Below are 72,089 nucleotides of genomic sequence, written 5' to 3' on the forward strand. Positions count from 1 at the left end.
CACAGGAATTATTAGTTCTAATTAATGGTATTCTTGGTCCAAATCACTGGAAGAAAATGACAAAATCACTGGAATTATTTGTTCTAATCATAATCAATGGTATTATTGGTCCAAAACACTGGAAAAAAATGACAAAATCACTGGAATCATTTGACAAGATCACTGTAATTAATAATTAATTATAAATCACTGATATTAATTGTTAAAATCTCGCTATCGCCTGCCTAGTGAAGTGGACTCTAAATGGGATTTTGTACCGGGGACACAATAACTTCATCAATTGTCTAAATCTCAATACACTAATGGCGGAAAACGGGCGAACGTCTAACAGCGCACTGATTATACTGAGAACTGATTATACTGATCAATCACTGATTATACTGAGCACTGATTTTACTGAGCACTGATGATACTACGGAGAACTGACACTGAGCATCGAGAACAGCACTGGACTATTGTACTGTAGTATACTGGTCACCACAATGCTGCACTGTACTACTATATACTGCTCACAACAATGCAGCACAGATATGGATACTTGAAGTGACATGGAGCTGCAAGATACAGCAATGGCCTACTGTACTGTACAAATATATACTGTTGGTCACCAAAATGCTGCACTGTACTACTATATATACTGCTCACAAAAATGCAGCACAGATATGGAATGGATACTTGCAGTTACACAGAGCTGCAAGATACAGCAATGCCCTACTGTACTGTACAAATATATACTGTTGGTCACCAAAATGCAGCACACTGAGCACAGATATTTGCAGCACACTGAGCACAGATATGGAGCTTTTCAGGCAGAGAACGTAGATATTTGCAGCACACTGAGCACAGATATTTGCAGCACACTGGGCACAGATATGGAGCTTTTCAGGCAGAGAACGTAGCCACGTCCTCTCTGTTCAATCTCCAATGCACGAGTGAAAATGGTGGCAACACGCGGCTCTTTATGTAGAATACGAATCTCGTGAGAATCTGACAGCGGGATGATGACGTTCGGCCACGTTCGGGTTAACCGAGCAAGGAGGGAAGATCCGAGGTTGCCTTGGACACGTGTAAAATAGGTAAAGTTCGTGGGGGGGTTCGGATCTCGACGAACCGAACCCGCTCATCTCTAGTAAAAATATTTGGAAATTAATCTTTCTGAAAACATTTCCTGCAAAAAATGTCATAAAACAATCTGTTTTATTTCAGTTCTTGACAAACGTCACAGCTCAGATCTGTAGAGATGAATATTGAAGTGTTCAAAGGTGAAGAATTTTCTCATCTTTATCAGGATCGGATGTTTCCCTATTCCCAAAAAGTTCTACACCTTGTTTTAAGCTACTTGGAAGAGAAGGTAAGTTAATACACTGTGAATGATAGGGTTCGGTACAAAATTCCAGCAGTCGGGGTCCTACAGTCAGAAGACCAACTATGGAATCCCAATGGCCAGAATCCTGACACATCCCAGTAAGTATTTTTACCCTACACCTAATCATAACCCTAACTCACCCCTCCCGCAGCCTAACCCTAATCCCCGCTTCACAGCTTTACCTTAACTGCCCCACCACTGCATCCTAATGCTAACCCACAACCTAACCCTAACCTCCCCTTCACGCAGCCTAACCCTAACCTGCCCCTCCCACACTTTAACCCTAACCACCCTCCCTGAAGCCTAACCAGTGGCAGATTTTACTCTGCAGTCCTTAAGTAAAATCCACCACCTTCAGTGAATGCTCCCTGGCAGTGGCTTTCTAGTAGAAGCACTCATGTGCCTTGCCGTAAGCCCTACCCGGTTTCTATGGGCTGCAGCCAAGGCAGTCCATAGAAGCTGGTGCTTCTGAGCATGCACCAGTCCTCACAGACACATTACACATTGCGCAATATACCTGGCAGGAGTCGATGTAAACAGGATAGAGATGGATGGGCCACCGACAAGACTGCTGCATGGGCAGCCCCCCTGAGAGAACAAGGTAGCATCCGCTTCTTACCCTAACCCTAGCCTCCCCCAAAGTCTAACCCTAACCCCAACCCCAGTACTTACCTCCAGGGTGTGTCGGGATCCTGACTGCCGGGATTTTGACCACATCCTGAATGATTAATGTGCAAATGACTGGCATATGTAATAGTGGATTAAGATTGTGGGGCTCTCGGCACATTTAATTTTTGTGTAACAGGTAAGGCTCCCTTTTACTTTCATCCCTACAGATGTCTGTATTACTGAAGTGCAGAAATGTCTTCTTTTTTTAAATGGTGGGACACATTATTTTAGTTACAAAGTCAAAGATATGAAGTATATTCATCCCTATGTTCATTCCCCCATACTAGTATAGTCTGGTCTAGTATAGAAAAGGAACTTGTGATAAGTCTACTATAAGTGTTCCGTGACTGCACTTTACTGTAGGCTTAGATTTTCTCCAGTCACTCTTCTGCCCTGTGCTCCATTCTGTGCTTCAGAAGGTGAATGGATGAGAGATGCCCCTTAGATGTTGCTTCAGTGGTGTATCTACTGTATCATGGTTGCAGGGTGTGAGGGGTAGGGAGGCACGTGAGTCAGGGAGGATCAGCACCACCGCTAGTCTTTTGATTCCACCCAGCACCAACAGTTTTGTTAGTATGGGGAACAGATACCAGTGCCCTGATGTGTGTCCCCAGACTGATTCAGGACAGTTCTGGCATTGGTGTCCATCCTAGTGGCTGTCTCTTCACCAGCCACCATAGTGGTCTGCAGTGACGGACTGGGGCCTCAGTTCGGCCCGGCATCTGTGAACTCATGCGCCACGGGGGGGGGAGGGTTGGGGGGGGTGCGCTGCATGACATATGGGGGAGTGCCGCGAGTCATGAGGGCGTGGACTTGTGGCACGCCCCCGTTAATATGGCAACGGTTGCTGGGGTGCAGGGCTAGACCATGGAACCTGCGCGCAGCCTATTCGGTTTTCTGAGTGACCAATTTGGCCCATCGGCCAGAAGTGCCAGATGGCCAGTCCGGCCATGGTGGTCTGACTGACTGATTCTCTTTGGGGGGAAATGAATCAAGCCACCTAAAATGAGTGAGAAGAGTTCTACTTCTTCTGGTTTTATAGAATGTACTTGATAAATGCTAGATAGAAGCTGATATTGCCATTAAAGCAGGTTAAAATATGTCTCAATACACTGTAGATACGATAACTATTTGAAATGCTTTGATTGAATAGTAAGTGTATATAATCAGCATTGCTGTTTCTATAATGGGTGCACACGGGCCCCTGGGTCCAGAGGGGGCCCACACCGCATACACTGCACCCATATTCTAATACTCCCCTTTCCGGAGTCCAGCGCCGGGTGCTGCGCTTGCGGCAAAAATTGCAGCCAAAATGGCCACCGTGCATGCGTAGTAGCCAAAACGGTCCCCGGAACATGGCAGGAGCCATATTTCTGGAGACCTGCGCATGCACAGTAGACTCCAGCACATTGCCGGAGACTACTGCGCCGTACAGAGGAGGGGTCCACACGGAGCTGCACACTGTTATAGCGCCCATGAAGAGTAGTGTGTTAATAGACAAGTCATCTCACATTTAGCTAGCAGTCTACTGTTTTACTTATTGTGTATGTGTTATATAAGTGAAGAGGACAGCAATGGATGGATGGATGGATGGATGGATGGATGGATGGATGGATGGATGGATGGATGGATGGATAAGCAGATAGGCAAATAGATTGATACGGGGAAGGACATCTATTTTTTATTTTATTTTCAGAAGGGACGACCCTTTGAAGTGGTTGTAGACGCTGGCTGTGGTACAGGAAGATCCACAAGACCTCTGGCAGAACATTTCTGTGAAGTGATTGGAATAGACATAAGTGAGAGTCAGATAAAGGTGGCAAGAAAATGTACACCACAAAGGAACATCACTTATCAGTGAGTAATCCGGCATGTCTTAAATTTAAATAATATTTGGCAGCACAACTATGAGAATCTATGCATCTTACATAATAAAAGGATTACCCTGCTCCTCACCTCTATGGGGGAAATTCAAGTGTTTTGCGCACTAGCAGCTACTAGATGGCCCCAATGGAGCAATTCAAGTGTTGCTCCGTTCAGTCGCACACAGCCACCTGTGCTGACATTTCTGTAGTGTTGTCCTGTCATTTTGATAGGCTGGTAACTAGTGTAATTTTAAAATTTCATATGACCTCTGTGCCATCAGACCATAGCCAGAAAATATCATTATGAGTGCCCATTTATGACTGTTGTAAGGTTGACCATTATGTCTTTTCTTTACAGGGTCGCCTCAGTTGCTAAGATGCCATTGGAAGATGCCTCTGTGGATCTGATTAATGCAGATGTTGCTGCTCACTGGTTCCCCATAGACGAATTCATTACAGAAGCAACTCGAGTACTTAAAAATAGAGGCTGTCTGGCATTGCACTGTCTGTATCCAACGTTTACTGTTAAATATAAGAATTGTTCCGAAACACTAACAAACATTTTCAATGAGGTGAGAATAGATCTTGTATGTGTCAAGAATATTTGCCAATGTCTATGACCTTGGCTATAATGACCTTCACTGTCTGATAACCTTTGCCTCTCCTTCCCTCTTATCACTACCTCACCCTCATACCTTCAATGACTTTGCCTGTGCTGTTACCCTTCTTGTCTAGGTTTTCTGCTGAACCTTCAATCTTTCAAATGCTCCCTTAAAAATACCTTTTTATGCTTAACTACCAAGCCCAGTACTAGATCACACTCCTCTCCCGCTCTGCCTCCCATTTTCTCTCCTTTGAATTAACCGTAATGTAGTTGCCTATCCTACCGTCCCCTCCTCTATTGATTTTTACAGATGCAATTGTATTTATTACACCTTACATATTTATATTTCATTCATTGTGCATCACTATGGTATGTGTGGTTCTGTTTACAAAAAATATGATGATGATGATGATGATGATGATGATGATGATGATGATGAGTCTGTGATGCCACAATATTCATGCAGGGTAGGAAATGTTTCATACCTTGGACTTCAACTTCCAATCCTGAACCACTTAAATACTGAAAAGCAATAAGGGGCTCATTTATAGTCAAACACATATGTACACCAAACACACTTAGGGAAAGATTCACTCCAAAAAGATTACTTACATATGAATATGTAAGATGTGACTATCTCCAAAATAGTAGTTGTAAGGTCTGGAAGACCTTGTGCTTGTAAGGAGTCTTGACCAATGAGTTCCAATTTGCTGGAGAATGTAAACAGTATTAATAACTTTAGGTTTAGAAGTGATTATCATGGTGGAGACTAGAACTCAGCAGATAAAAAGTCCAGAGGGGTAGGAGGAGTAGGGGTCGAGAGTTTATTGTTGACTCCTTGAAACCATTCGATAAATAATGCTACTCTTTGAAAGAACATTTGATAGCTCTAATCTGATCATTTAATTTTCTTCAGGCGGTAACAGTTTCTGGTAGTAAGGATTGCTCCCTCTCTTATACCCCTTTTCCACCTACGAGCACGGGTCGCAGCCAGGAGCCTGACACGGGAGCTGCCCCCTGCTGCGACCCGTGCTCGGTCCCTTTCCCATCAGCAGTCACAACCCGGCAAATGGCGGGTTGGTGACGCTTCTAGTGACACGGCAGGGGCGGCGCAGGGAGATCACATGATCTCCCAGCGCCGCCCATCCATACAGTGTAAACGGGAGCCGTGTCGCATCGACACGGCTCCCGTTTACACTACAACCCTACCCGGATCATTCCCGTGTCCTACCCAGGTAGATAGCCGGGTAGGATTCACGGGTCACTTGATCCGGGTTTACCCTTTTCCACTTGCAAAAAACACGGGTAAATGCGCGCCCCCATGCATTTACCCGTGTTTTTTGAGCTAGTGGAAAAGGCGTATTAAAAATAAAATGCTACCAGTGTTTGGGCCCATCAGTCACTATATTAAATTTACTAGCTGTAAATTAGAACACAATTGAGTGCGCTTTCAATAGCAGCTGGTATAGGGATCAGTTAGCTCCCCTAATATTATAAATATATAGAAAATAGGACAGTGTATACCAACGCTGGCTGTATTAGAAAAAATTACATTAAACCAAAATATTAATTATTCACAGGATGGTAGGTATTACAAATAAAAAATAAATTTAATACACACAATCAATAAAAAAGAACAATTAAAATATTAGCACAGTGCTAATTAGCAAGAAAAAAATCATTAAAAAGATGACACATTCATTAGACTCCTGTTAGTAGCTATATCATACCCTGGTTAGGACTTTCTCTGGAATTATGTCCACATGGAATCGACAGAGGTGGCTAATGTGCAGCCAATGGAGTACTATTAAGTCCCCAATTTCATCCAGCAATTGGCAGTAGCGTGGCATAGGGGGTGGAGTCTCCAATCTACAGCTATCTCCTCTGATCGCCTATTGCCAGTCACGTGACTTGGCTGCGGTGAGGACAGAAGCTGTATCCTGGCGACACAGTCGCTGTGGGCTAAATGATCTCACTGTATAAAATGTCCTCTTCCGTGTTTCGCTATTTCCGTGTCACATGTTATTATGTATCCGCTACCATGGTAACGGTAATATATAATATTATGTAGAAACAAAGATCACATAACCATATGTATTTAGAAGACAGATCCTATTGTCATATTACAGACAGTATTAAGTGTTTTCAATAGTAATCAGTAAAATACATGTTTTTATAGAGATCGATCAATAAAAATCTTGACTAAGAGGAATATCCAATATTTAACTATACAGTATGTCTCCACTTTCAAAAATACAATTAATCAGTTTTAAATATTAGGCACACATATACATACATACAAATGCATATGTATACATATATATATATAACTGGATACACACAGATAAAATCCTCAGTAAGAAAGTTACTGTAATACTAATGTTCAATCCATAAATAGAAACTGAGGAAAGTACATATTTTGTTTACACATCATTCGTAGATATAATTGATACACCTATTTTATATATATATATATATATATATATATATATATATATATATAAAACCTACTAGGTTAGGTTAGCAGAACTGCGCAGTATATAAAGTTTGATCCCACCTCACGTTGTTAAGATAAATGTTTTCCTTGTTCTTTTGTGCAATGTAGGTAATGGAGAAGTGCTGCATCAGTAATAGAGACCTATAATCTAATGTTAGAACTAAAGATGTGCACATGTGTTTTATGTTTTGGTTTTGGTTCTAATTCCCCACTCGTATTTTGGTTTTGGCTTGGTTTTGCCAAAAACACCTTTTCGAGTTTTGGTTTTGGATCTGGATGATTTTGGGGGGAAAAACATAAAAACAGCTAAATCGCAGAATTTGGTGGTAAATTTGCTCCTACGGTATTATTAACCTCAATGGCATTCATTTCCACTCTATTCTGAACACCTCACACCTCACAACATTGTTTTTAAGCCAAAGGGCTGCACCGAGGTGGCTGGATGACTAAGCTAAGCGACACAAGTGTGCGGCACAAACACCTGGCCCATCTGGGAGTGGCAATACAGTTGCAGACAGGATGGCACTTAAAAAAACTAGGCCCCAAACAGCACATCATGCAAAGAAAAAAAAGAGGTGCAGTGAGGTAACAATATGACTAAGCTAAGCAACACAAGTGTGCGGCACAAACAACATGGGACGTGCTGGAACTTGCCCAGATGTAATACACGCACTATATTGGTGGCACAGGATAGCGTACCCCTAAACCAAACACACACACACACCTTTTTATTTAAAGCTATTATAATAATATGCAGCACAGGCAAGCGTACCCCTACACCTCACAGGGCAAACCCTGCAAAAATTATTTGCATAATAATATAAGTAATGTATATACTGTAACCCTTTTATTTGGAGTAAATAATATACAGCACAGGACACCGCCACTGGACGTATGGCAGCACAAGACACCACCAATGGACTAATGCAGCACAAGACAGCACCACTGGACTGGACTTATACGGCAGTATTCCTGGACTTATATGGCAGTATCCCTGGACTTGTACGGCAGTGTCAGACAGGATGGCACTTTAAAAAACTAGTCCCCAAACAGCACATGATGCAAAGAAGAAAAAGAGGTGCAAGATGAAATTGTCCTTGGGCCCTCCCACCCACCCTTATGTTGAATAAACAGGACATGCACACTTTAACAAACCCATCATTTCAGCGTCAGGGTCTGCCAAACGACTGTGGCTGAAATGACTGGTTTGTTTGGGCCCCCACCAAAAATGAAGAAATCAATCTCTCCTGGCACAAACTGGCTCTAAAGAGGCAAGATGTCGACCTCATCCTCATCCTCTGATTCCTCACCCCTTTCACTGTGTACATCCTCCTCACAGAATATTAATTTGTCCCCACTGGAATCCACCATCACAGGTCACTGTGTACTTTCTGTAGGCAATTGCTGGTAAAGGTCTTCCCGGAGGAATTTATAATTAATTTTGATGAATATCATCTTCTCCACATTTTGTGGAAGTAATCTCCTATGCCGTTTGCTGACAAGGTTACCGGCTGCACTAAACACTCTTTCGGAGTACACACTGGAGGGAGGACAACTTAGGTAAAATACAGCCAGTTTGTGCAAGGGCATCCAAATTGCCTTTTTTTCCTGCCAGTATACGTACAGACTGTTTGACATGCCTACTTGGATGCTGTCACTCATATAATCGTCCACCATTCTTTCAATGGTGACAGAATCATATGCAGTGACAGTAGACATGTCAGTAATCATTGGTAGGTCCTTCAGTCCGGACCAGATATTAGCACTCGCTCCTGACTGCCCTGCATCACCGCCAGCGGGTGGGCTCGGAAATCTTATCCTATTCCTCGCAGCCCCAGTTGCGGGAGAAAGTGAAGGAGGAGCTGTTGATGGGTCACGTTCCACTTGAGCTGACATTTTTCTCACTAGCAGGTCTTTGAACATCTGCAGACTTGTGTCTGCCAGAAAGAGCGATACAACGTAGGCTTTAAACCTAGGATTGAGCACGGTGGCCAAAATTTATTTCTCTGATTTCAACAGATTGACCACCCTTGAATTCTGGCAAAACAAATGAAGGGATCCGTCCACAAGTCCCACATACTTTGCGGAATCGCTCCGTCTTAGCTTCTCCTTCAATTTCTCCAGCTGCTTCTGCAAAAGCCCGATGAGGGGAAAGACCTGACTCAAGCTGGCAGTGTCTGAACTGACTTCACGTATGGCAAGTTCGAAGGATTGGAGAACCTTTCACAAGACAGAAATCATTCTCCACTGCGCTTGAATCAGGTGCATTACCCCTCCTTTGCCTATATCATAGGTGGATGTATAGGCTACAATGGCCTTTTGCTGCTCCTCCATCCTCTGAAGCATATAGAGTGTTGAATTCCACCTCGTTACCACCTCTTGCTTCAGGTGATGGCAGGGCAGGTTCAGGAGTGTTTGCTGTCACACCAGTCTTCGGCACACGGTGGCTGAATGCCGAAAGTGGCCCGCAATTTTTCGGGCCACCGACAGCATCTTCTGCACGCTCGTCATTTTTAAAAATTCTGCACCACCAAATTAATTGTATGTGGGATGTGCTGGAATTTGCCCAGATGTAATGCACGCACAATATTAGTGGCGTTGTCCGATATCACAAATCCCCAGGAGAGCCTAATTGGGGTAAGCCATTGTGCAATGATGTCCCTCAGTTTCCGTAAGAGGTTGTTAGCTGTGTGCCTCTTATGGAAAGCAGTGATACATCGAGTAGCCTGCCTAGGAATGAGTTGAAGTTTGCAAGATGCTGCTACTGCTGCCGCTGCTATTATTTCTGCGGGAGGCCATAGATCTACCCAGTGGGCTGTCACAGTCATGTAGTCCTTAGTCTGCCCTGTTTCACTTGTCCAGATGTCCGTGGTTAAATAAACAGTGGGTACAACTGCATTTTGTAGGACACTGAGGAAACTGTTTCTGACGTCTCTGTACATTCTCGGTATCGCCTGCCTAGAGAAGTGGAATCTAGATGGGATTTGATACCGAGGACACACTACCTCCATCAATTCTCTAAGTCCCACTTAACAAATGGCGGATACTGAATGCACCTCTAACACCAACATAGTTGTCAAGGCCTCAGTTATCCGCTTTGCAAAAGGATGACTGCTGTCATATTTCATCTTCCTCACAAAGGACTGTTGGACAGTCAGTTGCTTAGTTAAAGTAGTACAAGTGGTCTTCCGACTTCCCCTCTGGGATGACGATTGACTCCCAGCAGCAACAACAGCAGCGGAGGCAGCAACAGCAGGCGTACCACTCAAGGATCCTCCAGAGGAATCCCAGTTATGAGAGGACTCCTCAGTCTTGACAGTGACATGGCCTGCATGACTACTGACGTTCCTGACTGAGTTGGAAGCTGACATTGAGGGAGTTGGTGGCTTGGCTTGCAGGAGCTTGGGTACAAGAGGAAGAAGGGATTTATGTGTCAGTGGACTGCTTATGCTCTTACCCAAAGTTTCACAACTTGCCGCTGACTTCTGATGAATGCACTGCAGGTGACGTATAAGGGAGGATGTTCCTAGGTGGTTAACATCCTTACCCCTACTTCAGGGCCGGCTCCAGGCATGTTCGACTAGAGCGGCCGCGCGGGGCGCCACTCTTACAGGGCGCCGCACGCTGCGGCCGCCATATTCCTGCCTGGAGCCAGCCTCTGTGTGTCCCACTCCCGGCCGCTTGTGCGCGCGCTATGCAGCGCACTGTGCGGTGCCGGCGTCTGACGTTGGACGCCGGCGGCGCGCAGCGTGCATAGCGCGAAGACAGTTTCGTTCCTCCGTCCGCGGCCCGCCCACCCACCCGCGCAGTATTCCCGGCTCCCAGCAGCACCGCAGTGTCAGTGACAGGTAAGTTAAAATCTGTCTGGCACTGTGTGGGGCCGTTTATGTTTCTGGCACTGTGGAGGTATATCTGCACTGTGGGGGCATTATTTTCCTGGCACTGTGGGGGCATTATTTTTCTGGCACTGTGGGGGCATATCTGCACTGTGGGGGCATTATTTTTCTGGCACTGTGGGGGCATTATTTTTCTGGCACTGTGGGGGCATTATTTTTCTGGCACTGTGGGGGCATTATTTTTCTGGCACTGTGGGGGCATATCTGCACTGTGGGGGCATTATTTTTCTGGCACTGTGGGGGCATATCTGCACTGTGGGGGCATTATTTTTCTGGCACTGTGGGGGCATATCTGCACTGTGGGGGCATTATTTTTCTGGCACTGTGGGGGCATTATTTTTCTGGCACTGTGGTGGCATATCTGCACTGTGGGGGCATTATTTTTCTGGGACTGTGGGGGCATATCTGCACTGTGGGGGCATTATTTTTCTGGCACTGTGGGGGCATATCTGCACTGTGGGGGCATTATGTTTCTGGCACTGTGGGGGCATTATGTTTCTGGCACTGTGGGGGCATATCTGCACTGTGGGGGCATTTATGTTTGGCACTGTGGGGGCATTTATGTTTCTGGCACTGGGGGCATTTATGTATCTGGCACTGTGGGGGCATATCTGCACTGTGGGGGCTTTTATGTTTTGTGGCACGGCGGGCATTTATTTATCTGGCACTGTGGGGGCATTTATGTTTTGTGGCACTGGGGGCATTTATGTATCTGGCACTTATGTATCTGGCACTGTGGGGTCATTGATGCATCTGGCACTGTGGGGGCACTTATGTATCTGGCATTGTGTGGTCATTTATGTATCTGGCATTGTGGGGGCATTTGTGTATCTGGCACTGGGGGCATATCTGCACTGTGTGGCCATTTATGTATCTGGCACTGCTGGGGGGCATGTCACGTGTAGCTGGCACTGCTGGGGGGTATGTCACGTGTAGCTGGCACTGCTGGGGGGCATGTCACGTGTAGCTGGCACTGCTGGGGGGCATATCATGTAGTGTATCTACTAGGCATCTGTGGCTAGGCAATGTGTCTATCGTGCGCTGCCTGGCGCAAAGTGTCTATCGTGCTCTGCCTGGCGCAAAGTGTCTAACGTGCTCTGCCTGGCGCAAAGTGTATAGGAGGTTCTACCTGGTGCAATGTGTATTAGCTGCACTACTATGTGGTGTAATGCGAATTGCCACTATTCTGGGGTCATGCACCTTCCCCACGAAGCAACGCCCCTAAATTTTTGCTGCGCGCCTTCGGCGCGCACTGTCCCTGCTTCAGCATGTGGGTGGAGGAGCACCAAGCATTACAGTATGTACATCATTTTGCCCTCCTTACTTAAAAATGTGCCCTCCTTGTGATCAGCACCCTGCCCTAAAACGTGAACACTATCATGTGTAGCTGGCACTGCTGGGGGTCTATTGTGTGTAGCTGGCACTGTTGAGGGGCATGTCATGTGTAGCTGGCACTGCTGCGGGGCATGTCATGTGTTGCTGTCACTGCTGCGGGGCATGTCATGTGTAGCTGGCACTACACTGGAGACATTGTGTGTAAGGAACACTACTGTGGCTGTTCTGCATAAGGCTGCTAATTGTGTGCATAGAGGGGGTGTGAAAAAATATATTTATTTATAGTTTAATAATATGAAGTTACGAGGCCACACCCACTTTCCCAGGAGGCCACGCCCACTTTTCCAAAAGCGCGCGCCTTAGGCGCGCGCATAGGGGTTGGGGGGCGCTTTTACATTTTCTCGCTCAGGGTGCTAGTAGGCCTGGAGCCGGCCCTGCCCTACTTATTACAGAGTGACAGAGGCAACACACGGCTTGACACTAGTTGTCCGGATTTGTGGAGAAATAATTCCACACCGAAGAGGTGGCTTTTTTTGGTAGTTTGCCCAGGCATCACAATGGACTCATTCATCCCACGGACAACAGGTGTCTCCCCCGGTGCCTCATTTAAACAAACCACTTCAACATCAGAATCCTCATCGTCAACTTCCTCCTCAGCACCAGCAACATCCATATCCTCATCCTGGTGTACTTCATCAGTGACATCTTCAATTTGAATATCAGGAACTGGACTGTGGGTGCTTCTTCCAGCACTTGCAGGGAGCGTGCAAATGGTGGAAGGAGCCACCTCTTCCCATCCAGTGTTGGGAATGTCAGGCATCACAACTGCCGACACACTTGGACTCTCTTTGGGGATTTGTGATACCATCTTAGAACGCAGTTCTTTTCTGTGCTTTTTCCAGCTAACTCTTTTCATTTTTCTAGTGGGAGGATGAGGGCTTCCATCGTCATGTGAAGCTAAACCACTAGTCATGAACATAGGCCAGGACCTTAGCCGTTCCTTGCCACTCCATGTCGTAAATGGTATATTAGCAAGTTTACGTTTCTCCTCAGACGATTTAAATTTCTTTTTTGGGGTCTTTTTACTGAACTTTTGTTTTTTAGATTTTACATGTCCTCTACTATCACATTGGGCATCAGCCTTGGCAGACGACGTTGATGGCATTTCCTCATCTATGTTATGACTAGTGGCAGCAGCTTCAGCACTAGGAGGAAGTGGTTCTTGATCTTTCCCTATTTTATCCTCCACATTTTTGTTTTCCATTATTTTTCTGGAGTTATATAACACAATATGCGCCACTGGAGAATATAACCCTACACCTCACAGGGCAAACCCTGTAAAAATGATTTGGATTAAATATTATTAACCCTTTATTTGTAGTAAATAATATGCAGCACAGGACAGCACCACTGAATTTATATGGCAGCACCACTGGACTGAATTTATACGGAATTATATGGATTTATATGGAATTATAAATCAGGATCACTGGAATTATATGGCAGGATTACTGGAATTATACGGCAGGATCACTGTAATTATACAGCAGGATCACTGGAATTATACGGCAGGATCACTGGAATTATATGGCAGGATTACTGGAATTATACACCAGTACCACTGTAATTATATGGCAGGATTACTGGAATTATACAGCAGGATTACTAGAATTATACGACAGTACCATTGTAATTATACGGCAGGATCACTGGAATTATACGGCAGGATTACTGGAATTATACGGCAGGATCACTGGAATTATACGGGAGGATTACTGGAATTATATGGCAGGAATACTGGAATTATTCACCAGTACCACTGTAATTATACGGCAGGATTACTGGAATTATACGCCAGTACCACTGGAATTATACGGCAGAATTACTGGAATCATACGGCAGGATCACTGTAATTAGACGGCAGGATTACTGGAATTATATGGCATGATTACTGGAATTATATAGCAGGATTACTGGAATTATACGTTAGTACCACTGTAATTATACGGCAGGATTACTAGAATTATACGGCAAAATCACTGTAATTGTACGGCAGGATTAATGGAATTATATATCAGGATTACTGGAATTATACGGCAGTACCACTGGACATATACGGCAGTACCACCAGGTCCATCTTATTCTTAACAGCTGTGTGGGCCCCTGGGCACAGCAATGCACTGGGCCCCCTACCCATCCTCCAGCGGTAGGGGTGAGGGGTGCTATCAGCAGCAGCTTTGATGTCCCGCAGGCGGTAGGGGGTGTTCTATCTTCCGCTCAGCATGTAGGACCTGGAGCAGTAATTTATGCTAATTACTCCTTTACTGATGATGCATGTTTTTAGAAATAAGGGCGAGAGTCCATATGAGAAATACTGGTTAGAATTTAATTTGTTGTATAGAACCCATCCTAGAAGTGGAAGGACTATTGTAAAATAATAAATAAAAAATGAATAGATATGCTCAAAGAATAATAATAAAAATTATATATGACCTAAGTGTATGTGGTTGATTATGGTCAGATGTGGGACTAGAACCCAGGTCAATTTGTTGGTAGTCCGTGTATTTCTTCATGAGGCTATGCCTGTAGTGGCTGGCCTGGATGGTAATTTATATATACTTAAAGATCTATAAAGAGGATGTTAATCTTCTCACGTGTTGCCATTTGCTATGTATTAATTAAATAGAAAAATTATAATAATCAATGAAAATATAAGGAATAATTCAATGTTTATGTGATATCCTTCTTGCTAAAGATGTTATTATTATGTATAATGTTTTAATAAGAACTTTTGCGGGATTTGGTCCCGGTAATATTATGTGATCTAGTTAATTAGCTGACCACAAAATGCATATACCTGTATACACTTGAAACACACCTGCCACTGATAATGAATGAAAAACAACGATTGGAGGAGACTCCTTTTAAATAGAGGTGTGCTCAGCATACATGGTTACCTTCTGATGAAACCGTTACAACTTCATAACGGAGAAACGCGTTAAGGGCACTCTGCTAGGTGCCTTTGAAACAATCTTCAATTGAACTACGTGACAGACATCCCGGCCGTGCACCTGGAGGATCAGCTCTAAACTACAAAGCCCCAACTGCTTGGGTGAAGAGAGGTCAGACGGCTCCAGCAAAAAGGATAAAACCAGCGGCGTGCTGCCGTGAGCGGAGTGCCGTATGACTTAAGTACAACCCGCAGTAAGATCCACAGGTTCCGGCAAGGGAAAGCCGGGCGGCTTCTACAGGGAGCACCTCCGCGATATACCGCCACAGCTGGGTACTATACGGAGGGGTACACCAAACTGCATGCGGTTAACAGCAACGGGGGAATTTCCTCGGTGACCGGTCACGGCCATCTGCAGAGCGGTAACCCCAACACCTGGGTACGGTGAGGTGAGACATACCCTCTAATTCTGGTAATCGTCCCTGTTTTGTTAGACACAATATCATCTAAGTGTCAAGGGATAAGAGACACAACCCCACATACAAATCCAAGTATGTCTATCTACAAATATAAAAGTATTTCAGTTTGAATTGAGTATTGGAACCTTCTGCTACAACCTAGAATCAGCTGGTGCGGGACATTGGACTGTATTCTAGCCACTAAGTGGTTAAAAGGAATGGTGAGGATAATTCTGAAAATCAGTGGCAGCTGGTGTTAAATAACATATTATGGACTGATATGCGATCTTGATCCATGGTAGCTTTATTGTGTAGATTCAATAATTATATGTTTCAAAGGCATTTAGCAATTTATGCATATGATGATGCTATGATAGTTTTAAAAGTTTTTTAAAATAAAATAAAAATGTTTAAAATCTTTTTGCGCTCTCTCACATAAGTGATTTCTTGTTTTACTCCTTTACTGCACAGATGGGGCTAAACTGTAGAATGGGGCATTGGGCTGAATGAAGAAGCCCTGGTTCATGACATCCAGGGTGATAGGGGGTATTAAAGGGGAGGGGTGGATAGTGGAGTGAGCTTAATATTTATAATTTTACGGTGGGAAGGCAGCTTGCTTAACTGCAGATATCTCAAGTTCCTGAAAATATATTTCTTAACCTTGAATGGGATAAAAAAAACTAGAGCAGTTCCACCTTTCAGAAGGTTCTGGGGACTTGGGGATCATAGTTCAGAAGCCAGAGCAATTCACCAATGAATATCTAAAACTGCACATATTAGGTGTGTGGAGCTGGAGCAGGGACCAGCTGCTTGAAGGCTGATATCTCTGGTTCTGGGCATTGTAGAGACAAGCTATCAGTGTCCACCAAATGGGAAGAGTCACAGCTTTTTATACCCTCAAAAAAACTCTAAATCAGACAGAATCTGAGATATCTGGCTGGGAAGAGCAATTAACAGGCTTGGATGGTGACCATTGCTTTCAAGTCGAATATCTCCGGTTCCCCTGGGCCGATTTTCAAAAATCTGGTACCCCTGGAAAGAGGGGACCCTCATCTATTTGCCTATGGCCCTTATACTCCTGGGGCCCTTGGGCAAGAGCCCATTGAGCCCATACGAAAAGACGGCCCTGAGTACCACTGGACATATACGGCAGCACAGGGACTCCACCACTGGACTGATGCAGGACAACACATCACCACTGCAATGGACTGGATTTATAGAGCAGCACTGGACATATGGCTGCAGAGGACACCACTGTGACTGGTCACTGGACTGACTGATGCACAGGACACTATCACTGGTCTGATGCAGGACAACATAGCAACACTTAAGGGATTTATCATACAGCAGCACTGGACATATGGCAGCAGAGGACACCGCCACTGTGACTGGACTGATGCAGCACAATATCCACCACTGAACTGATGCAGCACAACACAGCAGCACTGGACATATGGCAGCAGAGGACACCACCACTGTGACTGGACTGATGCAGCACAACACACCACCACTGAACTGATGCAGCACAACACAGCACCACTGGACAGCACTGGACATTTGGTAGAAGAGGACACAACCACTGCGACTGGACAGATGCAGCACTAGACACGGACACTGAGGACACTGAGAGAACTTATTCACGTCTTCTCTCTACACTCTCCAATGCCGGAGTGAAAATGGCGGCGATGCGCGAGTCCTTATATGGAATCCAAACCCCGTGAGAATCCAACAGCGGGATGATGACATTTTGCCTCGTTCTGGTTTCCGAGTCAGGTGGGAAACCTGAGCCTGACTCGGATCTGGGCTCGGATGGTAAAGTCCAGTAGGGTTCGGTTCCCTGAGAACCGAACCCACTCATCTCTAGTTAGAACCTGATTTCATGACCGATGACTTTATATAGATCATGCTCTCCATAATAAACAGATTAGAACACCTATATAACTGAATTGAGTTCTATTGTTTCGTTCAAATTAACCAGATGTAAAAAGTTAAATTTTAGAATCCAGTAGACTTCTCTGCGACATAGTCTGTTAAATCTGTCATGCCTCTTGCTGTTGGTCCGACAGACTCCAAACATGCAACAGAGAGACTACTGGGATCATTGGAATGTCTTAATCACTTGCCTGGCATGTTGCATCAGATGCGACCTGGCCTGCAAGTGCTCTATCTGACCTGGTCGCACAGGATGCGACCAGTCAGACAGAGTGTTAGCAGCAGCAGGGAAGAGAAACTTCCCTCCGCTGCTGCTGTCAGAGGGACCGGAAGGTCCCTCTGCCTCCCCGCACTCTCCCCCTGTTTCTGCCATGCTGCCGATCACTGCTGATCGGTCAGCACGGCAGGATCCCCCCCTCCAGCAGCTGTAGACAATGGCAGCCGCTGGGGAGTGTACCTGAACCCTCCCTAGCTGCCCCCAGACCCCCCTGCATACCTGCAGGCTATCCCGGCTTTCAAAATGAAAGCCGCGAAAATCGCGATGTTCCCGATGGTCGTGATATTCCCGAACAATGTTTTGATGTTTGGGGAAAAAAATTAAAAAAATGTTTTGTTTTGTTTTTTTTATCATTTGGGATAGGGTTAAAGTCCCGTTCTTCACTTAATTCACTCATAAGAAGAAAAAAAACAGACAATTTTGGAGCAGTTTTCTGCGAAATAAATCATCAGTTAAGTGGTTAAATGGAAATGTCTCGAGATACATAGTGTGGGATTCAAATGTTTCATTGCGCCCAACCCTCATTATCGTGCTGATCGCGCCCATAAGAGAGGGGTTTAGCCACATAAAGCAGCTAAACCCCACTAATGCAATGGGCGTGATCATGAAAAATCCAATTTGGGCATCCAAATGGGTCACTTTTCGTGCATTTCAGCTCACCACCCCTGGGGGTGGCGAGCTGAAATGCTGATATCACGCCCATCGGCAGCAAAATTTGAATAGTGCCGGCAGGCATGATGGGGGCGGGAGGGGAGCTGCAAGATTAGAGTCCCGCCCTATGTGTTGTACAATTCTTTAATATGTTGCGGTGGTGTTCCATGAAACGTACATTGAGGGGTCTCGTTGTTCTCCCCACATAACACAGCCCACAACCACATTTTAGGAGGTAAATCATATACTGTGAATCACAGTTCAAAAAGGAATGCAACACATATTCCTCATTATTGGAAGACAAGGTAATAGATAACGTCTTTCTAGGCATGTATGTGCACAATGTGCACCTTGCTTTTCCACATTATTATTATTATTATTATTATTATTATTATCCTTTATTTATATGGCGCCACAATGGTTCTGCAGCGCCCAATTACAGAGTACATATGCACATAATCAAAACAGGATAACAGTGACTTACAGTTGAAGACAATATAGTACAAGTACAGGTTAACTAAGCATAACTACACCAGTAAACAACATAGAGATAAGTTCCAGGGTGACCAAAAAACTCCAGGATTTGGGCAGTTGAGGATTATTAAAATAAGAAAAAGATAAGCACATGAGGGAAGAGGGCCCTACCCATGAGAGCTTACATTCTAAGGGGAGGGGTGAAACAGATGGGGTACATAGAGAGCATGGAACAGAGGGTTAGGGTAAGATTTGGCTGGGTTTGGTAAAGAAGTGGGTCTTAATAGCCCGTTTGATGTTTTGTAGAGAGGTAGAGAGTCTGAGGGGGAGATGTAAAGGATTCCAGAGAAAGGGAGCAGCATGTGAAAAATCTTGGAGATAGGAGTGGGAGGAAGTAATCAGAAGACAGGAGAGTCGGCGTACATTAGCAGAGCGAAGAGGATGGGTGGGAGAGTCAAGGGAGATTAGGTCAGAGATGTAAATGGGAGAGGAGTGGGTGAGGGCTTTGTAAGTGAGTGTGAGAAGTTTGAATTGGATTCTGAAAGTAAAGGGAAGCCAGTGAAGGGCTTGTAGGAAAGGGGAGGTGAACGTAGTGCGTTTGGTGAGGAAGATGAGCTGGGCAGCAGCATTGAGGATAGATTGTAGTGGAGAGAGGTAATTGTCAGGGAGGCCAGTTAGGAGGAGAATACAGTAGTCCAGTCAGTGAGTGAATAATGATCTTAGTGGCATCCTGGGTGAAAAAAGGTCTGATCCTGGAAATGTTTTTGAGATAAAAATGACAGGTTTGTGAGAGGTGCAGCGTACTTGGGGGCTAGAGGAGATAGTCATGCCATCAATGGATAATGAGATTGTGGGAGGTGAGGTTGTGCGGGAGGGTGGGAAGATGATCAGCTCAGTCTTAGACATGTGAGTTTAAGAAAGCGCTGGGACATCCGGTAAGAGATAGCAGAAAGACAGTTGGAGGTACGTGTGAGGAGAGCGGGGGAGAGATCAGGGGAGGAGAGGTAGATTTGAGTATCATCATTATAGAGGTGGTATTGGAAGTTAAAAGAACTAATGAGTTCACCTAAAGAGGACAAATAGACAGAGAAAAGGAGAGTACCAAGAACCAAGCCTTGGGGGACACCAACAGTTAGTGGAAGTGAGGGGAGGTATCATCATGAGAGGAGACAGAGAAGGAACGATCAGAGAGGTAGGAGGACAGCCAGGAGAGGGCAGTATCAAGCAGACCAATAGAGTGAAGGATTTAAAGAAGGAGAGGGTGGTCCACAGTGTCAAAAGCAGCAGAGAGGTCAAGAAGAATAAGCAGAGAGTAGTGGCCCTTAGATTTGGCTACAAGGAGGTCATTGCAGACTTTTGTGAGGGCAGTTTCAGTGGAGTGTAGAGAACGGAAATCAGACTGGAATGAGTCAAGGAGTCAAGCAGTGAGTGAGAGGAAAGAAAGGCAGTGAGACGAGTATAGACAATACGCTCAAGAAGTTTGGAGGCAAAAGGGAGGAGAGAGATGGGTCGATAGTTGGAGAGAGTGTTTGGATCAAGGGTAGGTTTTTATAAGAATAGGGAGACAAGAGCATGCTTGAAGGCAGAGGGGACAGTGCCTGATGAGAGGGAGAGATTGAGAAGGTGGGCAAGATGGGAACAGGCAGAAGGCGAGAGGTAGCGGAGGAGGTCGGAGGGGATAGGCTCAAGTGGGGAGGTTGTGGTGGAGGGGAACAGATGACGGCCATGACTTCCTCACCAGATACATGGGAGAAAAATGTCAGAGTTGGTAAGAGGGAAGGGGACGGGTGGCAAGGAATGGGTGGTGGCTGGTTGCTGGTCTGATGGGATGTGATGTCCTGATGTATGGAGTCAATCTTGGATGTAAAATAAGTAGCAAAGTCAAGCGGAGACAATGAGGAAGGGAGAGGAGGTGGTGGTGGGCAGAGAAGGAAGTTAACAGTGGCAAAGAGGCGCCGGGGGTTGGAAGACTGGGTAGAGATGATAATTTTGAAGTATGATTGTTTAGCAAGGGAAAGAGCAGTACTGAAGGATGAGAGCATAAATTTGAAATGGAGGAAGTCTGCTTTAGAGCGTCGCTTGGCAGTACGTGAGCATTTTTTAAGATATCTGGTGCATTTGGTGTGCCAGGGTTGAGGTGTTGATCTGCGAGGATGAATAGTGGTTGGCTGAGCAACAGAGTCAAGGGCAGAAGTAAAATATGCATTATATAGGCTTGTTCAGGGCATGTGAGAGAGAGAAGTGAGTCAAACAGGGAGGATAGGGATGAGGTGTCAACAGCCTCAATGTTATGCTTAGTGATGGTAGCCTTAGGAGGGCCAGATGGGGAAGCAGAGATAGATAAGTTTAAAGAAAGCAGGTTTTGGTCAGAGAGGGGAAAAGGGGAACTGGAGAAATCAGAAATATCACAGCTGTGAGTGAAAACCAGTTCCAGTGAGCTCCCATTCACATGGGAGAGTGAGGTGGTCCACTGGGAGAGACCAAGTGAAGAGGTGAGGTTAAGGAGTTTAGAGGCAGGTGATTTTGTGGGGTTATCGATAGGGATGTTGAAATTGTCTAGAATAATGGAGGGTAGTAGAATCCACAAGGTCTCTTTAATAACAAATCGTATCCTTCTCCCCTAGTGTTGTCTCTTGTCGTCTTAAGGTGGCTCGGCGCTAATATTGTTTTTAATGATCTATTTTTCCTATAAATAACTTGTGGATTAGTTGGTAGAATTTTTTCCCAATATAGTATCTTGTTTGAGCACTTTATAATTACGAAGAATGAAAGATTTCATTTCTCTTGAGTATTTATTAAATTAACCAATAAAGGCAAATTGTCTCTCTTCTGTCTTCTTTTTGGGGTCTTCAATGATTTGAGTTTTTTGGACTTAATTAAAATATTCTGTCTCTCCATATTTGATACTTTCTGTAGAGCTTGTTGTAAAATAGCCTCAGGGTAGTCTCTCTCTGTCTAAAAGTATATAGCATATCATTGGCTTGTGAGTAGAAGGTTTCAAATTCAGTGCAATTACGCCTAAGGTGCATCAATTGGCCTTTAGGTATATTGCACTTCCAGGGGCCATAATGTGCACTCTTATAGTGCAAATACGCATTTTTATTTACTGGTTTTACATAGTTAGAGATGATAATTTTCTCATCCTGAATTTCAAGGGTTACATCCAAGAAGTCAATGTATTCCCTACTATATGTGGATGTGAAGGTTAAATTAAAACGATTAGAATTTAGTGAAGTGAAAAAGGAAGTGGGCGATTAAAAATCCCCATCCCAAATAATAAAAAGATCATCTACAGTATGTAATGGCCATAGAAGACCAGGCTCGCGTCCCAAGTGCCTTCCCACACATGGTGATCCTCAAAGTCTCCCATGTATAGGTTGGCATAATTGGGCGCGAACCTGGTCCTCAGGGCCGTCCCCATTATCTGCAAATAATAAGTTTCAGAGAACAGAATATAATTGTGAAAGAGAATAAATGAAATACAATCCAGAATAAATGCTCTGTGGTCCACACTGAGGTCCTCCATCTGAGGACAAACGCTTGGAAACAGAGTTAATACCAATGTTATGAGGAATATGAGTATACAGTGCCTGAACAACTAGTGTTAGGAATGCATATGTAGACTTCCAATGAATAGTTTGAATCTTATTAAGAAAATCCGTTGTGTCTCTCAAGTGGGAGCTCAGTGTGGATACCCGGGGCTGCAAAAATGAATCAATATAGAAAGAAAGATTAGAGAAAGGGAGTTAATTCCAGAAATGATAGGTAGACCTGGGGGTGCAGTGAGGGATTTGTGAATTTTAGGAAGAAATTAAAAAGTGGGTGTAACTGGAAAAGTGGGCAGCAGGAACCTGTAATCCTCCTTGGGTATGACCCCTGAGAGGATGGCGGAACCCTGGAGTAATCTAAGTTCTTATATGTACTTATTGGTGGGGTTCGATTTTACTGTTTGGTAGAACTGGATGTCTTTCTGTTGTCTCGTAACTTCATTGATATAATTCTCCCTATTTATGAGTACTAGGCCGCCCCCTTTTTCCTTAAATTATTATTGATGTGTCCTGAGTAAGAGTTTTTAGTGTCCTTTTTTCCTGTCTGGAAAAATTTGATTGATTATATGGTCATTTATGTTGCCTTCCAGCTAGATCTTTGAAGTCTTCTAAAGTGATTTTATAAAAGGATTCTAAACAACAGCTACTCTTGGCGGAGTTCGGATAAAACTCTGATTTTAATTTAAATTGACTGGATGATTTTTGGAAGTCATATATTTTGTGAAATGGGGGAGCAGCGTCTTGTACAATATGATTCTGTTCCCTGTAAACAGTATTAATATCTGTAGATTTAGGAGCGTTTATCATGGTGCAGAGTAGAACTCAGCTGATAAAAAAAGACCAGAGGGGTAGGAGGGATAGGGGTCGAGAGGTTTTTGTTGACTTCTTGAAACCATTCGATAAATTATGCTACTCTTTGAAAGCATCTTTCATAGTTCTAATCTGATCATTTAATTTTCTTTAGGCGTTAACAGTTTCTGGGAGTAATGGTTGCTCCCACTCTTAAAAATAAAATGCTACCAGTGTTTGGCCCCATCTTTAACTATATTACTAGCTATTATACAGAGATTTTGTTTCCTTTTGCTTTCCTCACCTTCTCATCTCTCCCTGTTCCTCCTGTTTCCCCCTTTTACCTGTCTCCCCCGGTCCTTCCCCTCTCCTGGCTAACCCATTTCCTACTGTCAACACCTTTTCTAATCAGCTGCATTTATTCTGTGTCAGTGGTATCAAACGCAATGAGACAAAGACATGGATAGGACATACATCTATCAGGATAGAACTGGGAGGAGCTTAGGGTTAAAAAGGCTTGTATTTCCTGTGTGAGGGGCGATCAATGTTGGATATGTTGGTGGCTCTAATGGACTGATGGTCAGTCTTAGATTAGTTCTTGGGATTGTCAGGGGGAAATTGGTTGTTTATTTGAACCCTGATTGCCATTGTGACAATAAAACAGAAGGCTGGTATACCAGAAATAATTTGTGATTGTCATTTTGGAGGTGCCAGCGTCATAATGTGCTATTACAAAGAAGACGTGAATATTTTAGCAAATAAAGCATTATATTACTATATTATATTACTGTTTTATGTTCTGTACCAGGGGATCAGTACGTAATCCCGCTGGACGGGATCCCGGCGGTCGAAATACCGATGCCGGAATCCCGACCACACAATCCCGACAGGGGTGGCAAGCGGAACGCAGCCCCTTGCAGGCTCGCTTCGCTCACCACGCTGCGGGTACGGTGCCTTGCTACGCTCGGCACACTATTGTATTCTCCCTCTATGGGTGTCGTGGACACCCACGGAGGGAGAATATGTCGGGATTGTGGCGGTCGGGATTGTGGCGGTCGGGATTCCGGCATCGGTATTTCGACCACCGGGATCCCATCCAGCGGGATGTTGACCGCCTCCCTGTACCAGTTATGGTGTCCTATGATTTGTGCATTGAAGGCATTTTTGACAAACTAAATACAAACTTGATAATCACTTACTGAACAATATTATTTTGCACACAGGCTTTTGAATACCTCTGCAAGTTCGAGGTTAAGGGCCTGACAATCTTAAAATCTAAGTATCAAGCAATGTTTGAGGCCTTGCCATTTGCTGGCAAGCAAAGGTAAGAATGTAATTAATAATTATATAGTAGCGTTAAACGTGTCCCACTTCAGGATAAGGTACTGTATTTATTAGTCTTTCTAATGGGCAACAAGTTACAAAAATATATTTCTCTTATTGATTCCGTAGATCACTGGGGCTACACATTATGGATGGCCATTATTATTATTATTATTATTATCATCATTATTACATTTTATTTATAAGGCGCCACAAGTGTTTCACAGCATACAAAGGACAGTACAGGGAAACGAAACTTAGCATTACAGTAAATAAATAAAAATAGAGTACAGGTAACAAAGAGCACCAAAATTCTCAAAACATAATACAGCTAAGATGTAAGTAGCAGTGGAGTAATCAGCACACTACTAGGGGCTGGCGGCCATAGATAGAGATGAGCCTTTACCAGCAGCAGAAAAGCTTGTCGCTGAGTAGGAGAGAGCTGTGAGTGATATGTGTCGAGAAGAGGGCTTTGACAACAAGAGGAAAGAGGGCCCTGCTCTGAAGAGCTAACAATCTAGTGGGAAGGGGTGACAGACAGATGACATGAGGTGCAAGCAAGCAGGAGGAAGCCTGATGGCACTATGTAAGCAAAGCAGAGATGTTCAAGCCATGAGGCAGGGGGATGGAGGAGCAGCCTCAGGACTAGGTTATGCATCGGAAGCTTTGATGAATAGTGGGTTTTTAGTGCCTGTTTGAAGCTTTGCAAGGTCGGTGAGAGTCTAATGGAGAGGGGGAGTATGTTCCACTGAAGGTGTGCAGCACGGGAAAACTCTTGAACTTGACCATGAGAAGCAGTGACCAGGGCAGAGGAGAGGCGACGGTCATTGGCAGACTGTAGGGGGCAGGAGGGAGTATGAAGGGAGAGGAGGTTGGAGATGTAGGGAGCATTGGAATTAGAGATGGCCTTGTATGTGAGGGTGAGGAGTTTGAAGAGAATTCTGTAGGGGAATGGGAGCCAGTGTAGATTTTGTCAAAGGGGAGTGGCAGATGGGGAGTGGCAGGAGATGAAGATAAGCCTAGCTGCAGAGCAAGTGAGGCCAGTGAGGAGAACATTGCAGTAGTCTTGTCGTGAGATGACCAGTGAGTGGTTGATAAGTTTAGGTGCACTCTGGGAGAGAAATGGCCTGATGCAAGCAATGTCGCATAGCTGGAACCGACAGGATTTTGCCAGAGTTTGGATGTGGGGTGCAAAGGAGAGGGATGAGTCAAGAGTGACACCCAAGCAGCTGAGTTGAGGGACAGGGGAGATGATGGTGTTGTCAACAATGATAGAGATATTGGTAGGGGGTGTTGCTCTGGCTGGGGGAAAGATAATGAGTTCAGTTTTGTCCATGTTGAGCTTTGGTGTTTACTATCGATGGTCATAAACTATGCAATGAATGAACATCAGTGGTTTCACCAACCGATGGTCATCCCTGTTCTCTGACTAGCCTGTAATCCAATAAGAAACTGGGGGTGGGGTTTAATGGGTGTTGTGGTGGAGCTATGCGCCGTGTTCAACATTTTGTAGAATAAAAAGACAGATCTGGAGGTTCTGTACCATTGATGGCAGGAAACCATCTGATGAACTGGAATCATCAATGGTCAATGGCCATTAGGGTTGGTTGAAAAACATGAAAGTGATGGTGAAATATGCCTTAGTTGACCTTTGGAGTCAATATCAACTGTGCAAAATTTCAACCCCTTGAGTTAATATCTTCTGTTCCGGCAAGCATCTCAAAGTTTTGAATTTTCAGTAAAAATTTAGAAAAATACGTGTTTTGAAGTTTGGCTGGTCCAACCTCAAAGTTGGACATGAAGGTCATAAAAGTGATCTTTGCATCTCCCAGTGTACGAATAAAAATTGGCATGACTCTGGGTCTCCCCAGTGGTATGGTCAGATCATTTAGCAGTTTCTCAGACAATTTCTTCTACTCCTACTCCCCTACAATTTTCCGTTGGAGATTGAATTCTACTCTCCTTCTGAAAAAAGACTATGTTACTCAGACTGATAGGGTCCTGGAGGAATTTTTTTCCTTGAATTCCACGGATGATATTTCACCGGCTGTAGTTTGGGAGGCAAATAAGGCCTCCATTCGGGGTCACTTTATTTGTTTAGCTAAAGCCCAAAAATTACAGGATCGCCGGACAGTTGCGGATCTTGAGCATCAACTTGAAGAGCTGACGATTCTGCATCAGCAGATGCCCAGATGCTCCTTATATAGTAAACGTCTGGCTGTAAAAGGCCAATTATACCAAACTTGAACTGCTAAAGCCTCTAAGACCATGCGGTGGTTACAGCATAGGTTCTACTCTAAAGGTGACAAAGCTTACTCCCTATTAGCTTCCCGCTTGCGAGCTCGTAAACAGAGGTACAGGATCCTTTCGTTAAGAGACCATCATCACAAGCTGACTTATGACCCTCAGAAAATAGGACACTGTTTCAAAGACTATTACCACTCACTGTATAACCTGTCTGCTTTGGATGATACCGTTAGTCTGCAGGAGCATATTGACAATTTCCTTTCTTCTTACCCCTACCGGTTCTTACCGAACAGCAGATCAGTTCGCTCAATACAGAAATCACTGCTGAAGAAATTGAGCTTACGATCAAATCATTGAGGAGTGCCTCAGCTCCGGGCCCAGATGGTCTACCAGCTCTATATTATAAAAAATTTAGTGGAATTCTGGTCCCGGCCCTGACAGTATTGTTCAATGCGATTTTAACTGGCATGCCTTTTGACGGCTCCACTACTAGAGCTGAGATAGTTGTCATTACCTAAAATTGGAAGCGACCTCATGGAGTGTGGTAACTATCGCCCGATATCGTTGTTGAATTCTGATCTGAAAATATTTGCAAAAATATTGTCGAACCGTCTTGCTGGGATGATCTCATCCCTGGTTCTTCCGGACCAGGTCAGCTTTATCCCTGGCAGACAGGCCTTTGATAACATTAGACGGGCGATAGATACTATACACTTTGTTTACTCACCTAAAATCTCCTCCTTGGTCATGGGGTTGGACACTGAAAAAGCATTCGATCGCATCTCTTGGCTATATATGGATTGCACCCTCCGACGCTTTGGTCTTTCGGGTCGTTTTCTCACTGGAGTGAAATCTCTATATGCTTCCCCGTCTGCTTGTGTTTTAGTGAATGGCCTACTGTCCCCTCCTTCTCGATTACAAATGGCACGAGACAGAGCTGTCCTTTGTCACCCTTAATTTTTGCCCTGATGATAGAACCCCTGGCCTCTAGTATCCACAGCTGCCCGGATATCTCAGGGATCAAAATAGGCTCTTCCCAGTTTAAAATCTCCCTATATGCTGATGATATTTTACTTACCCTTTCAAACCCTTTTATTTCTCTCCCAAATCTTTTCAAAATTATACAAGAGTTTGGTGTCATTTCTAATTTTAAGATCAATGCTGCTAAGACAGAGGTTTTGGACTTCCACCTTCCTGCCCCGTTAAAAGTTTCCTTAGCCAGTAACTTCAAATTTGACTGGAAAAAATTCCGCTTGAAATACTTAGGTATATACTCTCAGCTGTATGTGGCGAATTATCCTGGGATAATTCATAGTGAACTAGTGATCTCCTCAAGTGGTCTAGTCAATTCATTTAATTGTCGGGTCGCACTAACGCCCTGAAAATGGAACGTCCTGCTTCACCTATTATACCTCTTTCAAGAGCTCCCAGTACGGATCCCCTCGCATGTGTTTTTAGACTTGCAGAAGAAATTTTCAAGCTTTTTATGGTCGGGCAAAAGACCTCGTGTTCAGCTCAAAACGCTGTATAACGGGACCAGAGAGGGTGGACTTGGAGTGCCTAATATCAAATTGTATTATTATGTGGCCCATCTTTCCCAGGCTGTCCTCTGGCATCCGCACATATCTTCCCGTAGATAGGTTCAATTGGTATCTGAACTTGTTCATGTGCGGTCCATTTCCACCCTTCTTTGGATCCCTTGCTCTCACAGGCCTCCTGACTGTACTAATTTCCCATCCATAACATTCACCATCTCCCTCTGGGACAGGCTTACTAAGGCCTTTTCTTTATTGTCCTCTCCTCCTGCTCTTTCTCCCCTTTGGGATAATCCACTGTTCGCCGGAGGTAGGGATGCACATGCCTTTCAGCATTGGTTAGCTCATGATCTTCTGTTTATTAATGCTATAGCATTGTTACTTTCTTTTCCATCCTTTTCAGATTTGCAGAGTCGATATGGACTCCCACTATAATGTTTTTTTCAGTACCTGCAATTATGTAGCTTTCACTTAGCTTTTCTTCAATCGCATAGCTCTTTGACCAGATCCCCTTTGGAATCATTATGCTTCCTTCGCTCTTCCTCTAAGGGCCTTTTATCAACAATATATCGCCTCATGATTAATCGTAATTTACCCACATTGGCCCCACACGAGACGGCTTGGCAGGATGACCTACAAGACCACATGGGTGCAGACACCTGGGAACAGATTAGGCAGAACTTAGTTTCCTCTGCAACCTCCATTAGACATAGGGAGAACTCATTTAAATTATATGTCCGATGGTATTTAGTTCCGACGCGATTAAATAGAATATTTCCTTCTGCTTCGGACGTGTGTTGGAGGGGTTGTGGGCTGAAAGGTACCCTGCTCCATATATTTTGGGAATGTCCCAGGTTGGTTTCGATTTGGAGGGCCATCCGGAGATTTGTTTTACAAATCACAGGAATAGATATGCCCTTTTCCCCCCTCTTTCTTTCTTTTTCCTCGGTCCATCCCTGGTACATCCAAACCTTTACAAAAGCTCATCTGGCATATCATTACCGCACTGAAATGTAAAATTGCTTACTATTGGAAATTGCACACAATTCCCTCCATCGCAGCTGTGGTTACGGCCGTCTGGGATACTTACCATATGGAATTCTTCTCCAGCATGGTTGACAGCAATGTGTCAGCCTTTATTGACATTTGGTCTCCATGGCTGGCTTACTATAAATGCCCCCCTCCTTTGACATATGGTTTCTGACGCAACTACTTTGGTATACTTTGCATTGATATTTGGAATTCTTACTAATCTGTATGTTTGATAAAGTATGTATGCATTGCTGTACTCCCCACCACCCCCTTTTTTTCTTCTGTCTTCCCTTCCCCCCTTCCAACTGTTGATTGTCTATTGTACATTGACGAAAAATTTAAATAAACAGTATTTACCCCAAAAAAATTGGCATGACCCAAGAATCGTTGTAGAAACAAAGTCAAATAACAGAAAATCTCAGCGCTGTTATAAATTACTCTTAGTGTATTCTCAATTTCCACACTTATATTTGAAACAAATACTGGACGTGGTATGTCTTCACATCCCATCTATCACATTATAAAAAGGCTTATTTCCAAGGAAGTCCAGAAAAATAGACATAGGTAAGTATAATCACACACTCACTTTATGAAAATATCCAATTTTTTAAATATCCGTTTTTCTAAAATCATATTACTCTTGCACAGAACGATACAGTTCAGCAGGACAAACGGAGCATGGTTCTGGCTATCATAGATATATCCAATGGAGGGAGCTCACCAGATCTTCGGGACGCCATTGTTTAAGCGGTGCTTGCTACACCGGGATTTGCTTTACCCGTGGACACTTCCCTTCCACTGCTGGCTGTCCTCCTGACCGCGAATCTCCCAGTGCTGCAGGCGCTGCCAGACTCCTCCGCTCTGCCTCTGTCTCTGAACGCTCCCTACTACACATAAAGTAGTGACTGAGTCCACCTGTTGCTGCAGACGCGTTTCCACCCTAATTGGGTCTTTGTCAAGGCACAGGTGGGCCAGGTCTAGTCACTCTATTTATACCGCTTCCCAAGGGTCTAGTATGCTCACTCCCGGCCACCCTTATACATAGTCTAGGGTTTCCTTAAAGGTGTATCATATACACTCCTTATTTTAGGACCTATATGCATATTGAAAAACTTTTTCAATGATGCAGTTGCTATTCCTCTTATATAAAAATGTTAATGAACTTCATCCACAATATAGAACATTCTTTTTATATTAAAAATGCATGACTGAAACCATAGAATGTATATTGCCGCAAGCATAATAAATATTTATAGAAACCACTTTAATTCAAAACTCCCATTTAGTCCCCTTGGTTGAAGTGTCTTAAGTTCATGGATCCACCACATTGCTTTCATCGCCAATGCTGTGGCTACATCGTTTTTCCTCCAATTTCCCTTCACATAATTGATTACTTTGCAGCTTATAATACTATCTATGGAACAGTCATGCACCTCTTTACAATGAGCCGACAAGCAATGATTCTCCACTCCCTTTTTAATGTTTTTAATATGTTCACCCATTCTAATTCTAATTTTATATGGACGACTTGTTCTCCCCACACATTGCTTCATGCATTTAGTGGAACACTAAAAATATTTCCCACAGTATATGTTGGAAGGAAGGAGTAGGGTGGAAGAGTCCCAGCAGCAATTTTACTCATATCTGCCAGTGAAAACTGTAAAAACTCTGGCAGCACCCGTCGGATATGGACACTCACTTTGGAGGATACAGTTGTGCCATATTCTTTCCATTGCTTGTTGGACTTGACAGCGCTCTTGGAAATTGTAAAAGTTTTTTTCTTTAAATATTCCTAGAACTTTTCCCTTATGAATGGTGCTCTTTGTGCCTTATTAAGTAGTAGGAAACATTATGTTGGCAGTTCTGTATGCTATTAGCTGCGTAGCCACAGCAACTTTTTGTAATAATACCCCACCAATCACCATTTAGCTAATTCAACAAGCTAGAACAAGTAAACAATTCACCATTATATACAGTATCACTATGCATCCTGGATTCTTAGCGATATATTTACTAAGGTGTGGTTTATCAGATTCTGCTAAGGTGCGGGGAATCAGATTTTACTTATCATTATCTAGCACCTTCCAGAAGACAATAGTTCTGGTTATTCTGGGCAAAATCTCCACATCTAAAAATAACGCACTTTAGTAAATATATATATATTTATAAATATACTGTGTGCCAAGAAAACATGGGGGAAATTAGAATTGCTCTTACAGCAGGAACTACTGCCCAGGAAGGGTTCAGTATGAATAACCGGCAGCCGGGATGCCAGCCGTCAGTATATGGACAGCGGCATCCTGGACACCAGTATGCTGGCAGCGGGGCGAGCACTAGAAAGCACCTTACAATCTTGCTGCGCTCGCAACAGATTATATTCACCTTCTATGGGTGTCGTGGGCACCCAAAGAGGAAGAATCAACTACCTCGCCAGTATTCCAGCAGCGGCATTTTACCACTAATCGGGATACCGGCATCGGCAATGTGACCACTGGGATCCTAACTAGTGGTATTTTAACCGTTTCACCACTTGAACCGTCTTCTTACTCAGTATATTGGACTGATTTACTGTGTACCTGCTCTTAAGCTATATGCATGGACAATATCATTCTGCACCACTTCTTTTGTTCAGTGTTCAGCATGGTTAATGTAATTAACAATGTCTCTTATTTTTCTGTATGCGTGAAAAACATAATTAATTAGATGCTGCCAGACAGAAATGGAATTAGGAATGACCATCAATGGTATAATTGATGTATAACATCAATAATATAAAACCATCTGAGAGGGAACTATCGATGGTTTCACCCACCAATGAAATGGGCTGGGGGCCAATCAGCGACTGGCAGTGGGTCTATGTGGGCTTTAGGGGCGGAGCTATGCTCCTTGTCATGACACATTATAGGAAAAACAAACTATCTGGTTCTTTACCATCGATTGCAAAAGTATTCAACATCCTCTATAGACAATAGATGATTTTGAATGGAATCTTGCTGTTATTCACTTTAACTACCTTAATATTAGATGTACAGGGTCTTTTGAAATCTCTGAGCCTCGTCTGACTGGTCGAAATGAAAACTTTTCACAGAAGTATGCCATATGGAGGAGAAAAGGGAAAGGGGTGACAGGATAGAAACTTTTAAATATTACAAGGGTTTTAACAAAGTTCAGGACGGAAACATTCTTCAAAGGCAGAGACATATTAGAACTCGAGGACATACACTGAAACTGGAGGGAGGCAGGTTCAGGGGAAATTTAAGGAAAACTTACTTCACAGAAAGGGTAGTGGATAAGTGAAATAGCCTCCCATCAGAGGTGGTAGAGGCTAAGACTGTAGAGCAATTTAAGCATGCTTGGGATAGGCATATGAATATCCTTACAAAGAATTAAGGTTCAAATAGGGATGAGATTACCTAAAGGATAAAATAGGGGCAGACTAGATGGGCCAAGTGGTTCTTATCTGCCGTCAAATTCTATGTTTCTATATTTCTATGTTTCTATATGAGAAAGAAAGGCATTTGTTTCCCCCAGCTCCCTGAATGATAACCGTAACCAGATATAAATTCCACATGATAACAGAATTCAGAGATCTTCGTTACACATATTTGCGCAAATATGTGTGAATAAGCCCCAAAGCCGCATCAAGGCGTCTCTGTATATTTGGGGACCCTAGCGCTATATCTAGGTGCAGGGTATGGCACCCCAAAACACCAGCATAAGCCAGAAAGCCCAGCGTAGCATACCAGTGAAAAAACTATAGTGTTAATAAATTAGTATTTAGGAAGCCGAAGCTATAGAGAAAGTGATACAAAATGAAATGCAATTAAAATAGAGAAATAGTGTTAAGAAATTAATAAGCTAAAAGTGTTAATAGAATGTAAAGGTATGCCACACTGAGGCCATCCAGCTCAGCCAGTCCAGAGGCACCACACCTCACACCTCCATTACCCCAATCTGGGTCTATGATTGACCAGCAAGGAGCCACATGATAATGGCTCCTTACTACAATATGTCTAAGCTAAGAGCTACCTACCTTGGAGCAACCCCATAATGCTCACTGTGGCATGTCAGGGCCTGCACCTCCTCCTAATGCAGGAACCTCTCTGCCTCTCACAACAAACATATATATTGGTAGATGCTCAATTAGCTTAGTGATATCATTCAGGTGCTCGAAAGGGAGGGGTATTTCTAAGCAAGAAAGAAAGGCATTTGTTTCCCCCAGCACCCTGAATGATAACCGTAACCAGATATATATATGTTTCTATATGGACATGATTTTAATATCCAGGCAACTGTCATTACATTTTTTCAATAAAATAAGAAAATAATATTTTTTTTATTTGTATGTCATTGTGAGCTCACAATCTGTCATGTTGGTGATTTCTGTATTATGTACTTATCTTGTCTTTCAGGATCACTGACATACAAGAAATGTTTCACCTAACTCTGGCAGAACTCTTGGGTTTCCTAAAGTCCACATGTATCTGTCGCATATTTCTAACAAAGGATAAGGTCGCTGCGGTTGATTTCTTGCAGAGTGTTAAGAAAAGGTAAGCAAAGCCAAAAGATGAGAAAATAGAAAACAATGTTGAAAAAACAAGTATGCCCAACATTTCAGACTAATAGCAAAGCTACTGTATGTATTACAGATGAAAGTATATCTGAAATAGAACCAGTCAATCAGCTCCTCGGATAGCATAGGAATGGATACTTTACTGAAAGGGTGGAAAAGATATAAAATTCCTCACCACATGTGGAGTTTAGTGATGTGCACCGGAAATTTTTCGGGTTTTGTGTTTTGGTTTTGGGTTCGGTTCCGCGGCCGTGTTTTGGGTTCGACCGCGTTTTGGCAAAACCTCACCGAATTTTTTTTGTCGGATTCGGGTGTGTTTTGGATTCGGGTGTTTTTTTTAAAAAACCCTAAAAAATAGCTTAAATCATAGAATTTGGGGGTCATTTTGATCCCAAAGTATTATTAACCTCAAAAACCATAATTTACACTCATTTTCAGTCTATTCTGAATACCTCACACCTCACAATATTATTTTTAGTCCTAAAATTTGCACATGACGCAAAGAAAAAAAGAGGCGCAATGAGGTAGCTGTGTGAGTAAGATAAGCGACCCTAGTGGCCGACACAAACACCGGGCCCATCTAGGAGTGGCACTGCAGTGTCACGCAGGATGGCCCTTCCAAAAAACCCTCCCCAAACAGCACATGACGCAAAGAAAAAAAGAGGCGCAATGAGGTAGCTGTGTGAGTAAGATAAGCGACCCTAGTGGCCGACACAAACACCGGGCTGGATGATTGATAATGAGATGAAATCAATATATATATGTATGTATATATAATATCACTAGTACTGCAGCCGGACAGGTAGATAATATATTTATAAGGTAATGATGACTGATGACGGACCTGCTGGACACTGTCAGCTCAGCAGCACCGCAGACTGCTACAGTAAGCTACTATACTATAGTAGTATGTACAAAGAAGAAAGAAAAAAAAAACCACGGGTAGGTGGTATACAATTATGGATGGACTGCCGAGTGCCGACACAGAGGTAGCTACAGCCGTGGACTAACGTACTGTGTCTGCTGCTAATATAGAGTCTAGACTGGATGATAAATTATTGATAATGAGATGAAATCAATATAATATCACTAGTACTGCAGCCGGACAGGCACTATATATATTTATTATGTAATGACTGATGACGGACCTGCTGGACACTGTCAGGTCAGCAGCACCGCAGACTGCTACAGTAAGCTACTATAGTAGTATGTATAAAGAAGAATGAAAAAAAAAAAACCCACGGGTAGGTGGTATACAATATTATATATATATATATATATTATATATAATTATATATATATATATATATATATTAAACTGGTGGTGATTGATTATTAAACTGGTGGTCAGGTCACGTTGCAACTTGCAACTAGTACTCCGAGTCCTAAGCAGACAATCACAAAATATATTATTATACTGGTGGTCAGTGTGGTCCCAACAATGGCAGTGTGGCACTGACTCTGGCAGCAAAAGTGTGCACTGTACGTTATATCTACTCCTGAGTCCTGCTCTCAGACTCTAACTGCTCCCCACTGTCAGTGTCTCCCCCACAAGTCAGATAATTAATACAATACACAGTCACACTATCTAATCTATATCACTTCAGCAAGTAGTATAGTAGTATAGTAGTATAGTAGTACTCCTCCTAATAGTAATAATGCTCCCCAAAATACTGTGTCTCTCTCGTCTCTACTGTGTCTCTCTCTTCTCTAAACGGAGAGGACGCCAGCCACGTCCTCTCCCTATGACTCTCAATGCACGTGTGAAAATGGCGGCGACGCGCGGCTCCTTATATAGAATCCGAGTCTCGCGAGAATCCGACAGCGGGATGATGACGTTCGGGCGCGCTCGGGTTAACCGAGCAAGGCGGGAAGATCCAAGTCGCTCGGACCCGTGAAGAAAAAACTGAAGTTCGGGCGGGTTCGGATTCAGAGGAACCGAACCCGCTCATCTCTAGTGGAGTTGATGGCAAATTGGTCACAAAATGTAAAAATGGATTGTGTGCTTTTTAAAAATAAAACACAAAACCTGTAGATAAAGTAAATAGAGGGCATTATTGAATGGATCATCTCAATGAGATCAGATTGGCATTTATGGCTCAGCAGGTACTGTTTTACAGTTGTGGCACTGGGATTTGGGTTTGCCTTAATCACTATTTACACAATTATATTATATAAAATGGTTGAATTTCATGGATCTATATCTTCCATTCACCATTTCTATGTAAATAATTGTGTTTTAAAAGTAGGAACTTATGCTTCAAAATTTTTGGCAAGTGTAGAACATTTTTTCATAATGAGATGATAATTATGTTGTAGGCACTTCTGGGCACTAAGGCATCTCCAAAACATTAATATTATACCAGGTGGTAAAGGGGACGTGACAGAACTTTCAGGATCTGAGTCGTGGCTTAGGGTTTCTTGCCAGGTTCGGATTCCAAAACAAGGAAAATTAGTCATCCTCCTGGTGTCGGATTCTCAAGGGGGTTTGGAATCTATATAAGGGCACCGCGTCCAGAACTCAGCACGACCTCACCCCACGAATGCTGCTGTGTGCTGTACTGCACTCATCTGGTTAAATTGGCTGTGCTGTCCGGACTCATAGTGGCTGTGCTGTGTATACAAGTGGCTGTGCTGTTGACTCCATACTCATACAAGTAGCCTTGAAATAGTATACAAGTGGCTGTGCTGTTGACTCCAGACTCATACAAGTAGCCTTGAAATAGTATACAGGTGGCTGTGCTGTGTATACAAGTGGCTATGCTGTGTCCATCTGAGTGGCTGTGCGTTCACATATAAACAGCACTGCAGTGTGTATTGTTGTCACTCAGTTGAAAATAAAGTAAAAGAAATGTTTAAAAAAGTTACAAAAGTAAAACAACTTAAAAAAGTATTATTTTAAGTTTATACAACCTGTGTGCGCTGTACCCCTGTGCGTTTATTATTTACATACATATAAAAGGAAGCCCTTTGAATTGTCGCAGTTTGAATTGAGCTGCAAAGTGAAAAACAAATATATTGCTCTGTTGTTGGTACTGTTTTGGTGCACTGTACAGCTGTGCTAAAATTATTCATGTGCATACAGTATAATAACAGCTCTTTGATTTGCCACAGTTTGAGTTGAGCTGCAAAGTTAAAAATAAACAAATAGTTCTATTGTTTGTACTATTCTGGTGCACTTTACCCCGTGTGTTTATTATTCACATACATATAAAAGGAAGCCCTTTGAAATTCCCTAGTTTAAGATGAGCTGTGAAGTGAAAAATAAATATATTGTTCTATTGTTGGTACTATCCTGGCGCACTGTGCTCCTGTGTGTTTTTTATTCATGTACATATCATAGCCCCTTGAATTGCAGCAGTGATCTATGAGTTGAAAAATGGATAACAACCAAATACTATCACTGCAGCTGCTGCCACCAGTCATGATGACGGTACTAGTGCTTCAATGCCATCTACTAAAGCCAATGCTCAAAGGCATAGATGGTTTAAGATAGGGCATCTAAAATGAAAAACCCAATATACAGTGTTAAATAAAAAAACACCTTTTATAAAGGGAAGGTTTGGTGGAGAAACACAGTGGCAAGGAAAGACTCAGGCCTTGGTCTTTATTTAAGAGTAGTGGTTCTCCAACTGTCAGTGAGGCATCTTCTTCTGCCTCTCACGATGATGCAAGACTTTTTCATTTATAGTCTAGAAGAGGTGTAAATAAAACGAAAAAAGCACTAATACAATAGAACAAACTGTGTGTTCAGAAACAGAAAATGTCACAAATCCCTGAGGAGGGACTAAGAAGGGTATCGAATTAGAGGTGAAACAACATCGGGTGCAAAAAAATTATGTTTTCTGCACTTTTTTCCGATGTTTTACCGATATATTTTGCAAGCTATACAATTTGGATCACCAGTAAAAAAAATTCTTTCCTCCAGAAAACACACAGGTTCAGTGAAATCGGTGTGTTTTCAATAGAGACAGCCCCGTTTTCGCATGAAAATGCGGCTGTTTCTCGGGATTTGGTTTCGCCTGCCTCAAAATCCCAGATAACCGTGGTGACCTGCAGTGTCCCATGCCTGCAGCAGCAGCAGGCTAGGACTGCAGGGAGGGTGCCGTTGCCAGGGAGCCAGTACTTAGCATTGTAACCCCTGGAGGGGAAGCTGGGGCAGCACCGTGACCTGCATTATCCCTCTTCCCAGGCCCCCGGCAGCAGTCACATGATGGGGGAGTGGTCATCTGTGACCGGAGGGGGGGAGCCAGAGGTGGAGCCCTGCACATGGAGCTGTCAGTAGCCGGCACCCGGTGCAGTAGAGAAAGACCCCGATAAGCCGCAGCTCATGCCAGCTTATCAGGGCTAATTGGATAGTACTGGGCAATATCATTACCCATGGTCATGGACCACGGTAATAAGATATATTCCTAAGTGTATCCTCGAGTGCTATGTGTGAGCCTGTCCTTTCCAATACTGTACTCACAGAGAAGCCACCTTCCACCAATTTTTCTCCCTTTGCAAATGTGGTAGATTAGCAACAGAAGTATAGCTGATGACATACAAATAGATTATGCCCCCTAGGAAGTACAAGAGGATGAGGGGATGTTTGTGTAGCTGACACAGTGCTAATGAGGATGTTGTTTGTGTGAGCCAGGCACCAGTGGAAGCAGCTCTTGGCCATGATAAGAAGATGACCATTTTCATGCCTGGGCATAATACCAAGAAATCCACCTCTTACGGTATGTGTGGAATTATTTTTACCAAATCCTGTCAACAATTGTCAAGCTATCTGTAGCATTTGTAAAACCACAGTAAGTAGAGGTAGGGATGTTAACTATCTAGGAATCTCATATCTGTTACTTCATTTGCTACAAGCTCATGAAAAGTTTTAGACAACATCAGAAACTGGTGCTAAAAAAACAAACATCAGCTAGCTCCCTTTTCTCAACTAGATCCCAGCACCTGCAATCTCCACCGCCAACACCTTCATCCTCAATATCCTCAGTAATGGTCAGAGGTAGTCCTGCATCCTATTTGTTAAGGCTAGGTGACTCCTTCCCAGAAGGGAACCAAGAAGACTACTATTTAAAAATAACTGTTTACTGTCTAACAATCTTTTGCAAGGGGAAGAATGTAAGACAGCTCTCAGCCAGTCGCACAGTGGATCACTGATGCCATGAAAGCTACTGTATGCTAGTATTTAGATCTGCATCCAATATCCACCATTAATGCAGTGGGTTTTACACAGTTAATTGAGGTCCTGTGTTCCCAGTACAAAATTCCATCTTGGTTCCATTTTGCTAGAACAGCCATTCCTCGGCTGTACCAGGACATTAAAGAAAAACAAAGTGCCATTGTACCCACTGTCCACTTAATCATACATATGTGGACAAGCAGAAGTTGGCAAACTAAAGATTACATGACTGTGACAGCCCACTGGGTAGGTGAATCGCCTTCAGCAGCAGGAATAGCAGCAATATCTATCAAACAACTCCAGCTCATTCGGAGGAAGGCTACTCTGTGTATCATAGGCTTGACTAAGAGGCATACCACTGACAACCTCTTAGAAAAACTCAGGGATGTCATAGTAAAATCGCTTACCCCACTTGTAGTCTTCTCAGGATTTGTGATTTCTCATAATGCCACAAATATTGTGAGACCAGAGTTGGGTGAATTCCAAGACATCCCATGTTTTGCTCACACAATCAATGTGGTGGTACAGGGTTTGAAAAAAATTACAGGGGAGTGCAGAAGAGGCTGTCTGTGGCCTGAAAAATGTTGTGACATTTTTGGCATTCAGCTACAGCATGCAGGAGTTTGCAGCACCTACAAGAACAGTTCAGCTTGCCCTGCCACCAACTGAAGCAAGAGGTGGTAACCAGGTGAAATTCTACCTTTTATATTCTTCAACAGATGGAGAACAGGAAAAAGCCATCCACAGCTATACAACAAGCCATGACATTAGGAGTGGAAGGGGAGGGTACTTTCTCCAGAGCAGTGGAGAACACTTTCCATCTTGTGCAAGGTGCTCAAATCCTCAAAGCCACCTGTGAAGTTAGTGCAGACACCGCTAGCTTGAGTCAGGTGATTCCCCTAATTTGGCTTTTTGAAAATCAGCTTGAGAAATTGAAGGAGGAGATGATATGAAGCAATTCCGCTAAGTATATCGAACTTGTAGATCAAGTCCTTTATTCGCTTTGCCAGGATCCAAGGATTGCCAATATCTTGATATCATACTGATCTCTTCTACAGTAACTCCATCTGATACAAATAATGGTGGAGGAGGATTATTTTGATGGCACATACAAATTGTAGTCCCTTTGACTACTGGAAAGAAAAAAAGGCAATTTGGAGGCCCTTGTACAAACTGTGTTTCCATTACTTAAGCTGCCAACACTCCAGTGTGTACTCAGAAAGAGTTTTCAGCATAGCCGGAAACCTTTTCAGTGATCGCAATAGGCTACGTCCTCAAAATGTGGAAATTACATCAAAGTACAGAAACTTCTGTAATGGTGGATTCCAGCAGGGATGAATTGATATTGTATGAGAATAATGTAAACAGTGATGAGGGTGAGGATGATAATGACGATGGCATCTTGGCGCCGTAGAGCTGTTAGCATAGCTGTTTTAAGTAAATTGGTAGCTTGTTTTGTGAGGGCCTAAACAAACCAATCAATTCAGCCACATAAAGTGAAGTCCCTGTCGCTGAAGTGCTTGTTTTGTTAATCTGTGTCTGTCCTTTGAAATATCCAACATAAGGGTGGGAGGCAGTGCCGGCAGAACCCGCTCAGCGAAGGGATGCAGTGCAGGTAGGCACCAGGCAGGAGAGGCGCTCTAACTGCTCTGCATCCCTTCACTGCACTGTTGTTGCCAGTTGCGGCTGCGCCTACCACTGTACAAGCAGCGGCAGCCGCAGCCTGGATTGCAGATCTTCTGTCCCCCCCACTCCTGCCCCGCCGCTGATGTCTCCTCCTCCCCTCCTGTGTCAGCGCTGTGACGCTAGTAAGGGGAGGTGTGGGGACGGGACCAGCAAAGGACAGCTTCGGGCGCAGAGAGCTGCAGTCACTGCTGACTGCAGTTCTGCCAGGAGCCACTAGGTGCCCCCATCTGTATGGACGGAGCCATCTCATCACAGGACTCAGAAACAAAAGAGACTGCCCGGGATCAGTACAGAGGAACTAAAGTGAGTTATCTTTTTATGTGTGATTGTCTATCTATCTATCTATCTATCTATGTATCTGTCTATTTATCTATCTATCTATGTGTCTGTCTATTATCTATCTATGTGTCTGCCTATTATCTATCTATTTATCTATGTGTCTGTCGATCTATCTATCTTTCTATCTCATATCTATGGGGGAGTGTATGCTAGATTCAAGTGGCCTAAGGGACCTTTTACAACAGGGGAGGAGGCACGACACAAGGGGGAGGAGCTAGGCCAGCGGGATTACCTATAGTAATCAGGTGGTGAGCGGAGCGAGTGTACTTTTCGGGTACCCTGTTCGGCCGTAGCTCCTCCCCCTGGTGAGGTGTCTCCTCCCCTAGTGACGTCTGAAGGTCCCTTCTCCCACTCTGATTTAGAACCAACCATTTTAGCATAGCAGGGCTGCGATCGCTTGTGCAGCCCTGCTATGCTAAAAAAAAGTTTAAAGCAAAACAAGACCAGCCCTGCAGCTACTCCCCATTGCGACGGATCTAGCGATGATGTTCCCGGCTGTGACGTCAGACATCCCCCCCCCAAACGCCTGGATCCGCCTGTGTTGGACTCACCACGCCTGGAAAACGGTGAGTATCCGCCCCAGAACGCCTCCTACCTGTCCGTCTTCTTGCGATCGCCGATGCAATCACATTTCTCGCTGGCGACGTCGCTTCCCGGCGACGTCCATCGCCAGGCAACGCTGCACGTGCGCAATGTGTCCGGCGCTCAAGCGCAGTTCCGCCCCGTTTGCACTGCAGCGAAGAACCGATGCGTGCGAACAGGTCGGAATGACCCCCCAGTGTGCGGTGTAATGTGAACAAGATTGTGCTACTTTATGGAGTAATTTGAATTGGTACTATTGTGTGGCCACACCCCACCCGCTTCTTGCGGCGTGTGACTCCAGTGCGCATTGTCCCTTTATTAAGTATGGGAGAGAGGGCGCAAATTTATAGTTTGCAGGGAGGCACCGAACACCCTTGCACCGGCCCTGGTGGGAGGGAGGGTCCATGAACAATTTCATCTTGCACCTCTTTTCATTTCCACTCTGTGGTGTGGCAATGTTTCATAGATGTGCTATATACTGTTGTGTATTTGTGCCGCTGCTCTGTCACTTAGCAACCAGCCAGCTTGCTGCAGCCTTTGGCCTAAAGCAGATTAAAACAATATTGTGATCTGTGAGGTGGTTAAAATTGACTGCAAATGAGAGGAAATAAGTGATATTGAACTTAATAATACCCTAGGAACAAAAAAATATGTGAGTTTAGTTTTTTTGAATAATTTTTTGGAAAAAATACAAAACCAGTCGCAACATTTTGGCAAAACCAAAACCAGATGCCGAATTAGAACCAAAACCTGCAAAACTGGTCTGGCACACATCTCTAGAATAAAATTGGGGCAGAGGTATTAAGCCTGGAGAAGTGATAAAGCAATGATAACGTAGTGATAAGTGCAAGGTGATAATGCACCAGCCAATCAGCTCCAATATGTAAATAGACAGTTAAGAGCTGATTGGCTGGTGAGTTATCATCTTCCACTTATCACTGCATACACACTTGCCAAGAAAATGGGCGACGTCTCTCATATTCACCCTTCCTGAGCGACGTCGCTCACTTTCTCAGCAACTGTATATGCTGCCGCCAACCAGTGATACGTGGCCCTACGGGTCATTAACAACCCTCGCTGTAAGCCGTTCAGGCAGCTCAATTTGGACTATCATCCAAGAGCTGCCCGGCCTCTGTATGACATCTCTGAGCGAAATTAACATCATATTGGTCAGTGTGTATGCCCGGCCGCCGACCGCCCCAGCTCGGGAGGGGAAACACTAGGTGACATCGCTCATAAAGCACATCACCTAGTGTGTACCCACCTTCATGGTGTGTACACATGGAGAGATATTTTCTTACGATTTTGACTATATAGTCAAAATCGTAAGAAAAGTTAGTGCAGCTCACAAGGTGAAAGTCACCTTGCGATCCCGATTTGATGCCGATGCGCGGCCACGCAGATAGACTGTGCAGGCAAGTCAATTTTGACTATCTCTATAGAAGAGATAGTCAAAATTGACACTTAACCAAAACTGCACATAGTCAGTATCACAAGCACAGTCATTATGTGCTTGCGATGCCGACCTAGCCCCTCTCACATGGGGGTAATTCTAAATTGATCGCAGCAGGAATTTAGTTAGCAACTGGGCAAAACCATGTGCACTGCAGGGGAGGCAGATTTAACATGTGCAGAGAGAGTTAGATTTGGGTGGGGTGTGTTCAATCTGCAATCTAATTTGCAGTGTAAAAATAAAGCAGCCAGTACTTACCCTGCACAGAAATAAAATAACCCACCCAAATCTAACTCTCTCTGCAAATGTTATATCTGCCCCCCCTGCAGTGCACATGGTTTTGCCCAATTGCTAACAAACTTGCTGCTGCGATCAACTCAGAATTACCCCCATAGTGAGAATCGGGATTAGCCTGAATCTCACCGTGTGTATGCACCTTCACACTTATTTTTGAATGAAAATATTGACAGTTGGACGATAGTTTTTAAGAGAACATGTCTATTTCTTTCCCACAGGATGGTTGACGCCATGGGCGAAATAAGTGGTGAAGAAATTCTGGAGTTCCACGTCACGTATTTCTGTATCTTGGCATGTAAACCATAAACTGTGCTGCTATCTATCATCCTTGTTGTGTCACCTAGAGGAAGCATTAATAATGGTGTTTTGCATAGTTTACTCTCTGTTATTAATGTTTCTATTTACAGTAAATTTGTATACAAATATTCTCAACTTAAACAGATAAAGGTCCATACACACATAACGATAAAATGAGCGACATCGCTCATTTTCCCCCTCCTTGAGCGTCGCCGCTCATTTTATCGTCAAGTGTGTATGCTGCCAGCGACGACCGATGCGCGGCCCCGCGGGTCGGCAACGATCATTGCTTGTCGGTAGGGCATGCATGAAGGATGTGGACTGTCGTCCACGACCTTCATGCACGGTTGGCGGGGGCGTGATGTCACTGAGCGATATGAGCGGTCATATCGCTCAGTGTGTACAGTTGGCCGCCGACCGGCCGGCCCGGGAGGGGGAAACATTAGACGATGACGCTCACAGAGCGACATCGTCTAATGTGTATGGACCTTAAGAGTACATATAATATTATATTCTCTAAATACCATTTACTGCTTACTATGTTGTTTGGAATACTGGACACAACGCGGCTTTTTGGTTGACAGATAAATAACTCTGTTGCGCTTCATTGTTTTTGTTGTTGTTGTATATTAATCTGCATAACATTTTTTTGTTGGCATATATACAGTAGGTCTTTATTTTTCTACTACTGTATATTGCAAGACATAAATTAGAAATGCACTCAAAGGGACAAGAACTCACCGAATATCCGTGTATAAGAAAATAAGAACTGCTGTAATATTGCTAAACTAGATTGCTTACTAGGAAACAAAATTACACTCTCAGTTAGTAATATGATCAAGGAGGAATCCAATTTGCCAAGGGTGGGAATAACATGCGCCGGCTGATTCAATCAGCTGGGTTTATCCTACGCGTTAAATTGCGTGGTGCAGAAATTTGTGGGTTGGTATTGCCAATGGGAATTTCTGTGAGTACTTATTTTGAACTCACCCGTCCTTTTGTTGAATGAGGGCCTGAATCCGATTTGTACGTACATGCCTGTGCAGCTGCCATTTTTCAGTCTACAGATTTGCTAATCATGAAGCAACCGGCCAGAAAAGAATAGAGACGACGACCGGAGCCACTGCAAAGGCCTCAGTAACTGCGTACACATATACACAGCATCGACACAGACATGAGGAACATCGCCTCCCTGAGTGGTCACGCAGACTGGCCACGGCAGTATCAATGTTGGTGCCATGTTTCTCTATGTACATGATCTCAGCTGAACGCAGAAATGAAATACGCCTCAAAAATGGTCATAACATGTCTGCCTTTCTGCTGCCATTACCCATTATCTCCCACAAATCCTCACTGCGAGTGGCACTGCAAAAGTAATTTGGCGCAGTGTAACTGCGGTGCATGCGCAGTTTTCCGATAATCGCTCAGTTGCGTGAACGTCGGAATTATGTAAAAATCTGAATCAGACCCTGTATTCATTGTGTGGAGTGATGGTGGGCCGGGCAGATAAGCTTCATCATTGGCAGATACATGTGACGCAGGTGGTAGATGCTAGGTATCTGATAGAGGTGTGACTAGGGTCATCACTCTATTTGGGGGACCTAGCAAGCTGGAGAAATACTTGCACAGCTCAGGCTGCGACGTGACTTCTGATCACTAGGTAAGTGCTGCTGACTGCTGAAAGCTTTTGTGTCCACCTTAACTTGAGATCTAAACTTTCAATTTATTTCCAATAAATTGTGACAAATGCATTCACCAAACACAAGTCTCAGTGTTTCTATACAAGTTTTGTGAAAGCTAAGGGTTAATGATAAGTGTTCACAGTTCAGATTGGTAGTATGTGTATAAGGTAAAGGGAATTTGTCAGAATTCTCAGCAGCTTAAGGGGGTTATTCAGGTTTGTCAGCAAGCCAAGCAAGTAAGCAATCGACCAAAAGCATGTGCACTGCAGGTGGGGCAGATGTAACATGTGCAGAGAGAGTTAGATTTGGGTGGGTTATATGGTTTCTGTGCAGGGTAAATTCTGGCTGCTTCATTTCTAACACTGCAAGTTAGATTTCTGTTTGAACGCACCCCACCCAAATCTAACTCTCTCTGCACATGTTACATCTGCCCCACCTGCAGTGGCTGCAATATGGTTTTGCCCTTACTTTTTTGGTTTGCTAACAAACCTGAATAAGGCCCTAAGACCTTTGATGTGCTTTGTCCCCCATTGTTCAAAGTTGACCTTCATGCTGTGACACAATGGTATTCAATACTGCATTGAGAAAGGGACACTTCACAACACATCATTTTATTCATTAAAGAGCAGCTGTTCAGTTTATGACAAAGCAGATAGCTGGTTCATTCACATCAAAGGGGTATATATATATTGAAGTCGGATCCATTCCGACATTCATTTGTCGGAATGGATCCAACCTGGGCTATTCAATGCTATCTCAATTCGACAATTCGCTGCTCTCTCCGTCTCCGGCGCTGCTTTCCCTGTCTCCGGCGCTGCTCTCCCCATCTCACTTCAACTTTTTTTAAAGTCGAATTGAGATGGTCGAATTGTGTTTTCGACACAAGCACGCGGATCGGCAGCTGTTCCGCCGATCCACATGCTTTTCGACAAGTCGAATTCCTTGACTTGTCGAAAAATTTTGGGTTATTGAATAGGTCGGAACCCCTTCCGACCTAAAAAAGTTGAAAAGAGCTGCCATCTTTTCGACAGACGGCAGCTTTTGACTTCAATTGAATATACCCCAAAATATGTACAGTACAGATTCTTCTTAACAAAACTCTTTCAGAAGAAAAACCTATACTATAGCTACAGTATTATTATTATTATTATTATTATTAATAATAATAATAATACAGGTTGAGTATCCCATATCCAAATATTCCGAAATACGGAATATTCCGAAATACGGACTTTTTTGACTGAGAGTGAGATAGTGAAACCTTTGTTTTTTGATGGCTCAGTGTACACAAACTTTGTTTGATACACAAAGTTATTAAAAATATTGTATTAAATGACCTTCAGGCTGTGTGTATAAGGTGTATATGACACATAAATGAATTGTGTGAATGTACACACTTTGTTTAATGCACAAAGTTATAAAAAAAATATTGGCTAAAATGGCCTTCAGGCTGTGTGTATAAGGTGTATATGTAACATAAACGCATTCTGTGCTTATATTTAGGTCCCATCACCATGATATCTCATTATGGTATGCAATTATTCCAAAATACAGAAAAATCCGATATCCAAAATACCTCTGGTCCCAAGCAGTTTGGATAAGGGATACTCAACCTGTAATAATAAGGTGCCCATAATTTTATTGTGATTAACTTAAAACACTTTATTTAAGCTAGCTTAACACTAAAATAATGACACCGACCAGCTAATCACTAAAATAATGACACGGACACCGATAGCTGGAGTTAAAGGTCAGACAGTATTTATTGATGGCTGACCTGATGTTAAACTAGAGTTATGCTAATTAATTTATGTTGGAGGATGGCAAAGGAAAAGTCGCTACCAGACGCCAGCTCCAGTCACTTAAATTGTTTCCACAAAAAATGAGGAGGGGACTAAACAACAACACCGCCTCCTACCTGCATAACCTGCATTGTGCAGGACTCACCACTCTTCTCTTTGGCAGATACTTATGTTCCCGCAGTGGAACGTCTATTGTCCACCCGCAAGGTAAGGACACACTCGCCGTCTTTCTAAAAGAGGGTGCCCCACAATGACCATTTATGCCTAGCTGACTGCTGGCTGGTAGAGACTTCCCGCCACAACAAGGTTTAACTAAACCGACACCGCCATCCAAACAAAAGAAAACAACAGAAAGCTCCTAAGCTAATGAAAAGGTCTGAAAATACTCTCCAGGAAAATGCTAACACCTGATGGGGAAAGATGGACACCATCGTCCTTATAAAACTGCCTATTATGCAAAACCAACCATGGGTGTTTGACCACCACTCCCCCCAAATCGGAGACAAAGAAACAGCCAAGTTAACCTTCCTGCGCGCCTTGTCAATGGCCGAGAAACAAACAGCTCCTCTCCAATGAAAACGGGGCACCATCTCGGACCAAACAAAACGGACTCAAGGCCAATGACAGTGCAAAGCCACCAAATGTGCCTTGATCGTCAAGATGAGGTCAATGCCTTTCACACGACCCATATCATTGTAAAACAATCCACTCAGGGTGGCACCACCTTCGCTCATGATTAAAAAGGAGACTCAGCAAATCCCCCCACCCTCAAACCTTGAACACCTAACCAACGGACGACCCTGCGCCCAAAAACCTCACCCGACCTACGTGCCATGGGATGCCTTTCCACCCAAAAAAAATATAAGAATGGCCAACTAGCCACACTTGTTCCGAGGTATCGCTAACAGCTGCAAAAGAGAAAACCCTAACATTAACATACTGCACATACATAAAAACTGTAAATGACATATAACGTAAGAAAACCCAAGTGAAGGAGAAAACTCAAAAAACCTCCCGTGGACCTTATGTATGCCAATTGTAATTAGGCCACCTCGGAGGAAAATTTAACATTCACTTCACATCCATGATTCCTGAATGCTACCCGTTCAAAAACTGATGGGTAAACATAGTTTTTGGGTTAGCGCAACAGGCGCAACTAAGCCTTATCCAAATGTATGTAAGACTTATATGAAGCAGATTTCCAGCGGCCCAGCTCCTGCATCGCTGCCGCTGAGGAGCCTGTTGCTGCTGCATGGGTAGCAGCCCCAATCCGAAAAGAATGGGTACCAAAATCCGCACATCGCAAACCCAAAGCCCCCAAACATCGTCGAAACACTGCGGCAAACTGGAACTTGGTGAGCGGACCCATGAATGCATGCAGTAGAAATTGTTCGCCACCTGGGGGCCGCAACTGTACATATTCCCTTGCCAAACACAATGGGCAAATACCCTCACCCCCTCGCGACGCAAGGGACACCCAGCAACCCCGGCCAGCCTGGTCCATCTTAGAACGTGGAATTTTGCATAGTAACCGATCGTCCTGCAATATCACATTACACAAGAGGAGGCCGGAGTCCCGAGACGACTTGCTACTCGCCACTAGCTCACTGATCCTAAAAGCCCTAAAGAAAGTAAGCGCAATAGCTAAACTAAAAAGAGCAACCTCAAACCTGGATTCGGCCACACTAGGTAGCACCACTAGCAATTCTATTAACATCTGCAAAGTAACCGGCCTCCGAAAATCCGCAGGCGCAGGACTTGCCTTAGCCCAACCCTTCCAAAAACTTGGAAGCCCACAATTCTAAGGCCACGATCATGGGGAAAAGTTCCAACAACAGGAGGTTCCTGGTGAACCCACGGGAGAACCAGGAGGCGGGCCAGGGAGAAGCACACCACTCGCCGGCGAAAAAGGCACCGAAACCGAAACTGCTTGAAGTATCTGTGAACAGTTGGAGGCTGAACAGCACCGTGCAGGCCACAGAACTTCCCGGTTAAAAGAAACCAGGAAATCATCTCTGATCTCACGGGACAGGCAAATGGTGTGATGCTGCCTGACCGTCCCCACCTTGGCTCGTTCAAGTTTCCGGCAAAAAACCCTCCCCATGGGGATGATCCTGCTCGCAAAATTGAAAGAGGCCAGCAAAGAATGGACCTGTTTAAACCGCACCTTGCGTTAGCCCATACAATCGTCAATTAACTCTAGAAGCTTATGCACCTTGTCAGCGGGGAGGCGGCAACAGCCAGCCACCATATCTATTTCAATCCCCAAATAACTAAGGCAACTGGTAGGGCCCTCGCATTTTTCTGGGGCCACCGGGACACCCAGGTCATAAAACAAGGATCTGGCGGAAAACAGCATGTCGCCACAGATCGAACTGTCCATCGGGCCCATCAAGATAAAATTATCCAGGTAACGAGCCACCCCGGGTTGGCCGGAGGCAGCCTGGATGCACCAATGCAAAAAGTGCTAAATCTCTCAAAATAGGCACAAGAGACAGAACAGCCCATGGGCAGACACCTGTCTACGCAGAAATCCTTACCCAACTTGAAACCCAGGAACCTGAGAGAATCTGGGAGCAGGGGGAGCAGGCATAGGCGTGCGCACGGGGGGTGCCTGGTGCGCACAGGCACCCCCTAATGTCTGGCACCCCCCGCACGTCATTCCTGCGATCCGATCATCGCTGTCTGTGTGCTGCTGTTGTAGCAGTGCTACTACAGCAGCACACAGACAGCGATGACTGGATCACCTGCTGCGCATCGCTGCCCGGCCCCCTCCCACTGCGCCGCCGCCGTTCAGACAGAGTTGTAGTGGCTTGTGGGTGGCTCAGGCCCGGCCCTACGCATATGCCGACTACGCGGCTGCGTAGAGCACGGGACTGATGAGGGCGCTGCTGCAGTCAGTGTTCTCTCCCACTAACCTCCCAGCAACCGGCCTCCACGCCTGCACTACACCGCTGCCGGACCCTGCTGCCTCCTCTCCCCTGTCACACTGCGCTGCCCGGGGCGCTGTCACACTGATTCTCCCCTCTCCTTCCACATGTGCCACCCGTCCTTTGTCTACTCCTCCCAGTCTCCACCCCCTCCCGTTCCTCTCACTTCCCCTACAGGAGGTGACATGTGAGCCAGCCCATGTGACACTATCCCCTGCACTGTCAGCACCTGTGCCTGCTACAGGTGCAGTGTCCCACTCAGACTCTGCTCTTGTGACTGGGTCCCCCTGCAGAATGAAACTGATCCACACAGGAGCTGGGGACTGGAGTCAGCCCTGGCACTGGGTACAACAACAATGTGCTCCCGAGTCCCCGCCTCCTGCCCTGGCCTGTCCTGTTCTGGCTTCTCCCCTGCAGCAGCCAGTGTGTGAGGAGAGCACAGCCACCCTGCAGGCAGTGGTAAGTACCTGGGCTTATTCCTTTTGTCTGGAATGGTGGGTGGTCATGGTGTGTGTGAGGGGGTGCATACTAATATTACCTGGGCAGGGGAGGTGGGTTGGTGGATATAGTAATGTATAGGAGAGGGGTTGTACACTAATATTACCTGGGAGGGGGGGGGGGGGGTGAAGGGAGAGGAGGGGAGGTGGGTTGGTGAATAAAGTAATGTATGGGAGAGGGGTTGCACACTAATATTACGGGGGGGGGGGGGGGGGGTTTGAGAGACAGCAGTGGGGAGGATAGATGTGTGTGTATGGGTGGTATAGACAATATTACTGGTGGAGGAGTTGGAATGTGGTGTGTAGTAATGTATCAGTGAGGGTTCTGTACACCCTACGCATACGCTGACTACACAGCTGCGTAGAGTGCAGGACTGATAAGGGTGCGCTACAGTCACTGTTCTACCACTAATCTCCCAGCAGTCGGACTCCGCGCCCACACTAAACCACTGCCAGACCCTGCTGCCTCCACTCTCCTGTCACACTGCGCCGCCTCCGGTGCACTACCCTCCTGTAGTGTAACATGTATACTACTGTGCTGTAACGTGTATAACCGGCTCTACTGTGCTGTAACGTATATAAGCGGCTCTACTGTGCTGTAACGTGTATAAGAGGCTCTGCTGTGCTGTAACGTATATAAGCGGCTCTACTGTGCTGTAACGTGTATAACCGGCTCTACTGTGCTGTAACGTGTATAAGCGGCTCTACTGTGCTGTAACGTGTATAAGAGGCTCTACTGTGCTGTAACGTGTATAAGAGGCTCTGCTGTGCTGTAACGTATATAAGCGGCTCTACTGTGCTGTAACGTGTATAAGAGGCTCTACTGTGCTGTAACGTGTATAAGAGGCTCTACTGTGCTGTAACGTGTATAAGAGGCTCTACTGTGCTGTAACGTGTATAAGAGGCTCTACTGTGCTGTAACGTGTATAACCGGCTCTACTGTGCTGTAACGTGTATAAGAGGCTCTACTGTGCTGTAACGTGTATAAGAGGCTCTGCTGTGCTGTAACGTATATAAGCGGCTCTACTGTGCTGTAACGTGTATAAGAGGCTCTACTGTGCTGTAACGTGTATAACCGGCTCTACTGTGCTGTAACGTGTATAACCGGCTCTACTGTGCTGTAACGTGTATAACCGGCTCTACTGTGCTGTAACGTATATAAGAGGCTCTACTGTGCTGTAACGTGTATAAGAGGCTCTACTGTGCTGTAACGTGTATAACCGGCTCTACTGTGCTGTAACGTATATAAGCGGCTCTACTGTGCTGTAACGTGTATAAGAGGCTCTACTGTGCTGTAACGTGTATAAGAGGCTCTGCTGTGCTGTAACGTGTATAAGAGGCTCTGCTGTGCTGTAACGTGTATAAGAGGCTCTACTGTGCTGTAACGTGTATAAGAGGCTCTACTGTGCTGTAACGTGTATAAGAGGCTCTGCTGTGCTGTAACGTGTATAAGAGGCTCTGCTGTGCTGTAACGTGTATAAGAGGCTCTACTGTGCTGTAACGTATATAAGCGGCTCTACTGTGCTGTAACGTATATAAGCGGCTCTACTGTGCTGTAACGTGTATAAGAGGCTCTGCTGTGCTGTAACGTGTATAAGAGGCTCTGCTGTGCTGTAACGTGTATAACCGGCTCTACTGTGCTGTAACGTATATAAGCGGCTCTACTGTGCTGTAACGTATATAAGCGGCTCTACTGTGCTGTAACGTGTATAAGAGGCTCTGCTGTGCTGTAACGTGTATAAGAGGCTCTACTGTGCTGTAACGTGTATAAGAGGCTCTGCTGTGCTGTAACGTGTATAAGAGGCTCTGCTGTGCTGTAACGTGTATAACCGGCTCTACTGTGCTGTAACGTATATAAGCGGCTCTACTGTGCTGTAACGTATATAAGCGGCTCTACTGTGCTGTAACGTGTATAAGAGGCTCTGCTGTGCTGTAACGTGTATAAGAGGCTCTGCTGTGCTGTAACGTGTATAAGAGGCTCTACTGTGCTCTAACGTGTATAAGAGGCTCTACTGTGCTGTAACGTATATAAGCGGCTCTACTGTGCTGTAACGTATATAAGCGGCTCTACTGTGCTGTAACGTGTATAAGAGGCTCTGCTGTGCTGTAACGTGTATAAGAGGCTCTACTGTGCTGTAACGTGTATAAGAGGCTCTGCTGTGCTGTAACGTGTATAAGAGGCTCTGCTGTGCTGTAACGTGTATAAGAGGCTCTACTGTGCTGTAACGTGTATAAGAGGCTCTACTGTGCTGTAACGTGTATAAGAGGCTCTACTGTGGTGTAACGTGTATAAGAGGCTCTACTGTGGTGTAACGTGTATAAGAGGCTCTACTGTGCTGTAACGTGTATAAGAGGCTCTACTGTGCTGTAACGTGTATAAGAGGCTCTACTGTGCTGTAACGTGTATAACCGGCTCTACTGTGCTGTAACGTGTATAAGAGGCTCTGCTGTGCTGTAACGTGTATAACCGGCTCTACTGTGCTGTAACGTGTATAAGAGGCTCTACTGTGCTGTAACGTGTATAACCGGCTCTACTGTGCTGTAACGTATATAAGCGGCTCTACTGTGCTGTAACGTATATAAGCGGCTCTACTGTGCTGTAACGTGTATAAGAGGCTCTACTGTGCTGTAACGTGTATAAGAGGCTCTGCTGTGCTGTAACGTGTATAAGAGGCTCTACTGTGCTGTAACGTGTATAAGAGGCTCTGCTGTGCTGTAACGTGTATAAGAGGCTCTACTGTGCTGTAACGTGTATAAGAGGCTCTGCTGTGCTGTAACGTGTATAAGAGGCTCTGCTGTGCTGTAACGTGTATAAGAGGCTCTACTGTGGTGTGGCGTAGCATGTATAAGGGGCTCTTTTGTGGCGTAGCATGTATATTGGGCTTTACTGTGCAGTGTAATGTGAATTGATAGTATTCTGTGGCCATGCACCTTCCCCATGAAGCCACATCCCTATATATTTTACTAAGGGGTGCCAAAATATATTTTCGCATACCAAAATAATCACGCTAGGGCCGGCCCTGGGGTGGCTGGCCGCACAGCCCAGTCGCCGCCATGATCCCAGTGACTGCCTAGCACCCTGCGCCCTTCCTCCCTGCGCCCTGCGCTGTCCTCCCGGCTCCCGCCCATGCTCAGTCTCTCTCCAGTGACTCCATGAGTGTGCCCTGCCCTGCCATTTCCTACAGCCCGGCCGACACACGCCAAGACTGGAGCCTAAGACTAGACGCCGCTGCCTGTGTCCAGCTGAGCCCTCCTGCCTGATTCAGGGTGAGAGTCGGTGGTGGGGATAAAATTCTGTATAAAAGAAGGGACATTACTTTATATATATATATATATATATATATATATAGAAAAAGGGGGGGAGGTGCAGCGCCACTTGCGAGATATATCTCAGTAAAAAGAATCAACCTTACAAAGAGGGATTACATATACCTAAAATTTACCATAGAAAACACACATAACCTCATTTAAAGGTGTCTGCCGGGCCCTAAGGATGCAGTGCCGGTACCACACTGCTAGATTTATGGAGAGTTGGAGAGATAGGGTTCGGCGCTCAGTGTTGTTAAAAAATGGTAAAAGGCACACAAATATCTAAAAGTTTAAAAGATTTATTTTTAAAAAAATTTTTAAAAATTTTTTTTATAAAAAATTTTTTTAATATATGAGAGTAAAACAAGGGTACTTAAAAACATATACGTATGGATCAAGTAAAATCAAGTAAAAAAAGGTCAAGTAAAAAAAAATTTTTCAAGTAAAAAAATTTTTTTCAAGTAAAAAAAATTTTTTGGAATACGTAAAATTTTTTACAAGAATAAGAGGATTAATTTAGCTTTAAGAAACAGCAGGGGATTGGTGCAGGAAACCCAACGCGTTTCGTCTCAAACAGACTTCTTCAAAGAAGTCTGTTTGAGACGAAACGCGTTGGGTTTCCTGCACCAATCCCCTGCTGTTTCTTAAAGCTACGTTAATCCTCTTATCCTTGTAAAAAATTTTACGTATTCCAAAAAAAAATTTTTTACTTGAAAAAATTTTTTTTACTTGACCTTTTTTTACTTGATTTTACTTGATCCATACGTATATGTTTTTAAGTACCCTTGTTTTACTCTCATATATTTAAAAAAAATTTAAAATTTTTTTAAAAAATAAATCTTTTAAACTTTTAGATATTTGTGTGCCTTTTACCATTTTTTAACAACACTGAGCGCCGAACCCTATCTCTCCAACTCTCCATATATATATATATATATATATATATATACCCCGTGTGCGATAAAGTGAATTTCGGCTTTTACCGTGTGCTATAATGTGAATTTCGGATCATACCGTGTGCTATAATGTGAATTTCGGCTCATACCGTGTGCTATATTGTGAATTTCGGCTCATACTGTGTGCTATAAAGTGAATTTCGGCTCATACTGTGTGCTATAATGTGAATTTCGGCTCATACCTTGTGCTATATTGTGAATTTCGGCTCATACTGTGTGCTATAAAGTGAATTTCGGCTCATACCTTTTGCTATATTGTGAATTTCGGCTCATACCGTGTGCTATAATGTGAATTTCGGCTCATACCTTGTGCTATATTGTGAATTTCGGCTCATACTGTGTGCTATAAAGTGAATTTCGGCTTATACCGTGTGCTTTAATGTGAAAGGGGCACCAGTACTAGATAGTATAAGGGGTCCTACTATTGTGATGCATAATGTATATAAGTGTTATATGGTGTGTTAAACTACACTGAAGGGCATGTCCCCTTTTGACGGGCCACACCCGTCAGCGCAGTACTAGTAGGAGGAGGTGATCCAGCCCCTCCTCTCACCTTTTCTTCTCCTCTCTGGTCCTGTTGCCCGACATCACACTCCAACGGAAACCAGAAGAGGGGGACCGCTGCTGTCGGTGCTGAAAGGGGGACCCGCCACTGCCTCAGGTACCCAGTGCCTCTTGTACTGAAGGGACACACACATTCAGTAATGCTTGTACTAGGGGGTACAGTGACAGAACGAGGGACACAGTGCCACCTGTACCCCCTCTCTACCCTGGCCCTCTCTCTCAACCCTCTGTCTCACCTCTATTTTTCTCCCTCTTTCTCTCTGACTGCTAATATATGGTGCTAGGCACGCCACTCCAGTCGTGCACCCCCTTATAAAATGTGGGAGCAGGTGAAAAGTGGACTCTACGTCCAGCTTGGCCAGCAGGGCACCCGGGCCGCAGCACCAAACCAAACTCAGACCCTCATCGAAAGATTGATAACGCACTCTGCAAATTGATTCGGGGTTGGCATCATTCACGGATCCCCCATGTGGATGATACAAATGCTATATGAGGCGGAACCTGCCGGGATACATTTGGGCACAACCCCGATGGGGGAGATGCACAAGGCAGGCAGCGGAGGGGTAGCATAGGGGCCGCACATGCATCCCAAACTAAACTCCACCTCCACCTTCCATCTGACCACGTAGAAAATCACGAGCAGATTTCAAATTCCTGCGTGCAATGACGTGCATGGAATCCGAAATGGGCAGGCGAAAACCATGACTGAAACCGTCCCGCAAAAACTGAGCAGCCACCCTGTCGGTATACAAACTGACATATATATTGGTAGATGCTCAATTAGCTTAGTGATATCATTCAGGTGCTCGAAAGGGAGGGGTATTTCTAAGCAAGAAAAAAAGGCATTTGTTTCCCCCAGCACCCTGAATGATAACCGTAACCAGATATTAATTCCACATAATAATAGAATTCAGAGATCTTCGTTACACATATTTGCGCAAATGTGTGAATAAGCCCCAAAGCCGCATCAAGGCGTCTCTGTATATTTGGGGTCCCTAGCGCTATATCTAGGTGCAGGGTGTGGCACCCCAAAACACCAGCATAAGCCAGAAAGCCCAGCGTAGCATACCAGTGAAAAAACTATAGTGTTAATAAATTAGTATTTAGGAAGCCGACGCTATAGAGAAAGTGATACAAAAATGAAATGCAATTAAAATAGAGAAATAGTGTTAAAAAAATAATAAGTGAAAAGTGTTAATAGAATGTAAAGGTATGCCACACTAAGGCCATCCTGCTCAGCCAGTCCAGAGGCACCACACCTCACACCTCCATTACCCCAATCTGGGTCTAATATTAACCAGCAAGGAGCCACATGATAATGGCTCCTTACTACAATATGTCTAAGCTAAGAGCTACCTACCTTGGAGCAACCCCACTTCTTCTTGTTCTTGTCTTCTCCCTGCCCTCTTTCTTTCACTTCACAATGCCCAGTCCTCACAGGTCGGCTCCCCCCCCCGTCGTCTTGCTCCCCACCGCTCACATCGGCTGGGTATGGGTGTCCTTACGCCCGCAGGGGGCCCTCTGCTAGGATTCGCTCCCCTCCTCTGTCTCGTCAGATGGGTGGCAGGCGCGGGGTCCCGGTTCTGGCTGCTGCTGGTGGTGGGCGGCCACGTTCGTGGTAGTCTGCCCGACAGCCACTACTCCTCTGGCAGCTGTCCCCTCCTGCCCGGCCTCTCCTCCTGGGTGGTGACCGGCGGAACCGGTTTGTTGGGAAAGAAGGGGGGGTGTCGTTGCGGGGGGTACGGGCCATTAATGAGGCTGCCGCCTGCAGGGACACCACATGGGGTGGATGCAGGAGTCCCCATGTGGGGGGCTGGGTCTGGCGCCATTACAACCGGATGACACGCTACCACCACAGGCCAGGGCGGTTTCCATCGGACATTCCGCAGGAGTAGTTGGGGGTGGGGCCTCAGCGGTCCCCTCGGGGACCCCACGGGTGCATGCTTCCGCATTGGCAGGGGAACCTGCGTTGATGCCTCCACAGAGGGTGCTGTTTGGTGCAGCATCTGGCTCCCTGGGGCTGATGCCTCCTGCAGCCCCCCTTTTTGACATTTCACAGGCGCCACTTGCTGGACACTCTGGGGTGTTGCAGGTGGTGTCTGCACAGAGCTCCCTGGCCGCCTCATTTCCATTACCGAGCCATCCTTCCCTGTATGCTGGGGGCCATTTCACTACTGGTTTCACTGCGGTGCAGCCTTTTGCAGTGCCACAGCTGTTCCCCGTAGCCCCCGAGGCATGGCAGCAGGGCGTGTCCATTTCCTCAGCGCCCCTTTTTTCTCCCTATTTTGCGGATTCGACATCGGGGGCCCAGCCCACATGGTCCTTTAGTGGTCCTCAGTTTTCTATCGCCCCCACAGTATTTTCTGGGTCATACGTGGGGGGTTTCACCCCCGCGTCATCCCCACACACCCAGTTTTGACAGTCACCTTTTGCCCCTGGACAGTTTCCTCCAGTCCCACAGCCGGGTCCCTGGGGTACGGCATATGTTCCCCCCCCCCATCGTGGCCACCAGCCTATAGTATCGGGAACCAAGAATCATTCAACCCCCCCCCCCCTTCGGCCACAGTGTACTCCCCTCAGTTCATTTACCCCGCCCCGCCTCTTCCCCCGGGCCCTCCTCCGGGTGTAGGTGGTGAGTTGCCATCCTTGTTTCCTCCATTGCCGTCTGTGGTAACTGTTGATTCACAAGCTTTAACGGCTGTTGTTGTGCACCCTGAGTCTTCCGTACAGATGTCAGTGAATCCAGCGGGTCCAGTGTCTACTCCGGGAAGGAGTCGGAGATCGAGGAGAGGGGCAATCGCGGCGCCAGTCAAAGACGTGCCGCCGGGGCCAGTGGCGGTGGAAGAGGCTGATGAGGTTCTGGGCCCCTCAGGCACAGGTGAGCATGCTGTTATTTCACCTTGTTCATCCAGTACTTCTTCTAGCTCTTCCACTAGTGTTTCCTCTGGTTCTCCCAGGTGCCCGCATAAGTTGGCTAGGCTTATAGCGCGCCATGTTGCAAAGGAATCTAGTAAAGACAAAGTGCTGATGGTCGCGGTTCCCTCAGATCCCCGCTTTTCACAGAAATGGTGCATTGCGCCAATACTGCAGTGGCCAGGGGCATTAGAAAACGGATAAAGTAAAAGATTAGAAAGGGCAAGTACGTTGACATGTTCACCCTTATGGATGACATGCGTCAGGCTTTTGATGAGGCTAAAAAGGTGGGCGGCATAGAGGAGAACGCCTTCTGTAACTTCCATCAATGGTTACGTTTTTTTTTTTGTTATGCTGAATCGAGGCCTGCCGAGTATCCTTATGTAGTGAAGTATTTGTTTTTGGCACATGAGAGGTATGTGAAAACCTAGTGTTACGCTTGGAGAGAATACGATGATAAATTTTGGCGTAGTCAAGATGGCAACTCCATTTTGCCCTTGTCTTTCAAGGACGTGGAAGTGTGGCTTGAGTTTACCCAATAAGTCCCCCCCCCCCCACAGATTCCCAAAGTAAAAAGCCTCTTACACCTAGCGTTTCAGGTTCACGCTCGGTGGCAAAAGGCAAGTGTTTAGCATTTAATGAGGGCAAATGCACCAGGGGCCTTAACTGCCGCTTTCGCCACTCAAGTTTGTGGACTGCACCTTGGCCGCGGGCAGTAAGCCCTCCGCCACGGCCGAGGCCGGTGTAAGTAACAAGTAAGGCACAGTCTCCGTTTCGGGTGTGGGAGCTAGTTAGGTGGCTCAGTTTGTATACCCCAGTACCCTGAATGATAACCGTAACCAGATATAAATTCCACATAATAATATAATTCAGAGATCTTCGTTACACATATTTGTGCAAATGTGTGAATAAGACCCAAAGCCGCATCAAGGCATCTCTGTATATTTGGGGTCCCTAGCGCTATATCTAGGTGCAGGGTGTGGCACCCCAAAACTTGGGGTAATGGAGGTGTGAGGTGTGGTGCCTCTGGACTGGCTGAGCAGGATGACCTTAGTGTGGCATACGTTTACATTCTATTAACATTTTCACTTATTATTTTTTTAACACTATTTCTCTATTTTAATTGCATTTCATTTTTGTATCACTTTCTCTATAGCTTCGGCTTCCTAAATACTAATTTATTAACACTATAGTTTTTTCACTGGTATGCTACGCTGGGCTTTCTGGCTTATGCTGGTGTTTTGGGGTGCCACACCCTGCGCCTAGATATAGCGCTAGGGACCCCAAATATACAGAGACGCCTTGATGCGGCTTTGGGGCTTATTCACACATTTGCGCAAATATGTGTAACAAAGATCTCTGAATTCTGTTATTATGTGGAATTTATATCTGGTTACGGTTATCATTCAGGGTGCTGGGGGAAACAAATGCCTTTTTTTCTTGCTTAGAAATACCCCTCCCTTTCGAGCACCTGAATGATATCACTAAGCTAATTGAGCATCTACCAATATATATGTTTGTTGTGAGAGGCAGAGAGGTCCCTGCATTAGGAGGAGGTGCAGGCCCTGACATGCCACATGGAGCATTATGGGGTTGCTCCAAGGTAGGTAGCTCTTAGCTTAGAGATATTGTAGTAATGAGCCATTATCATGTGGCTCCTTGCTGGTTAATCTTAGACCCAGATTGGGGTAATGGAGGTGTGAGGTGTGGTGCCTCTGGACTGGCTGAGCAGGATGGCCTTAGTGTGGCATACCTTTACATTCTATTAACATTTTCACTTATTATTTTTTTAACACTATTTCTCTATTTTAATTGCATTTCATTTTTGTATCACTTTCTCTATAGCTTCGGCTTCCTAAATACTAATTTATTAACACTATAGTTTTTTCACTGGTATGCTACGCTGGGCTTTCTGGCTTATGCTGGTGTTTTGGGGTGCCACACCCTGCACCTAGATATAGTGCTAGGGACCACAAATATACAGAGACGCCTTGATGCGGCTTTGGGGCTTATTCACACATTTGCGCAAATATGTGTAACAAAGATCTCTGAATTCTGTTATTATGTGGAATTTATATCTGGTTACGGTTATCATTCAGTGTGCTGGGGGAAACAAATGCCTTTTTTTCTTGCTTAGAAATACCCCTCCCTTTCGAGCACCTGAATGATATCACTAAGCTAATTGAGCATCTACCAATATATATGTTTGTTGTGAGAGGCAGAGAGGTCCCTGCATTAGGAGGAGGTGCAGGCCCCCTTAGGAATGCGGTATAATGTAATATATAGTGATGTGCACCGGAAATTTTTCGGGTTTTGTGTTTTGGTTTTGGATTCGGTTCTGCGGACGTGTTTTGGATTCGGACACGTTTTGGCAAAACCTCCCTGAATTATTTTTTTCGGATTCGGGTGTGTTTTGGATTCGGGGTTTTTTTTACAAAAAACCCTCAAAAACAGCTTAAATCATAGAGGTAGCTGTGTGACTAATCTAAGCGACCCAAGTGGCCGACACAAACACCTGGCCCATCTAGGAGTGGCACTGCAGTGTCAGACAGGATGGCACTTCAAAAAAATAGTCCCCAAACAGCACATGATGCAAAGAAAAAAAGAGGCGCAATGAGGTAGCTGTGTGACTAAGCTAAGCGACCCAAGTGGCCGACACAAACACCTGGCCCATCTAGGAGTGGCACTGCAGTTTCAAACAGGATGGCACTTCAAAAAATAGTCCCCAAACAGCACATGATGCAAAGAAAAATGAAAGAAAAAAGAGGTGCAAGAAGGAATTGTCCTAGGGCCCTCCCACCCACCCTTATGTTGTATAAACAGGACATGCACACTTTAACAAACCCATCATTTCAGCGACAGGGTCTGCCACACAACTGTGACTGAAATGACTGGTTGGTTTGGGCCCCCACCAATCAATCTCTCCTTGCACAAACTGGCTCTACAGAGGCAAGATGTCCACCTCCTCCTCATCGTCCGATTCCTCACCCCTTTCACTGTGTACATCCCCCTCCTCACAGATTATTAATTCGTCCCCACTGGAATCCACCATCTCAGGTCCTTGTGTACTTTCTGGAGGCAATTGCTGGTGAATGTCTCCACGGAGGAATTGATTATAATTCATTTTGATGAACATCATCTTCTCCACATTTTCTGGAAGTAACCTCGTATGCCGATTGCTGACAAGGTGAGCGGCTGCACTAAACACTCTTTCGGAGTACACACTGGAGGGGGGCAACTTAGGTAAAATAAAGCCAGTTTGTGCAAGGGCCTCCAAATTGCCTCTTTTTCCTACCAGTATACGTACGGACTGTCTGACGTGCCTACTTGGAGCGGTCACTCATATAATCCTCCACCATTCTTTCAATGGTGACAGAATCATATGCAGTGACAGTAGACGACATGTCAGTAATTGTTGGCAGGTCCTTCAGTCCGGACCAGATGTCAGCACTCGCTCCAGACTGCCCTGCATCACCGCCAGCGGGTGGGCTCGGAATTCTTAGCCTTTTCCTCGCAGCCCCAGTTGCGGGAGAATGTGTCACAACTGAGGGCCTGAGCTGACGGGAGGCAGCCTCAGTTGTAGGGGCTGAGATGTACCGGAACCTGGGAGGTTGTATCAGACCCCTGGACATGTAAGTAACATGAATAATAACTGCCCGAAGGCGTGACCACGACAACTTGAATAAAAGTCAATGATGTTTATTATGACAACTCCGCAACACAGCAGCAGTAAAAGAAAACGTAAAAGTCAGCAAATAATAAATACAGTTCCTGGGTACTACAGGATGGCAGGAGCCACAGGGCACTGGTAGTGTGAGATAGTTCTTATGATCTTCTAGATGGAAAGTCCTTACCAGGCCCGACTGTAGCAATGGAGATAACCCAGGATTGTGCCAGCTGGTGTTCCAGGAAAAGCTGGGTTGCTGAAGGTAAAACAGCTGCTGTGGATACTGGCTGGAACCAGACTGTTGTTAGCACGGAGTGGATACTGGCTGGAACCAGTTAAATAATAAATGAACTTGGGAGCGATGAAATATGAACTGAAATGTAGAACTTGAGAGCGGAGAAATAATAATACCGGTGGAAAGTGGTAAAGTGTAGAAAGGACACCGGCCCTTTAAGGGAAGCTGTACTCTGCTGGAAGCTGAGCTGGAAGCAGGTAATGTTGTAGCTGGAAACAGATGAATCCACAATGGATTGGAGAGTCAGGCTACACCGCAGGTGGAATGCTGGTGCGGGTCTCTATGGTGGAAGTCTTGAGACAGGAGCTGGAACCTGGAAGACAATCACAGGAGAGAGACAAACAGGAACTAGGTTTGACAACCAAAGCACTGACGCCTTCCTTGCTCAGGCACAGTGTATTTATACCTGCAGCAAGGAAGGGATTGGCTAGGCAATTATGCAGATTAACAATACTGACAACAGATTGAAGGAAATGATCAGCTGACAGAATCCAAGATGGCTGCGCCCATGCAGACACTTGGAGGGAAGTTTGGTTTGTAATCCATGTGGTAATGAAAACAGTAATGGCGGCGCCGGCCACTGGAGACAGGAGACGCCAGGCTGACAAGTGCACATCCAACCACGCGGACACAGCGGAGGCCGCGGCTGACGTAATCGCCACTCTGACACTCTGCATGCAGAAGCTCAGGGACGGCGACGGAGGCCGCGGGAGACGCCATGCCAGATGTAATAAGGCGTTACTGTGACAGCGTCTCAGAGAGACAGGAGAGGATGCAGGAATGTGAACATTAGGATAACAGATGGGATCCGGTCCTGGAGCGCTGAGCCAGCCTTAGGAGGCATCTGATGGGTAAGAAATGGCGTCCAGATACCCGGATCGTGACAGAATGTGAAGGAGGAGCTGTTGACGGGTCACGTTCCGCTTGACTTGACAATTTTCTCACCAGCAGGTCTTTGAACCTCTGCAGACTTGTGTCTGCCGGAAAGAGAGATACAACGTAGGTTTTAAATCTAGGATCGAGCACGGTGGCCAAAATGTAGTGCTCTGATTTCAACAGATTGACCACCCGTGAATCCTGGTTTAGCGAATTAAGGGCTCCATCCACAAGTCCCACATGCCTAGCGGAATCGCTCTATTTTAGCTCCTCCTTCAATCTCTCCAGCTTCTTCTGCAAAAGCCTGATGAGGGGAATAACCTGACTCAGGCTGGCAGTGTCTGAACTGACTTCACGTGTGGCAAGTTCAAAGGGTTGCAGAACCTTGCACAACGTTGAAATCATTCTCCACTGCGCTTGAGTCAGGTGCATTCCCCCTCCTTTGCCTATATCGTACGTAGCTGTATAGGCTTGAATGGCCTTTTGCTGCTCCTCCATCCTCTGAAGCATATAGAGGGTTGAATTCCACCTCGTTACCACCTCTTGCTTCAGATGATGGCAGGGCAGGTTCAGGAGTGTTTGCTGGTGCTCCAGTCTTCAGCACGCGGTGGCTGAATGCCGAAAGTGGCCCGCAATTCTTCGGGCCACCGACAGCATATCTTGCACGCCCTTGTCGTTTTTTAAATAATTCTGCACCACCAAATTCAATGTTTGTGCAAAACATGGCACGTGCTGGAATTTGCCCAGATGTAATGCACGCACAATATTGGTGGTGTTGTCCGATGTCACAAATCCCCAGGAGAGTCCAATTGGGGTAAGCCATTCTGTGATGATGTTCCTCAGTTTCCGTAAGAGGTTGTCAGCTGTGTACCTCTTATGGAAAGCGGTGATACAAAGCGTATCCTGCCTAGGAACGAGTTGGCGTTTGCGAGATGCTGCTACTGGTGCCGCCGCTGCTGTTCTTCCTGCGGGAGGCAATACATCTACCCAGTGGGCTGTCACAGTCATATAGTCCTGAGTCTGCCCTGGTCCACTTGTCCACATGTCCGTGGTTAAGTGGACATTGGGTACAACTGCATTTTTTAGGACACTGGTGACTCTTTTTCTGAGGTCTGTGTAAAATTTTCGGTATCGCCTACCTAGAGAAATGGAACCTAGATGGTATTTGGTACCAGGGACACAGTACCTCAATCAATTCTCTAGTTCCCTGTGAATTAACGGTGGATACCAGAAACCCGTTTCTCACCACCCAGGCTGCCAAGGCCTGAGTTATCCGCTTTGCAGCAGGATGACTGCTGTGATATTTCATCTTCCTCGCAAAGGACTGTTTGACAGTCAATTGCTTACTGGAAGTAGTACAAGTGGTCTTCCGACTTCCCCTCTGGGATGATGATCGACTCCCAGCAGCAACAACAGCAGCGCCAGCAGCAGTAGGCGTTACACTCAAGGATGCATCAGAGGAATCCCAGGCAGGAGAGGACTCGTCAGACTTGACAGTGACATGGCCTGCAGGACTATTGGCTTTCCTGGGTAAGGAGGAAATATTGACACTGAGAGAGTTGGTGGTGTGGTTTGCAGGAGCTTGGTTACAAGAGGAAGGGATTTAGTTGGCAGTGGACTGCTTCTGCTGTCACCCAAAGTTTTTGAACTTGTCAATGACTTCTGATGAATGCGCTCCAGGTGACGTATAAGGGAGGATGTTCCTAGGTGGTTATCGTCCTTACCCCTACTTATTACAGCTTGACAAAGGCAACACACGGCTTGACACCAGTTGTCCGCATTTCTGTTGAAATAATTCCACACCGAAGAGGTGATTTTTTTTTTGTATTTTGACCAGGCATGTCAATGGCCATATTCGTCCCACGGACAACAGGTGTCTCCCCGGGCGCCTGACTTAAACAAACCACCTCACCATCAGAATCCTCCTTGTCAATTTCCTTCCTAGCGCCAGCAACACCCATATCCTCATCCTGGTGTACTTCAACAGTGACATCTTCAATTTGACTATCAGGAACTGGACTGCGGGTGCTCCTTCCAGACATTGCAGGGGGCGTGCAAATGGTGGAAGGCGCCACCTCTTCCCGTCCAGTGTTGGGAAGGTCAGGCATCGCAACCGACACAATTGGACTCTCCTTGGGTATTTGTGATTTAGAAGAACGCACAGTTCTTTGCTGTGCTTTTTCCATCTTAACTCTTTTAAGTTTTATAGCAGGAGGATGAGTGCTTCCATCCTCATGTGAAGCTGAACTACTAGCCATGAACATAGGCCAGGCCCTCAGCCGTTCCTTGCCACTCCGTGTCGTAAATGGCACATTGGCAAGTTTACGCTTCTCCTCAGACGATTTTGATTTAGATTTTTGGATCATTTTACTGAGCTTTATTTTTTTGGATTTTACATGCTCTCTACTATGACATTGGGCATCGGCCTTGGCAGACGACGTTGATGGCATTTCATCGTCTCGGCCATGACTAGTGGCAGCAGCTTCAGCACGAGGTGGAAGTGGATCTTGATCTTTCCCTATTTTACCCTCCACATTTTTGTTCTCCATTTTTTAATGTGTGGAATTATATGCCAGTAATATATCAATAGCAATGGCCTACCACTATATATACTGCGCACAACTGAAATGCACCACAGGTATGGATGGATAGTATACTTGACGACACAGAGGTAGGTAGAGCAGTGGCCTACTGTACCGTACTGCTATATATTATATACTGGTGGTCAGCAAAATTATGCACTGTCCTCCTACTATATATATACTGTGCAAAACTTAAATGCACCACAGGTATGGATGGGATAGTATACTTGACGACACAGAGTTAGGTAGAGCAGTGGCCTACTGTACCGTACTGCTATATATTATATACTGGTGGTCAGCAAAATTATGCGCTGTCCTCTTACTATATATATATACTGTGCAAAACTTAAATGCACCACAGGTATGGATGGATAGTATACTTGACGACACAGAGGTAGGTAGAGCAGTGGCCTACTGTACCGTACTGCTATATATTATATACTGGTGGTCAGCAAATTTATGCACTGTCCTCCTACTATATATATACTGTGCAAAACTTAAATGCACCACAGGTATGGATGGGATAGTATACTTGACGACACAGAGGTAGGTAGAGCAGTGGCCTACTGTACCGTACTGCTATATATTATATACTGGTGGTCAGCAAAATTATGCGCTGTCCTCCTACTATATATATACTATGCAAAATTTAAATGCACCACAGGTATGGATGGATAGTATACTTGATGACACAGAGGTAGGTAGAGCAGTGGCCAACTGTACCGTACTGCTATATATAATATACTGGTGGTCAGCAAAATTATGCACTGTCCTCAGAACCGGATTAAGTCGCTGGGGGGCCCGGGGTACTTAAAACTGTGGGGCCCCTATTCAAGAGAGGAGGAGGACGGGGGGTGGGGGGGCGGTCATTCACATACAATCCAGTGAACGAACTGCGCTCCCGTCCCCGCCAACCACACAGACAGCAGAGCGACGGCTCAGCTCTCCAATCATGTATGAATGAAGCAGCCTGCCGCTCAGCCATTGGGGCAGCCTACTTCACTCATACATTATTAGACAGCTGAGCCGTCGCTCAGCTGTCCTGCTTGTACGGCCGCCGCTGCAGTGCGGACGGGAGCACAACACCACAGATCGGATCGGAAGAGAGATCCGATCTATGGTGTGGCAGGGAGCCCTTTTGTGAAGGGGGGCCCGGGGGTACGTATCCCCGGGACCCCCCCCCCCCCCCTTAATCCGGCTCTGACTGTCCTCCTACGATATATATACTGTGCAAAACCTTAATGCACCACAGGTATGGATGGGATAGTATACTTGACGACACAGAGGTAGGTAGAGCAGTGGCCTACTGTACTGTACTGCTATATATTATATACTGGTGGTCAGCAAAATTATGCACTGTCCTCCTACTATATATATACTGTGCAAAACTTAAATGCACCACAGGTATGGATGGATAGTATACTTGACGACACAGAGGTAGGTAGAGCAGTGCCTACTGTACCGTACTGCTATATATTATATACTGGTGGTCAGCAAAATTATGCACTGTCCTCCTACTATATATATACTGTGCAAAACTTAAATGCACCACAGGTATGGATGGGATAACTCCTTAACCCCTGCACTGCATGCAGAGGCGTATCTAGGGTAGGGCGAGTGGGGCACGTGCCCTGGGCGCCTTGGCAGGCCCAGGAGAGGGGGGCGCCGCCGGCGGCCAGGGCATCATGCCCCACTCGCCCCCGTCAACCATAAATGTGAGGGGAGGAGAGCGCAGCGTCTCTCCCTTCCCACACCGCCGCTGCCAGCACTAGCAGCGCTGCTGTGTCCGATCTACGGCGTTAGCCAATCAGAACTTGCGGACCGGCTCCTGATTGGCTGCCGGTCTGCGAGCTCTGATTGGCTAGCGAACCGGCGCCAGACAGCCGCCATAGACCTGGAGTGGTGAGGGGACGGAGAGGCGCTGCGCTGCGCTCTCCTCCCCTCACATATCAACAATAAGGCGGCCGGTAAGTGACCAGGGAGGGGGGAGGAGGTCGGCGGCTGCACAGTGGGGCATGTATCTGGCACCAAATGGGGCATGTAACTGGCACTGAGTGGGGCCTGGCACTGTGGGGCATGTAACTGGCACTGTGGGGCATGTATCTGGCACTGTGGGGCATGTATCTGGCACTGTGGGGCATGTATCTGGCACTGTGGGGCAATGTAACTGGCACAGTGGGGCAATGTAACTGGCACTGTGGGGCAACGTAACTGGCACTGTGGGGCAATGTATCTGGCACTGTGGGGCAATGTATCTGGCACTGAGTGTGGCATGTATCTGGCACTGTGGGGCATGTATCTGGCACTGTGGGGAAATGTAACTGGCACAGTGGGGCAATGTAACTGGCACTGTGGGGCAATGTAACTGGCACTGTGGGGCAATGGACCTGGCACTGTGGGGCATGTATCTGGCACTGAGTGGGGCAATGTATCTGGCACTGTGGGGCAATGTATCTGGCACTGTGGGGCAATGTAACTGGCACTGTGGGGCAATGTAACTGGCACTGTGGGGCAATGTAACTGGCACTGTGGGGCATGTATCCGGCACTGTGGGGCAATGTAACTCTCACTGTGGGGCATGTATCTGGCACTGAGTGGGGCATGTATCTGGCACTGTGGGGCAATGTATCTGGCAATATGGGGCAATGTATCTGGCACTGTGGGGCATGTATACGGCACTGTGGGGCATGTATCCAGCACTGTGGGGCAATGTAACTGGCACTGTGGAGCATGTATCCGGCACTGTGGAGCATTGTATGTGGCACTGTGGGGCAATGTAACTGGCACCGTGGGCCATTTTCAGTGGCCACACCCCTTCTGGAGCATGGTCACACCCCTTCTGGTGTGTGGCAACGCCCATTTTTTCGGCGCGCGCACATCCTTCTTTTTGTGTTTTTTTTTAGTTTTTTTTTTTTTGGGGGGGGGGCGCGCCATTTTCCATCTTGCCCTCTGCTCCGAAAACCCTAGCTACGCCTCTGACTGCATGGGTTGCTGGGCTGTAATTACAAAAGGGGGTTAGAGAATTCTTGCTGCACTGGCGCTGAATATAGCTGCCTTAGATCACGTGCCTTCCTGAGATGTCACCATACATCACAATACCATACAAAGAAAATACAACGAATGTGGGAGGTACATAACCCTGGGCTTAAGTTTAGTGAAAAAAAATATAATATACAATACGTTCCTTTTAGGAAAATTCTTTAGTGTCCATCTTCAAATTCATCAGGTGCTTGACTCCCATTTAAAGTGACATAGTGCATATAGAAAAATAAAAAATACAAATACAGGTTGAGTATCCCATATCCAAATATTCCGAAATACGGATTATTCCGAAATACGGACTTTTTTGAGTGAGAGTGAGATAGTGAAACCTTTGTTTTTTGATGACTCAATGTACACAAACTTTGTTTAATACACAAAGTTATTAAAAATATTGTATTAAATGACCTTCAGGCTGTGTGTATAAGGTGTATATGTAACATAAATGAATTGTGTGAATGTAGACACACTTTGTTTAATGCACAAAGTTATAAAAAATATTGGCTAAAATGACCTTCAGGCTGTGTGTATAAGGTGTATATGTAACATAAATGCATTCTGTGCTTAGATTTAGGTCCCATCACCATGATATCTCATTATGGTATGCAATTATTCCAAAATACGGAAAAATCCCATATCCAAAATACCTCTGGTCCCAAACATTTTGGATAAGGGAGACTCAACCTGTAGTGTGATACAGTTTTTAAACACAATGTTAAAGTTCGTATGAAACTTTTCTTTCTCGTAAGTGACTGAAGTGACTGATGAAAAGGTGTTTGATGTGTTGAAATCATACCAAGACTCACACAATGAATACCAAGATGTAAAAAAAAGGTTTCTTTATACTTGAAATGTTTGCGGTGTTTATAAACCAATGGAATAGATAGTATATATGAACAGATGGCGTACCCCACTTACTATAATAACTGTATTGTGAAAAAAGCTCATAAAGGTATCTTTAGTTTCTACGATGAAACAATAAATGGCGAACCCCACTCACAGTGTCATGGAGGATTTGAAGCACATCAAGGTATCTTTTGAGTATCTCATGGAATGACCGTCACTCTGGCCGATTCAACATATCAATCTCGTGTATGTATGAAATAAAAGGAAAAAGAGAACAAACAATGGGCCCTCATTCCGAGTTGTTCGCTCGTTGCCGAGTTTCGCTATATTGCGATTAGTCGCTTACTGCGCATGCGCAAGGTTCGCAGAGCGCATGCGCTTAGTTATTTTACTCAAAAGTTAGGTATTTTACTCACGGCATAACGAGGATTTTTCATCGTTCTGGTGATCGGAGTGTGGTTGACAGGAAGTGGGTGTTTCTGGGCGGAAACTGGACGTTTTATGGGTGTGTGCGGAAAAACGCTGCAGTTTCTGGGAAAAACGCAGGAGTGGCTGGAGAAACGGGGGAGTGTCTGGGCGAACGCTGGGTGTGTTTGTGACGGCAAACCAGGAACGAAACTGACTGAACTGATCGCAGTGGCAGAGTAAGTCCAGAGCTACTCAGAAACTGCAAAGACATTTCTATTCGCAATTATGCAAATCTTTCGTTCGCAATTCTGCTAAGCTAAGATACACTCCCAGTAGGCGGCGGCTTAGCGTGTGCAATGCTGCTAAAAGCAGCTAGCGAGCGAACAACTCGGAATGAGGGCCAATGTGTAGAGCTATTTATCCAAAACAAATTGTAAACTTGTTTTCCCCAAAGGACATAAATGCGTACTTATTAGTTCAGGTGTCGCCCCAATTGAATAAAATATAGGCGTACCCAACTCACTATTAATAGGTGAATACTAAGCACATCAAAGTATCTTTAGATATTCATTGATTTCAGGTATGGTAAAGCGTACCCCATTCACAATTCTGGAAAGGTTTTCAAAGCACGTCAAGGTATCTTTCACTTTAAATCCTCATATGGTGATTTTCACAACGATTTCAGTTTGTGTGTGAAGGATGGTGGCCCAGGACGATATGAGATCCACAGCAAGATATAAAATCCATAAAAGAAGTTTTATTGTACACAATTCCCAGAAACAGAAGGGGCAACATCCAAAGTACCAATTAAAAAAAATACAGTTATTTAACAAACAAAAAAAAGGTAGTAACAAAAACCATCCAAAAAAACCTCAACGGTATTGTTCAAGCAAAGTCCAAACAGTGGAGTTTACCTTTGAAGAGGTGAGGACATTCAGGATGGAATAAAAAAATAGGTCGAGATGTGCGGCGGGCACTTTTCGTGTTTTGTGTTTTGGTTATGGATCTGGATCCCCACTCGTGTTTTGGATCTGGATAGGTTTTTCAAAACCACCATTTTGGGTTTAGGTTTTGGATCTGGATGATATTTTTAAAAAACATAAAAGTAGCTAAAATCATAGAATTTGGGGGTAATTTTTTTTGACCCTACGGTATTATTAACCTCGATAACATTCATTTCCACTAATTTTCAGTCTGTTCTGAACACCTCACACCTTACAACAGGGGTGGGGAACCTTTTTCATGCCAAGGGCCATTTGGATTTTTTTGACATAATTTGCGGGCCATTTTTTAAGCACTCCCCACCCCCATGCACACACTCTCCTAGGAAAGTAGGCGTGGCATTAAATCCCCTTCTCAAAGCAAGAGTATTTTCTACATTGAAACTTCTTGCCCACAGAAATACCCCACGCTCACTGATTCCACTCACACTCCCTTCCCCTGCGTTGAACCACACTGACACTCCACTCACATTCCCTCTCCCAACACACCCTCCCCTGCAACACACTGACACTCACACTCCCTCCCCTGCCCTGTGACACACACTGACACACTCCCTCCCCTGCCCTGTAACACATTGACACTCACACTCCCACCCCTGCCCTGTAACACACTGACACTCACACTCCCTCCCCTGCCCTGTTACACACACTGACACTCACATTCCCTTCCATGCCCTGTAACACACACTGGCACTCACACTCCCTCCCATGCCCCGTAACACACACTGACACTCACACTCCCTCCCATGCCCTGTAACACACTGACACTCACACTCCCTCCCCTGCCCTGTAACAGACACTGACACTCACACTCTCTCCCCTGCCCTGTAACAGACACTGACACTCACACTCCCTCCCCTGCCCTGTA

The 72,089-nt window shown here is 45.1% G+C and overlaps 1 protein-coding gene across 1 annotated transcript; it reads left to right on the forward strand.

Annotated features, from left to right (window-relative positions):
* Positions 1 to 1,240: 1,240 nt before the first annotated feature.
* Positions 1,241 to 58,446, forward strand: LOC134944005 (uncharacterized). The gene is made up of 7 exons (XM_063932549.1): positions 1,241 to 1,351; positions 3,732 to 3,892; positions 4,259 to 4,472; positions 24,535 to 24,635; positions 33,861 to 33,998; positions 43,776 to 43,852; positions 58,325 to 58,446. Exons 1-7 carry the CDS (start codon positions 1,241 to 1,243, stop codon positions 58,444 to 58,446), a joined length of 924 nt encoding a protein of 307 aa, XP_063788619.1.
* The last annotated feature ends 13,643 nt before the right edge of the window (positions 58,447 to 72,089 follow it).

Source organism: Pseudophryne corroboree, chromosome 7 (genome assembly GCF_028390025.1).
Source record: "Pseudophryne corroboree isolate aPseCor3 chromosome 7, aPseCor3.hap2, whole genome shotgun sequence".
NCBI lineage: Eukaryota > Metazoa > Chordata > Amphibia > Anura > Myobatrachidae > Pseudophryne > Pseudophryne corroboree.

Excerpts from the sequence above, each read along its gene's own strand:
- LOC134944005 (XM_063932549.1), top strand. The coding sequence starts at position 1,241 with ATGAATATTGAAGTGTTCAAAGGTGAAGAATTTTCTCATCTTTATCAG. Across the intron at positions 3,893-4,258 it reads CAAAGGAACATCACTTATCA|GGTCGCCTCAGTTGCTAAGA; the intron begins GTGAGTAATCCG and ends TTTTCTTTACAG. Across the intron at positions 4,473-24,534 it reads TAACAAACATTTTCAATGAG|GCTTTTGAATACCTCTGCAA; the intron begins GTGAGAATAGAT and ends TTTTGCACACAG.